Here is a 72089-nt window from a genome sequence, read left to right as displayed (position 1 = left end):
TTTGCATACAACAGAGGAACAAACGTCATGCAAGAGTTAGGTCAAGCACTGTGCTGGCTGGAAGCAACGCTTTCAATAAAACATTTAATTTTTTTTTCTTACACCAACATATTGGTTTGCTTCAGAAAACATTAATTGATTGACTAGAGTCTTGTGGATTACTTTCATTCTGTCTAAATATGTCTTTTGGACCATGAAACAGCCAGCAGTCTAATGGCACCTGTTTACTTTCATAGTGTGACCAAAAAGACCTGAAATGTGATGATAAAATCTTCACTTCGGTTCTGCTGAAGAAGGAAAGTCATGCAAATCTGGGGATAAAGTTAAGTAAAACATTATAGGATTTTCATTTTTGGGTGAATTAACCCTTTAAGAAAACTGCTGTGGACACCAGCATGGACCAGCAATGCTGGTCGTTTCAACGGTGATGACAAATATATTACTCTGACCTTATGCTTCATACAAAGTGATGTGCCCATAAAAAACTAAAAATGTCTGTTTATGGAAATAAAATTATGCAGATCATATTGTATGATCAGAATGAATGACTAAGTGTTTTTGTTTACACAGGAGAGGTTGGTGATTGGGTCAATCATTTCACTCCAGCTCAGTCCCAGATGTTTGATGAAGACTTTACTAAGCAAATGAAAGATGTGGATATTCCTTTCCGCTTTACCATTTGAGACCTTTCATCAATCCTTTTATTCTTATGAAACCTTTCATGTTAATGAAAAACAAATGACATTAATGTTTAGCTATTCAGATGTCAATAAGTGTGATCATATGTTATTGACCTGATATCATTGATGTGTATGGCGTGCAGAATTTACTGAAGTATGTGTGGTATACTTTTTTAAATGAACTTTCTGAACAAATTCAGATTTCCCTTTCTACACAAACCAAAACAGCAAAGATGCCAAATCACTGAGGCTAACATTGCACAGTCCCCTAAAAATTGTATTCTATACCAAATTTTGATCAATTGATATATTTTTAGGATAATTAATTAATTGTGTTCAGTAAATTAAAAAATAACCCAAAATTTCTGATTAAAGGTAAAAAATATATATATTTTACTTGCCTAGTTGGATTGTTGGCTATTTGAAGTTAAAGTTGGCCATTTTTACTTTTGCATTAAATTGAAAAATAAAAGTTTTAATAATGAAGATTGGGAGTAAGAGAGTTATGCGAAGATGTAATGACGAAACTTGATCTATGACAAAATGTTCAGGGGTGTCCAAACTACGGGCAGTGGGCCATTGGCAGTCTGCTGCCTGCTCTAATGTCGTCCCCAAAATATTTTACTAATAGAACAGAACTTGTTCTGCTATTAAAATGTTTTATGAAATTCACACTCTAAACACTGTGTGTTGCTGTCATGTACAACCAAATCTCTTCGCATTCACCAAAGCTTCATCTGCTACTGCTCAAGCTCAAAAAAAGTATGGAAAACATCTTGGTTATGATTGTAACCTTGGTTCCCTGAAAGGAGGGAACAAGATGTTGCATCAGTAGCTGACACTATGGGAGCTTCAAAGGTGGCGTTTCGAGCTGCACTCCTACATGTGAATTATTGTGGGCATATAAACAAGTACAATGCCACATCGCCAGAATTTTTTGACTGACGTGAGGAGAGTGCAACTCTCAGTCCCTTAACAGCGAGAAATCAGTAGTGCGGCAATGCTTGTTTGCTCCTTTCATGGAACCAATGTTACAGTCATAACCGAGATGATGTTCCCTTCAAAGTTGTGGCTGTATCTGTTGCTATAGGAGCAGTATACCATAATGCCATGCTACTGATTTTAAATGCACATGACAATGCCTACTAGCCAAAAGGGTAGTGGAATGACCTCCCTTTCATATTGAAAAATAGGACAAATATATTGAAACATATAGTCATAGACTTTTTTTTGTGAAACAATAAAATTATTGTGTTGTTGCACTATTCGACAGGATAGTAGACCAATGAAATAATACTTTGCAAAATAGGGCTGCAGAGAGTGGACAACATGGTCAAAAACAGTTTGTCCAGGCAATTACACTAGCAATCCTGGGTAATGAAACCCTACTTCACCCACAGTTCCCCTTCTGTCGCTCTCTCCATGTTGTGTCAGAGAAGCGACACTAGGGGTCTCTCTTGAGCGCCGATATTCACCTCTATACTATGAAAAAAGGCCAATGAGAGTTGGCAACCAGTATTTGCATGTCCCGCCCCCGGACATACGGGTATTTAAGCGGCGCAAATACGGGAGTTCATTCAGAAAATTTCTTCGGAGCCGATGGTCGTGTTTGCAGACAGCTGCGTTTTACACACCGAGTTCCTGCTATCCTCTGCTGCATGCTGTTGGATTCTACGGTGCACAACAGCAGCTTTCTCCTGTTTGCACGGCTGTGCACTTCCTGCCCCTGAGCGCATCGACAGTTGCAGATAAGAAAGATCTCTCACGAGTTCTTTCATTCATAAAAGAGTGATTTTATTTAAAAGAGTAATTTCCTCTAAAAGAGCAAAAACACAGCGGCGTTGAACGTCCTTTTAAGGACGCGTCTTTTTAAAGATGCCTTTCCGCCCCTGTGTTGTTCCTGGATGCGGTAGAGTACTCTCCGCTTCCGACGGCCACAGGCGTTGTCTCATGTGTCTGGGCAGCGATCACACTGAGGCTGCGTTTGTGGATGGTTCATGTTCTCATTGCGAGAACATGACCATGACAACGTTGCGGTCGCGGCTTGCTTACAACCGTAAGCAAGCCACTCCAGCCGCCCCCCGCGTCGCTCCTTCTTCCCACGGGATTGAGGACGATGCGGCTGGCGATGGAGGCGATTCGGGGATGGCAGCGGGTGCAGCTCTGCCGGGTACGCCCCCTCGGACCACCTGCGCCCTGGCACACTCGTTGACTCCCGTCCCCGCTCGAGGTGGCGGCGACTTGCCTCACAGCCAGTCTGCCTACCCTCTTGCGATGGAAGCAGATGAGTTCGCCGCGACATCGGAGGGCGTGGGCTCTGATGCTGAGGGCTCCTCTCGGCTGCCGCCTTCGGGCTTGCACGCCTAGGAGGAGGCCGATGCGCAGATGTCCGATATGCTTTCCCGGGCAGCCAACAGCGTGGGCTTGGATTGGAACCCTCCATCCTCCCCACAGCCATCACAGCTGGACGATTGGTTCTTGGGCGTGGGGCGCCGCTCACAGCCTCACCCCCCCCGGTTCCTTTCTTCCCGGAGGTGCATGATGAGCTGACGTCTTCGTGGAGAGCACCCCTCTCCACTCGTCGCACCGCGACCTGCTCATCCGCCCTCGCCACACTCGACGGCAGAGCGCGCCACGGGTACACGGAGATCCCCCAGGTGGATAGAGCTGTTGCGCTCCACTTATGTCCCGGAAGCACTACCACCTGGCGGGGCCGCCCTGTACTCCCTTCCCGGTCCTGTAGAGCAACATCCTCGCTCACCGCGAAGGCCTACAGCGCTACCGGACGCGCCGCTTCTGCCCTGCATGCCATGGCTCTCCTGCAGGTCCAGCAAGCCAAGGCACTTCGCAACATGCACGGGGGTGGCCCTGATCCCGACACACTGCAGGAACTGCGCTCAGCGACCGACCTTTCCCTGAGAGCGACGAAGGTCACAGCGCAGGCACTCGGGCAGGCGATGGCCACTCTGGTGGTCCAGGAACGTCAGCAATGGCTGGACTTGGTTGAGATGCGTGAAGCTGACAAGACTCGCTTCCTCAACGCCCATCTCCCAGTTCGGCCTCTTCGGCGACACCGTTGAGGACTTTGCCCAGCAGTTCTCCCTGGTGAAGAAGCAGACGGAGGCCATTTCACACATCATGCCGCGCCGCAAGCTTGCCGCCATGGCCCAGGCCCCACCTGCTCGCCGAGGGCGTCCTCCCGCGGCCAGAAGACCTTCTGCTCCGCCCCAACCTGGGCCCAGCTCTCAGCCCCGGCGTCGAGCAAACCGCAGGAGGCGTACGCCCCCTGCCTCACGGACCCCTTCGAGGACCCGGAAGGCTCCCAAGCGTCCCTGAGACAGCGGACCCAGAGGACGAGTAGTTAGCTCCGGAGGTGGTAAGACTGCTCCGTCCCCCGGTGGAGGGCCGGGAGGAGAATCTTTTGTTTTTAATAAAAGAGCTATTTCCTTTACCTCTGGGTCACATGGCCCGCAAATGCCGTTCTCACGGCACCTTGCTTTCAGGCCTCAACAGTCTCGGCGCCCAGGATGTGGTGCTTCCGCCCTCAGCCCCACGACTGTTCCCCGGCTGGCCGGTTCAGACGAGTCCAGAGGACGCCAGCATCAGACCTCCTCCTCAGTCACGAACCCGCCCCCTGCCGGGTGAGCGGAACAAGGTCGTCCCCTTGGTGCCCCTAGCACGGAGCTTAGAGGCATGGCTTTCACTGCCCAGCTCGTCACGGTGGCTGCACCGGACCATCCGACTCGGTTATGCAATTCAGTTTGCCAGGTCTCCGCCCCCCTTCGTGGGCATTCATTCCTCCGCAGTGCACAGCGAACATGCCCACTCCCTGCGCGAGGAAATCGCCTCCCTTCTAATCAAGGACGCGATAGAGCCTGTCCCTCCGACCAAAACGAAGAAGGGTTTCTACAGCCCTTACTTCGTTGTACCCAAGAAAGGCGGCGGCATACGACCGATCTTGGACCTGCGAGTTTTCAATCGGACCTTGTCCAAACTCCCGTTCAAAATGCTTACCCAGAAACTAATTCTATCTGGCGTCCGGCATCTTGATTGGTTCGCAGCGGTAGACCTGAAGGACGCGTACTCCCACGTCTCAATTCGCCCTCGACATCGACCCTTTCTACGGTTCGCGTTCGACGGCCAGGCGTATCAGTACAAGGTCCTCCCCTTCGGCCTGTCTCTGTCCCCTCGCGTCTTCACGAAGGTCGCAGAGGTGGCTCTTGCCCCGCTATGAGGAGCGGGCATATGCATACTCAATTACCTCGACGATTGGCTCATTTTGGCCTCCTCGCAGGAATTACTATGCGCACACAGAGACCAGGTGCTCGAGCACCTCGGCCGTTTAGGGTTTCAGGTCAACTGGGAAAAGAGCAAGCTCACCCCGGTCCAGAGCATCTCTTTTCTCGGTTTGGAGTTAGACTCAGTCTCAATGACAGCACGTCTCTCCAACGAGCGTGCTCAGTCAGTGCTGGAATGCCTCGCTTCTTTCTAACCAGGCACCGTGGTCCCTTTGAAACATTTCCAACGGCTCCTGGGGCATATGGCCAGCCGCGCCGCTGGGGTTGATGCATATGAGACCACTTCAGCATTGGCTCCAGACTCGAGTCCCGAGACGAGCATGGCGCCACGGCACGCACGGCGTGGATGTTACCCCCGCCTGCCGCCAAACCTTCAAACCCTGGACAGACCTCTGCTTTCTACAGGCAGGAGTACCCTTGCAGCAGGTGTCCCATCGCGTTCTGGTTACAACCGACGCCTCCAACTTGGGTTGGGGTGCCGTGTGCAACGGGCGCGCAGCCGCAGGCCGGTGGAACCGAGGCCCGCTGCGCTGGCACATCAACTGCCTAGAGCTGCTGGCCGTTTTTCTTGCCCTGAAGAAATTTCTTCCGTTGATTCGTGGCAAGCATGTCCTAGTCAGGACAGACAGCACCACGGTGGTGGCCTACATAAACCGCCAAGACATAGTACGCTCCCTCCACATGTCACAGCTCGCCTGTCGTCTCCTCCTTTGGAGTCAGCAGCGACTGGAGTCACTGCGCGCCACTCACATCCCCGGCAACCTCAATGTGATAGCGGACGCACTGTCAAGGCAAAACTTGCCCGGCGGAGAGTGGAGGCTCCACCCCCAATCGGTCCAGCTGATTTAGGACAGGTTCGGCAAGGCCCAGGTAGACCGGTTTTCCTCCCAGGAAACCTCCCACTGTCCGCTCTGGTATGCCCTCACAGAGGCTCCCCTTGGGACAGATGCTCTGGCGCATAGCTGGCCCGCAGGGCTGCGCAAGTACGCTTTTCCTCCAGTGAGCCTTCTTGCACAGGTGCTATGCAAGGTCAGGGAGGACAAGGAGCAAGTCACTCTGGTGGCCCCCTACTGGCCCAACCAGACGTGGTTTTCGGATCCCACGCTCCTCATGACAGCCCCTACCTGGCGAATTCCCCTGAGGAAGGACCTTCTTTCTCAGGGACGGGGCACGCTCTGGCATCCGCACCCAGACCTCTGGAATCTCCACGTCTGGTCCCTGGACGGGACGTGGAGGATCTAGCCGGCCTACCTTCGGCCGTCATAGACACTATTAACCAAGCCAGAGCCCCTTCGACCAGGCATCTTTACGCCCTGAAGTGGCGTCTGTTCGCGGACTGGTGTTCTTCCCGAGCCGAAGACCCGCAGAAGTGCACAGTTAGGTCAGTGCTTGTGTTTCTTCAGGAGAGGCTGGAGAGGAGGCTGTCCCCCTCCACCCTCAAGGTGTATGTTGCCGCTATCACGGCCCACCACGACACGGTAGACGGCAAGTCTCTTGGTAAGCACGACTTAATCGTCAGGTTCCTAAAAGGTGCCCGGAGGATGACTCCCTCCCGGCCTAACCTATTTCCCTCCTGGGATCTCTCGGTCGTCCTTATGGGACTCCGGAGACCCCCCTTCGAGCCGCTTGACTAGTTGGACTCAGGGCCCTCTCTCTCAAGACCGCCCTGCTGATCGCGCTCGCCTCCATCAAGAGGGTCGGGACCTGCATGCGTTCTCTGTTAGCAACGCCTGCCTGGAGTTCGGTCCGGCGGACACTTTCGTGATCCTAAGACCGCGACTGGGCTACGTGCCCAAGGTTCCTACCACACCCTTCAGGGATCAGGTGGTGAACCTGCAAGCGCTGCCCCGGGAGGAGGCAGACCCAGCCCTTTCACTGCTGTGTCCAGTACGTGCCCTACGTATTTACCTGGACCGCACACAGAGCACCAGACGCTCTGAGCAGCTCTTCGTCTGCTTTGGGGGACAGCAGAAAGGGAATGCTGTCTCCAAGCAGAGACTCGCCCACTGGGTTGTCGACGCCATTTCCCTGGCTTATCACACCCAGGCCGTGCCCCCCTTTGCGGGTCCGAGCCCACTCCACCAGGAGTGTTAGCGTCCTCGTGGGCACTGGCTAGGGGCACTGCCCTAGCAGACATTTGTAGAGCAGCGGGCTGGGCAACACCTAACACTTTTGCGAGATTCTACAATCTCCGAGTTGAGTCAGTATCGTCCCGTGTTCTCTCAGGTACCGAGCCCGTAGAACTCGGTGGCACGTCCACGATCTGACCGGGTGAATCGCTTGCACCCAGCGCCCTTCCCCCTAACCAGGGGAAACAGTGTGCCTTCTTTCCCAGGAGATCCCAGGTTTGGGACACTGGTTGACTCCTCCCTAGCCCTCGTGGGTCGCAGTCCTGCGGAGGAACTCGCCGACCCAAACCACTGCATGTACCACTAGCTACCCTGTACTGGTATAGGTGCCTCACAGGTAAGGCCTCCTGTTCGGACTCCCCCTGTGTGTAAAACCACGGTTCTGTCCCCTCACGAGAGTTGACTCCGTGTTTCCCTTAGGCAGTTACAGCTGCCTCGGGTGCTGTGCTGTATGCTTCCCCCCTCTGCGAGGCTGGATCTACCACCGCACTACTGTTCCGCATAAGACCTAAGTATAGGCCATGCGATGTATTTGCCACTCAAAATTTGCCTCCCCTCCCGGGTAGGTGTGGCCTCCGCAGGGTCTTCTCCACCCTAATAAAGGCTAAGACCCCCTTCCCTCAATGCGTGTAAGGGCCCCGGCCGTAGTTGCTCTATGCGAGATACATAGAGAGAAAAGAGGCCCAGCCAGGCTGGCCCGTTCCCATGTTGGCGGCCATCACCTTGTTCCCCCCTCCAGGGTAACGATAAGGAATCCTGATGGCTTAAATGGGGCATTGGGGAAGGGTACGTGCAGCCTGATACAGTTGGTCGTTCTGCACGTAGGAATACCTGCTCGCTCCTGTATCAGCGGATCACGTACACGGCTCAGCGCATGGCTCTTTTTAAGTGGACCCCTAGTGTCGCTTCTCTGACACAACGTGGAGAGAGCGACAGAAGGGGAACGTCTAGGTTACGTATGTAACCTCCGTTCCCCGATGGAGGGAACGAGACGTTGTGTCTCCCCTGCCACGTCGCTGAGCCGAGCCCCTGTTGTGGCCGGACCATTTCCGGCTCCTCAGAAAAATCCTGAATGAACTCCCGTATTTGCGCCGCTTAAATACCCGTATGTCCGGGGGCGGGACATGCAAATACTGGTTGCCAACTCTCATTGGCCTTATTTCATAGTTCAGAGGTGAATATTGGCGCTCAAGAGAGACCCCTAGTGTCGCTTCTCTGACACAACGTCTCGTTCCCTCCATCGGGGAACGGAGGTTACATACGTAACCTAGACGTTAGATGGGTAACTAGTGGTCCAGATAGTGGGTCAGAGGACACATGGGCTCTTCTGTGAACACTGGGGTCTGCAGTGCAATCACGTTGGTTAAAGCTGAATATTCTCCCCTTTTTTGTGAGTATGTTTGTGCCTCGAGCAACTGCAATGAGGTCTGCAAACTATATTGGAGCATAACAAGCATTTAGCTCAGAGCCAACAGAAACAACAAACAAACTGTGAACATCACCATGACCCCAGCATGTACAGTATATTTTTCAATATTCTAGTATGTTTCTTATATATCAAAATACTTATATGAGTTTCCTGGCCTTTGTGTGACCCAGGAGAGAGCATATGAGGTTACTAAAAGTGTTGATGCTGCAGAGGCCACAAAGAGCACCCAGCTGTAACAAAATAATGAGACTAAGGACCTTGAAGATAGACTAAAGCCAAGTTTCTACCAGTAAAAAGATATCAAAAGGCTCTGTGAGATAATGGTGGCAAATAGTATCCATTGGTTACAAAAATAACAAAGGGGCACAGAAATGAGGTAATGCCAGATAACAAACTGTATAGAAGAGGAGGTTTTGGACTAAGACAGTCAGAACGGACAGCTGGCCGGTCTCATGTTTGTTGGTGTTCAATAAACTACAACTTTGGCATCTGGAACTCAAGACTCCGAGAGTTTTCTTACAACTTAGAGAGATTCATCGCGATATTCCACGACACATGGAACAGCAGATCGAGTGAGAGAGTCATTGCGGGAACACAGAGAAGTGTTCCAGGCATCTTTGGAGCTGGATTGGACTGATCTGTGGGCATATGTCCCTGGTTTACAGGTCCCCAGCAATCAGCAAAGAGTGTCAAGCAGAAAGGCTTTGTCCAAGGCTACAGTCTGCATCAAGCTGCTGTCTCTCGACCACCTGAACTAGAACCCCATCAACTCAAACTGCCATCTTTAAAAAGACGTTGTTAAAGGAGACCTATTATGCCCATTTTTACAAGATGTAATATAAGTCTCAGGTGTCCCCAGAATGTGTCTGTGAAGTTTCAGCTAAAAATACCCCACAGATAATGTATTATACCATGTTATAAATGTCTCTTTTTGGGTGGAATCAAAAACACGCTGATTTCGTATGTGTCTCTTTAAATGCAAATGAGCTGCTGCTTCCTGCCCCTTTCCAGAAGAGGGCTTTGCCTTTACAGCTGGTGTTTCGGTTACTACAGAAACAACAAATCAGAACCTATATGACTGAGAGAGTAAATACCGGAGTTCAGGCAGGGCTGGACAGGGAGGACAAATCGGCCCGGGATTTTACATAGCAACTGGCCCAAAAGTTGAGGTGGGGTAGGGTGGGTGTGTTCGCTGTCCTTTTCTGCATATCGCGGCGCCATTTTGTGGACCGCCGATCCACTGGCCCGTTCGGTTCTCCTGATGGTCAGTCCGCCCCTGATCAGCACCAAAGTGAGTCGGCCCACCGGGAAAATGCCCAGTATGCCATATTACCAGTCCAGCTTGTCCACTGCATCTTCAGTGGCTCTGAAGACTCTTATGTTCACTTTTACAGTCAACAACAGAACACTTATGATGCTTACAAAGCTGAGACATTATTCTTCTCACTGTATCTGCTACAGTACGGAAAATCAACGGCGGACTGTGTGTAGATCACTCAGGGGAGGGGGTTGGAGTCCATCACCAGTTGTGGGCGAGGCCTGCTCTAATGTGACGTCACTTTAGAGCAGAAACGAAAACCGTTCATTTTGGCACACTGTTTTTGATGAATAGAAATATAATAAAGAGGTGTGGGTGCACTTTTAACATTGTAGGGTGGTTGTGTACACACACTGCCGACACACATTTATATACAAACACCATGTAAAAGTCAATTTTGCATAATAGGTCCCCTTTAAGCAAGAGACTCTTAGTTTTTTTTTATTGAAAGAAACACACAATGTAAACAATGTAATGAAGTGTTCAAAGAATACACTGTACCTCAGAGCACACAGGGAGAACAAAGATAATCCACTAGTGGTAAGGGTGCAGATCCAAATGATGAAGCATTGATTTGGGTTCAAGAGCACGAGAGATGTTTGTCTCAACCCTGAAGAGGACAATTCTGGTGATGTGGCGCTGTTTTCTGGTTTATATGATCGTGATGATGCACGCAAAGTGGCGGAGTGCTACCTGCCAATTGAAATTGTCGTCATGTTTAGGTTTTCAGAGATCAGTACTCCAGCAAGGAGATCCCAAAATGTCAGCAACTGACAAAGTGTTGAAGTGACCGGCTTAAATGGGAACTCCAGATTTCCATTAATGAAATGACAGGGATCATAGAATCAGAATCAGAATGAACTTTATTGCCAAGTATGCTTACATATACAAGGAATTTGTCTTGGTGACAGGAGCTTCAAGTGCACAACAATACAAAACAGCAACAAGTAATATATATATGATATAAATAATAAAAAAATAAATACAAATTGAACAGAAAATAAATTATATATAGAATACACAATAAGACATATATATATATATCAGGACTGTCGATTTAACGGGTTAATTCATTGCGATTAATTTGACAAAAAATAACGCGTTAAAAAAATATTCAAACTTTTTTAATTGTTTTTTTTGTTTGAACATAAAAAAAAAACAACAAAATAAACAAAATAAAAATGAGTAATAAACAAATAAACAATTATAAATAAAGATAATAAGCAACACATTACAGAACATCCAAAACAACACTAAACCATAAAATAAAATAAATAAAATATACATTTTGATATATCACAGTACACAGCCTGACTTTTTATAGTTTAATTCTGCTATTTTACCAGAGCTATTATTTATTCTGCTGGATTACAAGAACTGAGTCAATTATTGGACATGGCCAATACAAAAGAGTTGGGTAGTTCAATCATCCCATATTGTCTGGTCAACTTGGTTACAGTAATGTAAAAAGGGAGCCCAAATTTTATTAAAGTCTTTTAGTTTCCCTTTAATCAGAATCAGAATCAGCTTTATTGTCAAGTATGCTTACACATACAAGGAATTTGTCTTGGTGCTTTAACTACATAAGTTTTTCCAAGGCAAGATTTCTGGTCATTTCTTTAAACCACTGACCTGGATTAGGTCCTTGGGTTTCCTTCCATTTTAAAGCAATAGCACGCTTGGCCTGAAGTAAACTAAAATCAATTAGTTTGCGCTTTCTTGCATTCACCTCAAGATTTATTGGGTATATATGAAACAGAAAAAAATTTGGGTGCAAGAGGGATTTTTACTTCAGTCAGTTTACCAATCATAAAAACAATCTACTTCCAAAATCCTTGAATCTCATTACACTCCCATATACAATGATAAAGGGTACCAATTTCTTGTTTGCATTATGAACAACTATCTGGAATATTTGGATTAAATTTATGTAGTTTGACTGGGGTGATGTATGTCCGCAAAAGCCATTTATATTGGAGCAATTTACTCCTAGTATTGATGCTGTGATTTTGGGCAAATAAACAAGATTCCATCCACTCTTCTTTAGAAATGTCTTCCTGAAGATCATTCTTCCATGTTGTTAAATCTTTTGACCCCTCTAGAAGTATATTATAAAATAATGACAGATTGCCCTTGTCCCTTGAGTGTTTTAAAGTGTGCTTTTCTATAGCTGACAAAGGGGGTTCTGAATAACTTTTAATTTCAGAATGTATAAAACTTCTTATTTGTAAATATTTAAAAAAAATGTTTCTGAGGGATATCATATTTTCTCATCAATTGTTGGAATGACAACATTATACCTTCCTCGTATAAATCTTTTAATTGACTTATTCCCTTATACATCCAGTTTTCAAATCCCCTATCACTTCTACCTGGTGCAAACTTTGTATTACCCCAAATTGGTGACAAACCTGACATTGTAATTGCTTCATCTAGAAACTTGTGAGCTTCATACCATAATGAAATGGTATTCCTAAGGAAAGGATTATGCATATTTTTTTTGAGCATTTTAATTGAAGAAGAGTAAAGATACATCTGTAATGGAATCATTATTCCATTTTTTTCTATATCTATCCACGCTGGAATGTCTGTGTCTATGAAGTAGTATCTAGCAGAACTAAGTTGAGCTGCCCCATAATAAAGTTTTATATTTGGTACTTTAAGCCCTCCCCGTTCGTATGGTAGGTAAAGTAAGGAGAGACGTAACTGAGGACGTTTATTATTCCATATAAATCTTGCGAATGCTTTCTTGAGTATAGCAAAGAAGGAAGTTGGAAGAGGAAGTGGAATTGACTGGAAAAGATATAAAAATGTAGGTAGGATCGACATTTTTAGGATATTTATACGTCCAATAATAGAAATTGGCAATGCATTCCACCTCTCGAGTGAGTCCATAATTTTCTTTACTAATGGGTCGTAATTCATTGGAATGATTTCTTTTATTTTTGGGGTTATCTTAATCCCTAAGTATGTAAAACCTTCAGGAGAGCTGGCGAATTGCCTGGAGATCAGGCAGTTACTCCTTTCATCATCATTCATTAATAGCAAGGCAGTTTTATTATTATTAATTTTGTAACCTGAAAAGTCTCCAAATATAGTTAGTATATTATTAAGTGCTTGAATAGAAGGGTCTAGATTTGTAAGAAACGCCACGATATCATCTGCAAACAGAGATAAACAATGTTCCCTCTCACCTATTGTTATGCCCTTTATTTCAGAACTACTCCGGATTGCCATTGCAAGGGGTTCTACTGCAAATAAAAATAACAAAGGGGACAATGGACACCCCTGTCGTGTACCTCTACTTAAGCTAAAGGGTTTTGAAATTTGGTTATTTGTTATTATTTCTGCCTGTGGATCATTATAAAGGAGCCTAATCCATTTAATATACCCATCACCCAGCCCAAATCTCTTAAGCACTTCAAAAAGGTATCCCCATTCAATCCTGTTGAAGGCTTTTTCCGCATCCAACGACAGGATCGCATGGTCCTTGGCATTTTGTTTTTTATATAGTATAGTTAGGACTCTACGTATGTTATGGAGGGCTTATCTTCCAAGCACAAACCCATTTTGATCATTCATTACAAGGTTCGGTATAAATGTTTCAATTCTCTTAGCTAGGGTCTTACAGAGGATTTTTGTATCGCATGACATCAAAGATATGGGCCTAATAAGATGATTTTTCATTAGCGGGTTTGCCTGGCTTCAATATAAGGGTAATTAGTGCTGATCTCAATGATGGGGGTAGCATTTCCTTTTCAAATGCTTCGTTGAACATTTCAAGCAAGTGTGGTAAAAGTTTCCCTGCAAATTTTTTATAAATTTCCATTGGGATGCCATCAGGCCCAGGGGCTTTTCCACTACTCATGCCCTGTAGTGCCTCTGATAGCTCTTCTATGCTCAGATTCCTCTCTAGGTCACTTCTTGTCCCCTCTGACAATTTAGGAAAATTAAGTTTATCAAGAAAGCTGTCTTGCCCTTCGGAATTGTTAATGTATTCAGATTTGTACAGATTTTCATAATACAGTTTAAAATTATTATTTATTTCCAATGGACCTACAATATTCACCCCCTCCTCTAAAGTTAATGAACTGATGGCTCCATGCAAGCAACTTTCCGGGTTTTTCTCGCTGATAGTAATAGGATTGTTTTAGCCACATCAAGCTCTTAGCTATTTTAGTACTGGTTAATTCATTGTATTGGGCTTTCAGCACCAGAAGTTATTTTCGCTTTACAGGGTCATAGTTGCTAAAGAGGTGTTCCTCTGATACCTTAATTTGTTTTTCCAGATTTTCCAATTGTGTCTGATATTTTTTTGATCTATATCTTGTATAACTTAATATCTCCCCCCTTATATAGGCTTTGAAGGCCTCCCATTTGATTGAAGCACTTGTCTGATTTGTATTAACTAGAAAGTATAGGTCTATTTTGTCTTCCAGGAATTTAACAAAGTCAGGGTCCAGAAGCCAACTTGCTTGAAATCGAAATCTGGGAGGGGAAGATACAAGATTGTCCATTTGGAGTGTAAAAGTAACCGGGGCATGGTCAGATAATAATATACTGTCTTACCAGCATTTTTCTACTTTTGAAACTAAGCTGTTAGAAATTAAAAAATAATCTATTCTCGAGTATGTTTTGTGTGTGTTTGAGAAGCACGAATATTCTTTTTTACTTGGGTTAAGATACCTCCATTTCTCCACTAAATTCAGATCAGTTATATACTTTATGATATTTTTTTTAGATTGTTGATGAGTATTATCTATTCCTGAAGAGCGATCATATACTGGGTTTAACACACAATTAAAATCTCCTCCAATTACATAATGTCTGGGATATGATGATATTGTGAGAAAGAAGTTCTGATAAAAGGAAGGGTTGTCTATATTAGGAGCGTATATACTTATTAGATTAATTTGTGTCGACAAAATCGTACCATTAAGAACTATGTACCTCCCTAGCGGATCTATATGTTGCTGTTTTAATTGAAATGGAACAGATTTGTGTATGAGGATCATGACTCCTCTAACTCGAGACGTGAAAGAGGCATTAAAAACCTGACCTGGCCATCTCTTCGTGACCCTACTGATATCTTCTTTTATTAAATGTGTTTCCTGTTAAAAAATTATATTTGATCCCATTTGTTTCAGTCGACCTAATACTTGTTTAAGTTATTTACCGTAATTTCCGGACTATAAGCCGCAACTTTTTTCCCACGCTTTGAACCTCGCGGCTTATACAATGACGCGGCTAATATATGGATTTTTCCCGCTTTCAAATTTTATAAAAAAAAATAATAAAAAAAAACATTCTGTGACGTGCTCAGTTTTTTGGCGTGAAGCTTTCATTAGACCAATGAAATTGCCGAACGGGTTAAGGTCAAAACATCTTTTTTGTTTACTGTTTAGATTAAATCGAAGGCTCAAACTTCCCATCATTATGATTACGGTAGTAATTTTGTCACCCTCACCATGGCAAAGACATGGAGAAACGCATATGATGCTGCTTTCAAGTTGAAGGCGATTGATCTGGCTGCTGCACGGGAGCTTGGTCTTAATGAGTCGATGATAAGACGCTGGAAACAGCAGCGTGAGGAATTGACTCAGTGCAAAAAGACAACTAAATCTGAGGTTATTCAACTCCGACACCGAAGGAGATGACTTCAGTGGTTTCAGTGCACAGGACGAGGAAGATAGTGACCAATGACTTTCTTGGTAGGCTACTGTTTACTGCAAATGTTTTATTACAAGCCGTGTGTGGCAGCGGGGGCGTGGTCAAGCGCCCGTCCGGGAGAGAAAAGCTGTAAGGGCGCTTACACCTCCGCTAAATTATGTCTAACACCGGTGTCTAATTTCAAGTGACCTGCTTCACGTGTCCTTCTTGGGAAAACTGTCACATGGACACCAGTGAGACAGTTCTCAGCAGGGCACTTGACGTTCCAGGTAAGGCTTTTAATGGCCACAGCAATGTTTACAATCAATTTTATAAAGTTTCTCAATTCTTCTATGCGCCAACACTAGACTGACGTGTGTCACTCTCTCAGCTCTGTGGCTGCTGCCTTTTTATGCCGCTCTCCCCATGCTTACTGAAATTAGACACCGGTGTTAGGCATAATTTAGCTCAGGTGTAAGCGCCCTTACCGCTTTTCTCTCCCGGACGGGCGCTTGACCCACGTCCCCGTTTCGTTAAAGCCTATTTATTTTTGTTACAAGCCTGAGTAAAGTTCATTTGTTTCAATGTACTGGTAGGCACCTGCGGCTTATAGACAGGTGCGGCTTATTTATGTTCAAAATAATATTTTATTTAAAAATCAGTGGGTGCGGCTTATATTCAGGTGCGCTCAATAGTCCGGAAATTACGGTAGCCCTCTTGTATTCCAGCTAGAGACCCTTATCTCTGACTTACTGATCGTTTACGATCTCGTGTTACCATGTAAACATAGCTGTGTCCAAGCAAACCATAGAAAAACAAGAATTTTTTCAAAAATAAAATAAAATAAAATATTGACCTACAACCCCCCGCTCACACCCCCGCCCCCCACGCATTCCCCCAAACGGAAAGCATGGAAATACCCCCCAGTAACCAACTTTGGTTATGAATCACGCTTGATCCATATAACATGGAGCAACCTTTTGCAGGCTCACTATCGTTATTCACCCCTCTGGGCTCGCAACCAAATGCTGAACAAAACTGGACCACTTACATAATTAAAATTAAAATCACTCTTCCACCCTCATAGAACATAGGCACAACTTAAATATGACTTTTGTCAAATTATTTGTAAACTTATGTAGGCTACTCACATAGCCTACATAATGAATTGAACAATGTATTAAACTACACTTAAACAGACACAGTAATTTGCAGAGGTATCCCAGTTCTAATCAAATATGAACATAATGTTACATAAATTGGACCACTCAAAACTTTACCTTTGTTTAATAAACACCGGAATAAAGTCCTGTTAACAAGTTTCCACTTGCCTTTGGCGTTTAAGTTGGACAGACTCAATGACTGCTGAGTAGAACTCTATGAACAGTGCCTGTGGCAGGTTGAACTTCCTCTGCTGGCGAAGGAAGTACAACCTCTGCTGGGCCTTTATCACAATGGATTCAATGTGGGTCTCCCACTTCAGGTCCTGTGAGATGGTAGAGCCCAGGAACCTGAATAACTCCACTGCTGCCACAGTGCTGCTCAGAATGGTGAGGGGGGTCAGTTTTGGGTGTTTCTCCAAAAGTCCAAAATTATCTCCACCGTTTTGACTGCACCAGACAGCCAGCTGTTCAACCTCTCTTCTGTATGCAGACTCACCGTCATCTCGGATGAGGCTGATGACAGTGGTGTCGACTGCAAACTTCAGGAGCTTGACAGAGGGGTCCTTGGTGATGCAGTCATTGGTGTAGAGGGAGAAGAGTAGTGGGGAGAGCACACATCCCTGGGGGGCACCAGTGCTGATTGTAGAGGTGGTCTCACAAGCTGCTGCCTGTTCGTCAGAAAGCTGGTAATCCACTGACAGATAGATGTGGTAACAGAGAGCTGGTGTAGGTTAGTCTGGAGTATAGCTGGGATGATGGTGATAAGTTAACTCTAGGAATGTTATCGGCATTCATGTACTTATTCTCACTAGAACGCCATGATACCATGCACGGTACTGTGTACAGCTGCCGTTGTGCGCATGCAGAGAACACTGAATATTCAGGTCAGATTTATTTTTATCTCTGGACATTTTTTGGAGGGCAATGTCCTATTTACATGGAATACATATTACTTATAATTTTCTTAGGGATATAGATGTCATACAGGGCCAGTTCTATAACTGTTAGTGTAGGCAAAGGCAGTTGGTCACCCAGAATTTTTTCAAGATGGACCTCATTTGCAAGTAACAGAAAAAATGTTTGTTAGATAAACCATAATTCTGTTTAAGCAGTTCAAATGGCATAAATATTCCATCTTTGTACAACTCCTCAAGATACTTAATTCCTTGGTCATGCCATACTTTTAAGATTTTATTGTCTAATTATATTTGTTAAGACTTATTTTTCCAGAGAGGTGTTTTGAGAGAGAGGGCATAATTAATATCTACGATTTTATGAGACACTGACCATGTTTTAATTAGGTGTATTGTAAGCTGGTTTGTTATTGTCTTAGTAACGTTTTTATGGTTCAATTTGTTAATCATATATCTGGCTGGGCTATCTCCAAATGGATGGGCTTAACCATGAGGGGGTGGTGTTATCCTCAAACAAACAAGACACATATCTCATTTGTGTCACCCAGTAGTATAGTTTTGTAAGGCTGAAATCAAGATGTCGTAAAAGTCAAAGAACTCTGCGAGAACAACATCATAAAACTCTTACACAGATGAGAATCTCCACCTGAGTCAACGCATCCTACTGAGCAAGGACCATCAAACACAAATCTCACATCTGACCTCTATCTCACCTCAGGCCAATTTAGGCCTATTCTCCTAAAACTCACTAATCTGCTCTTTTGAACGAATCATTAATGTCTTTGGGATTATACATTTTCTCACCATTCTTCTCTTCTATAAAGTTTGCAGTCCTTGAATTCTACTCTTTCTTAAGCTGCCAAGCCAAGACCTTATCTTCTTTTCCCCAATTCTTAAAATCTTTGTTTGGCCTAAGAATATTTTTTTCTATTTTGTATGTGTTCAAATTATTATATTTAAGTTTTTTGCTCACTAATGTGTGATAAGTTTCTTTAGATCCTGGCACTGATTCTTTTTCTAGTTGTAGAATTTATTTTTCCAGTTAATTTATTTCAGCAACGTGTTTTCTTGCACCCTCATACAGTATAGGTTTTCAATATGTCCCACAATATAAAACTATTAGAAGAGTCATAGATAGTCTCATAGAAAATCTCAATGTGATTCATACTGTATATATTTAGAAATGTCCATGTTTCAGAGTTCCCCTGTATTAGTACATATCGGCCATTTACATCATGAGGACATTTTGAGGTTGCACACAACGTTTTGAACACTTCTGTCAATGGGGGCGCTACAACTAAAAAACTGTCATAACTCTGCATTTGTTTGATCGACAAAGTTCAAATTAAATATGCACCTTCTTTAGTTCAACATATTCTTAAGATATCGATTTGACAATTCACCCAGCAACCAATCAAATTTCATCACCTAACAACTTGAGTTGTGAATGGCAGATGGTCCTGAAATGTACACAAGAAGGGTCTAACGCGAAGTTGTATATCAAATTTTGTGAGAATCGGCCACACAGTGGTTAATCAAAAGATGGTTATATATTAATAAGATCAGTTACATCATTGTAAATTTCTCAAGTCAGCGGAAGATTTAGGTTTCCCTGGCTGAACGCGCATGAGATCACCACCACTTCGGTGGAAGAGGTGTATGTGTGTGGCATTGCTGTTATGTAAAGATTTGAACTCTTTGAACAAAACCCATATACATTAATAAAAATAACCTTACAGTCGGTTACACCAATCAGTAATCTAACCCTTTCTCCACAAACATTTCCCTTTGAAATTGTGCAACAGTGTCACCAAAAATAAAAATATAAATAATTTAAAAATAAATGGTAAATGGTCTGCACTTATATAGCGCCTTTTTAACCTTAACGGTATTCAAAGCGATTTACACTGTGACTCATTCACCCATTCACATACACATTCACACACCAATGGCGGCAGAGCTGCCATGTAAGGTGCTAGTCTGCCATTGGGAGCAACTTGTGGTTCAGTGTCTTGCCCAAGGACACTTCGGCATGTGGAGTCGTGTGGGCCGGGACCAACCCTGCGACTACTGGCCGACCCACTCTACCAACTGAGCCACAGCTGCCAAAATAATAATAATAATTTAATATATATATATATATATATATATATATATATATATATATATATATATATATATATATATGCCCCTAAACAGCACCAACCCTCATCTCAAAATAACATTCTGAGATGATATTCTTCTTACCACAATTGTACAGAGTGGTTATCTGAGTTACCGTAGATTTTGACCAGTCAGGCCATTCTCTGTTGACCTCTCTCATCAAGACATTTCTATCCGCAGAACTGCCGCACACTGGATGTTTTTTTTTTTTTTGGGGTAGACAATACTTCAGGTGTAGAATCCAAATTTTTTTTATTTAGATATACTCATGTAAAGGGAAAAATACAGTAAGATTCTAAATGTTTTTGCATTGGAAATACATCACTTTATATGAAGGAGTAATGGACTCACTTAATAATGGAATTACCATAATTACAAGATAACAACTCTGCAATTCTACTCCTCAGACTCAGTTCATGTACAAGAACAATAATTATGTGAACATGATGTGAATGCAGCAATAGTGCACGTCGGTGAATATTTTACAATTTTACATTTCCACTGAACCAACTCCAATTACAAGGCCAAATTGACAGTTTTTAGAGGCTTATCAAACTACATTAAGTACAATGTCATTGACAAGCACTGTAAAGATGAAAATAGTGTGCATTTTAAATAATTTCTGAGACTGTTTTTCTCCCAAGTTCTAACAAAGTGTTAATTTCAAGTTGAAATGTTCATGAAACAGTCTTCCGCAGTAGAAAGTCTGCAAACTCTTTCTTGCGGATCACGCGTTGCATTTTGAATGTGTTCGATGACGTTTTTGAGAAGGCCATCATATGATCTTTCAGTTCTTTGAATGTTCCGTCACTGACAAGCTGAACTCTCATTGATCCGATGCTGCCCTTTATCCGGAACGATCTGTAGATTGGCGAGTCATCCTGCAGACAGTGATCTAACTGATGGATTTGAAACAAAAATCACAAATATTATTAAGAGTAAGAGTGAAGTAATTTAAAAAGTTCTCAAATGAGCTGTAATATAGTGACCTTGTCTCTTTGTTGCTCTGAAAGGTTCCTCACACCTTTTAATTCAACAAACACATGATAATGTGGTTGAGCGACTCCAGATGCATCGCCTACAGCAAACACAAACAACAGATTAAAACGGTTACATGCAGATTTCGATGCATATATTTTACTTTAAGGGCTCTTACAAAATAATAAGAGACCAAACAACCTGATTAAAGATTTAAGGAGTAATTACTTGAGATCTACGCACCACATGCCGTTGATTATAGAGAGATAGAGATAACTCAGTATGACTGAGATGACAAGTCACACCCCAAATTTTGTGAATAAAGCACAATCTTTAATGAGCATCATTTACATATAAAGCATTTTTGCAAAAGGAATGACAATGACTTTAAATAGCAGTGACAGCATCTTTTTTAACTAAATTGTCATTAGTTAATAAATACAGATTTTTGCGATGAAATACCACCCCGCAAAAGTGGTGCAATTTAGTGAATTTGTCCCCTGAATCAGCCTAAAGGCCTTTGCACACCAAAAGTGATGTGTTTATGAGAGGCGAATCAGAGATGAATTGCCCTTTCACATAGAAAGCAATGCAGATGTTCACCATTAGTACATTCATGCCTTTACAATAGGTGGTGCTAGTGTTGTCAAAAGTACCGGTACTTCGGTACCAAGTCGGTACTAAAATAAAAAAGATGACACAATACCAGTGTTTGTGTAGTACCGAGCACTGACTTCATTCGGTCTCAGCGGGCTGTCAGACTGACACACGGCTGCTTTTAAATGCTAGCACGCATATTTGAGCGTGTGCTCTGTTACTCCTTTTACACTGAAATGCACAATTATTCAAATTAAAATCAAGTCATTATTAAACCGTGAAATGCTGCAATCTTAGTCTGCATTCGAGCTGCATGATCTTTAAATGCATGTGTGAAGTACCGCTCATACACTGGGAACTCCGCCGACACTGAGAATCATTCTGAGCATGTGCCGACTGCAGCCTCAGTTTTCTGTTCTTGGCTGACAGAAGTGGAACCCGACGTGGTCTTCTGCTCTTGTAGCCCGTCCACCTCAAGGTTCAACTTGTTGTGCATGAGATGCTATTCTGCTCACTACAACTGTACAGAGTGGTTATCTGAGTTACCGTAGCCCCTCTGTCAACTCAAACCAGTCTGGCCATTCACTATCTTCTCTCATGAAAACTGTTGTGCGAGAAACTCCCAGGAGATCATCAGTTACAGAAATACTCAAACAGGCCCGTCTGGCACCAACAATCATGCCACAGTCTAAATCACTGAGATCACATTTTTCCCTCATTCTGATGGTTGATGTGAACATTAACTGAAGCTCCTGACCCATACCTGCATGATTTAATGCATTGCACTGCTGCCACATGATTCGCTGATTAGATTAACGCATGAATAAGTAGGTGTACAGATGTACCTAATAAAGTGCTCAGTGAGTGTATATGCAATATTTTATATGCAATTTCAAGACATCATAGTTTTTGAAAACAATATTTATCAGAATTGAATCTGGAAATCTGTATAAATACCTGTGTCGAGCGGAGGGGGGCGGGGCCGGTCGGAATATCGCGCGCCCGGTCCCCAATCAGCCTGATGAGGCGCGCGAGGGATAAAGGCGGCCGGTGACGATTGTTCGAGAGAGAGAGAATTACGGACATGTCCGTCATGTGTGTTTGTTTATGTGTTTTTGAGTTTCTCATTAAAATATAATTTATGTTGACAAGCCGGTTCTCGCCTCCTCCTTGCCCATCCTTCAACTGTGTTACAACCTGTTTACCCCTACTACTTATGTTAATAAGTACTTTAGTTGATAAACTTCTGGTTATTTGTTACTGATGTAATTATGTGGGTGGAGTTTGCTACATGTAAACAGTGCTTTATAGACAATCAGTCACATACCTTTCTGGTAACCTTCTGTGTATTGTGCCAAAATTACTAAATTTACCGGATTTACAAGGTCATGACAGAAGTTAACATAGACAAGACACAGACAAGGCCAGTAAGTGATTTTATCACTAGTCTCATGTTACCATGTTTAATGTCTAAGTTTTGTTGCTATATTTTTACATGTCTGTGTATTTTTAGTCCAGTGCAATGCCTTGCTCCATCGCCAGCATTACTACAAATAATTTATTTTTATGTTAATCGACAACATGTCACAGATGCTATTAATTGAGATATTGTATTTACCCCAGAATATTCTTTTGATTACAAATCTTGTGATGAAGAAAATAAATCTTTACCCAGAATGCCACTCTCAACACAGCTGTAGTCAATGAGCTGGGCCCCGGGCCACTGCGTCACTGCCTTCTGAAGAGCCCCCAGAAACATTGATTCAGAGACCTTCTCACCACGCACACTCAACATCTGACCACGTCTGAACACAATTATCATGTTAACATAAACACAGTAATGAAATCTTTTGTTGTTATTTATGGATTTGGTTGATTACATGTTATAAGGTCATAACTCAACTTAAACCTTACCGTACCTATACTGAAACTCCACTTTTGGACACTGGTTATGAAACCCAACTACTTTTACAACGTCTCCAATGCGATACCTGGAAAAATGCAGAAGAACACCTCAATGGCACTTAGATTAGGGGATTCTGTTTGGTGCCGTTATTGGTGCAGAAATTACAATATGAAGCTTTAAAGAAAATGCAGTAAATGTGGAGTCGGCAGGAACATGTTATGACCTGAATAATCCAGAGGCGTTGGTGACCAGCAGCTCATAGCGTTGTCCTTCCTGAAGCTGCTCCATCAGGAGAGTGTTGGGCTGTTCTGAATCCAGATCTTCCTCCGGGATAAACTCACAGAACATGGAGCGAGGACACAGTAGATACTGTCTACTCTCCTGCAGAGGCCACAGATTCACACCGATCAAACCTACAACAAACACATGCACTTGTTCAGATGGGAAAAGAAGAGGGTGAGTGCTGTAAAGCCATTCTTAAAAGTTTACTGCACTGATAAATATTTTCCAAAGTAAACAGTTCCCTTACAACCAGAACATTTAACATAATCTCTCACCATTGAGGACCAGACCTATTGATAGTAAACTAGTTTCTTCACAACCTGCACATGCATGTTTGAGACCACAACAAATTAATAAACACTGCAGCTTTTTACTCCCCTTGCAGCAGGCAAGGGCTAACAACAAATTATCCGTCCTTAACCTAATAGACCTGTCTACTGAATCACCAGATCCTCCTGTCCCCCCTCTCAGACTTGGGCATCACAGGAACTGCTCTTCATTGCTTCACTTGAGTCTTACCTCACAGGCAACACCTTCAAGGTTTCCTGGAGGGAAGCATTAGGTGTGTTCAACTTCATGCAGCACTGTGCAGACCGATTGACGCCTGGCTAGATACAATGTGTGCCGGTTAGAAATTTAATCTGAATTTCATCCTCATGTATACCATCAAAGTGTTGCGAGAGTGGGGTGAGATAAGCAAGCTACACTTGCCCCAAAGCAGCTGTACAAGCTCTGATGATGACACATTCATAATTGGCCAGTGAATTGGCCTTGAATTTAAAGGGATGGAGAACCAGATCCTAACGGGTGATCCACGCGTTAGTATCCTTCATGCGGTGGAGCCACTGCAGAGGGCCGTGATCGGAACAGAGGGTGAAGGCCCACCCCAGCAGGTAGTAGCGGAGTGTCAGAACAGCCCACTTAATCGCAAGCCACTCCTTCTCGATGGTACTATATTTTATCTTCCTGAAGTAGAGCTTGAGACTAATAAATAGCACTGGCCATTCCTCCCCTCCAACCTCCTGTGAGAGCACCGAAACCAGCCCCCTGTCAGATGTATAAGTCTGCAAAATAAAGGGGAGGGAGAAATCAGGTGCAAGTAAAAGCGGCCCCCCACACAGTGCAGACTTTACCTTAAGGAAGGCCTGTTGGCACGACTCTGTCCACTGGACCGGATCAGGAGCCCCCTTTTTAGTAATCAGTCAGCAGGCTGGTGAAATCAGAATAACTAGGCACAAACCTTCGGTAGTAGCCAGCCAGCCCCAAAAACTGCCTTACCCCTTTTTGGTCTTGGGCGCCAGGCAGGCTGCGAACGCTGAGATTTTGTCAACCTGTGGACGCACCTGCCCGTGACCCAAGTGGAACCCCAGATACCTAACTTCCACCTGCCCAATTGCACAGTTCTTCGAGTTGGCCGTGAGTCCCGCCTGTCTCAGCGCTCTCAGGACAGCCCTCAGATGTTGCATATGCCGCTGCCAGTCATTACTGTATATTATGATGTAATCTAGATATGCGGCGGCATATGCCGGAAGCGTCACAAATTGGTGTAATCTGAATGGTGTGTAAAAAGCAGTTTTTTCTCGGGACATTGGGATCTGCCAATAACCCTTTGTTAAGTCCAGCGTCGAGTAAAATTGAGCAGCGCCCAACCGATCGAGTAACTCATCAATTAACTTATCAATTGGATAAGCGAAACTGCCGTTGCCAAGGCTACAGGTACCGCCTCCCTCCATGGTTTGAGGAGGTTGAGGTGGTAGGTTTGACGTGCCCCTCTCCTATACGTTTGCTTAACCTCATAATCAAGATCTCCAACTCGTCATGTGACCTCAAAGGGTCCTTGCCACGTGGAGAGTAATTTGGAGGTCGAGGTGGGCAGTAATACAAGCACTTTATCTCCCTGTACGAATTCCCGTAGTCGAGTGCCCCATCGTACAGTTGGCGTTGACGTTCTTGTGCTTGGAGCAAATTCTCCTGTGTTACCTGCCCCAAATTGTGGAGTTTTGCTCTAAGGTCAGACAAGGGAATGGGTCCTCTGGGCCAAGGGTCTGGGAGGGCCTCCACGCCACCATGTAGTCCTCTGCCAGCCCAACGATGCCGGGTGGTGGCAGTGGACCCACTTGGACATGCCTCGGGGAAGTTGGAAGACGAACTGCTCCAGTACCACCAGCTCGACCATTTCCATGACGTCGCGGGTTCCCCCCACCAGCAACCATTTCCAGCAGGCGTCACAGAGCTAAAGCGAATGGGCGGCCATCCATCCAAAAGCTCAATGAGCGGAAGAGCTGCCGACTCTGCTCCGGAGTCCAACCGACCCGTTGCTGGATGGCCTTCTTTTGGTGGTTGAAATCCAGGAGGCTTGCGGCAGGGAGTTGTTGTGCCACCAGCTGCGCCTCTCCGGAGAGCAGGGGCAATAGGCGGGCCACCCACTGATCAGGAGGCCACCTCCAAACCTCCGCGGTTTTCTCGAAAATTTCAAGGAAGACCTCCAGATCGTCGCTTGGCCTCTTCCTATTGAAGTAAGGAAATTATCTTTTCTCAAACTCAAATTTGTATCACATTTACACTTTTGCTCCAGATTCAGTATAGCCATTGCCAAATGCCATTGGCCCCTTAATAGTGCTGCAACAACTAATAAAATATTGACAATAATCGACAACAAATTTAATTTTCGATTAGTTGGATATGTGTGGAATGCATGGAAAAGCTCAGTGATGTCACTTTACAGAAGTAGAATTTTATTTGCATGAAAACTTACAGAGACAAGTTGAAGCAAGAAAAAAACACCCTAAGTTCTCCAGCACACCAGGCACATTATTAACATTTCAATGAAAAGTGAAGTGCTTGTGCTGCTGGTTTGAAGTGCTTGAGATTTGTTTCTCTCGCGTGCTTAACTTACATTTTAACAACTTAGTTACAAAACTGTTTGTCTTTACCACAATCGAGACTTCATCAAATTTCACTGAGCAAGCATGCACGCATGTCAATCAAACCGATCACAACAGAGAAAAGGAGCACAATCATTTATATTAAACTGTGCTATGTGGTTTCAGTTTCAATATAATTTATTGTGGAGCTTTAATGGATATCAAACTGATGTCTCTGAAGTCAAAGTCTGCCGATTTTAAAGCATTTTATATGGTTTACCCTCATCATGTAATCGCATGTTGTCGGTGCAAGAGAACCATTGCATTGAATCTGCCCTGCCCAAGCGAAAATGGAAGTTTACAGATGATTTTACAATATTAAATGACTGTATATAATGATAAATATATTGTTAGTCCCTTAATAATTGATGTTTTTTAATAAATATATTTTCTTTTTTTTTTATTTTTCTTTTCTCCCCAATTCCCAATATACTGTAATTCCTCATGGTGGCGTAGTGACTCGCCTCAATCCGGGTGGTGGAGGACGAATCTCAGTTGCCTCTGCATCTGAGATCATTAATCTGTGCATCTTATCACGTGTCTCATTGAGCGCGTTACCACGGAGACATCCACGGAGTGCTTCACGCCATCCACCACGACATCCACGCACAACTCACCACGTGCCCCACCAAGAGCGAACCACATTATAGCAACCACGAAGAGATTACCCCATGTGGCTCTATCCTCCCTAGCAACCGGGCCAATTTGGTTGCTTAGGAGACCTGGCTGGAGTCACTCAGCACACCCTGGAATTCAAACTCACAAACTCCAGGGATGGTAGTCAGCGTCACACTGAGCTACCCAGGCCCCCATAATAAATACATTTTCATAAAATACAGGAAATAAAATGTAGCTTCTTAATCTGATTAATCAAATAAATTATTTAAGATTAATCTAATATCAAAATAATCCTTAGTTACAGTCCTACTCCTTTATGATTACTTGTGTTTTTCCTCATTTAAATCACTTTGGATAAAAGAATCTTCTAAATGGTTCACTTTAAATGGTCATTATCCACCTCAGAAATGGACACATATACATTCAAATATAAACACACCCTCAGTTGCAGCATAGAAGGGTGAGTAGAATGGGACCTCTTTACAGTAGTGCTGCCGTAACATCTCTCCGTAAATCTGGTTTGAGCCAGAGTCGACAGTAAGAACCAGGTGTAAGTGTGGCCATAGTCTGAGCGCGATACCCCCAAAGCCATCCTTAAACTGAGCCTTCAGTTCTGCTGCTCTCTTTGGATCTGGTTTCATCAGCTTCTCCAAAGCTGAACGAATCTTAGTCGTCAGGTTCAGACTGGAACTGATTCTTCCCAACTCCACGTCCAGAACAAGATCCTTCCAACACTCCTAAATGCACATGAAAACAAAGCTGATGCAGTCTGAGGGGCCGTTCACACAGGATGCGCTATAGTGTCTTTTGCCGTTGTGTTGCATTTTGTTGCTTTATTCAGTACCTCATGTCACTTTTTTTAGGTTAAAAGTATTAACTAATTTAGTTGACTACAACTAACGTAGTTGACACTGTCAACCTGAAGTCGACTAGTGGAATGACGTCATGACTAGTGGAATTCGATTCGACTAATAGGCACGACTAGAACTGATCTTGACTTGAACTACCACAAAGGTGTGATGGCACATGTTGTGAGATGTGTAAATACAAATGAACAATGTTTCGTGATGTCAGACGGATTTCAGAACTAGACGTTTCTGCAGGGTGGCAAATAGAAATATTCTTTTTAGACTGGGGAGGAAGTTTTCAGTTCTGAAATTTACAGTATGTTTTTATAGTACAGTTACCACTTACAAGTCTAAATATCAAGGAAAATAAACTAGGGGGATGACTGAGATGCATCCCTTGTCATAGAAGCTATTGTAATTTAACGCAAAAATGCATCCTCTGTAAAATGCCCCATACACAACCAAAAAAGTACCATGCTATTGCCATATTGTTTTGTTACTTTTCAATGTGATCTCTAACATTTGGACCCCACCGTACCTGGAGGGCTCGGAAAGCATAGAAAACAGTAGAGCAGAAGTTGGACTCCAGCATGCCAAGATTACGGTCCTTCAGTCCAAACAGGAGATGCAGATACAGAGCATCTCTTTCATTCAGTACCTAACAACAATCGCATGTCAATGATTCATATTAAATGCAATCCAAGGTTAAACATTCAACAAATTACAAATCACATTAACAGATACTACTATACAAAGCGACTTACAGTACATTCCAGCAATAAATTTTATAACATCATAAATTGTGTGTGTTCCCTGGCAATCAAACCCATGACTTCTGCATTGCTAGAACCCTTCTCTAGATGAGCTATAGTAAGTGTACCTGGTAGACAGGTGCTGGTGTGCTGTACATATGCAGCATGTGTTTGGAAGAGGCGGGAGTTGAGGAGTTGGGGCCAATAGGAATTCCTGCCTCACTCTGACAAAATGTAGGGGAGTAAAAGAGCTTCAGTGTTTTCTGCAGACTGTTAGTGGCTGGGAACGTTCGTCTCATAACATCTAGACAAACTGTGACACCCTGCAAAAATCAAAACAAAAAAAATCTTACAAGCAGAGAAATAATAGATTTTGCCACCAATGCCACCTCTTGAAAGTGCATTTTTCTCTCTCGAAAATACAACAACAATTTGACAAGTTGAACTCACTCAAAACTTTCCTCTGTTGGTGGACACAGTCAATGACTTCTGCTACATAAAAAGCTTGAGAGATATCAACTAGAAAATTAAAATGGAGCACAAGTGGTAGAATACAAATTTAGCCACGGTGCATGTAACGATAGTGTCACTAACTACAGGCAGGCCCTGAAAGCTGGAAAATCTGCATATTTTAGCAAACTCATTAAAAAATACGTCTGCAAGCAGCAAAAAGCAGGCTAAGCCTAAAAAGGGCAAAAAGTGTCTTACACTAAGCATTCAACAAAAATCAAGAAAGAAATAAACAGAGTGAATTTGAAGTACATTGCAAATCTCTCCCACAAATCGAAATAACCCAATTAAATCAATGATAAAGGTTTTGACAACTCAAAACCTTTACATGATTTACATAATTATGCTGCAGCATCTACTATAATACAAAATAGAAATAAGCTCTTATCTCATTGGTCAGTCACATTTCATCAGTCTGAAGGGGAATTTTTGGACCCACTTTATATTACCTTAACTACTATGTACTTAACCATTTGTACATACATGTTGTTGCATTGTAATTACATTTAAACTACTTTCATTTAATTACATTTGTAGTTACACTGTTAACTTTACCCCTACCCTACCCAACTTTTACCCCAAAACCTAATACTAACCCCTAACCCTAACATAACTCCTAAACCTACCCATAGCTCACCCTAGATAGCAGAAAAAAATGGGAATTTTGCAGAACAACTTTTTGAACGAGAGCAACAGTAGTTATGCATCATACAGAGATGGATGATTTTGCTTCATTAGGATCACCAGCGATATTAACAACAGAAAACACATCATAGCTGCATACAAACCAGAGAACAGAACTTAAAAACATGTTTGAAGAGTTTGTAGTGGAAGAATTTTAATTTCCAGCCTTATTTGTTTGAATCGGAGTCCTCAACCAAAAAGTGTGATGGAGGAGGCTGAAGGTAGCTTCTAGTACCGCCGCTCCCTATACGCATAATACGCAGTCTGTGTAGGGCACCATATCCCTAGGAGGGCACCATCTCACCTGAGGGGGGCCCCCAGAATCTCAATCTTACTCGCATGCTATACATTATTCAAGGTCCCGAAAGCAGTCGCAGAACACAGATAAAAATCGCCTTGTGCTCACACCATGAAACAAAATGAGAAGTGGCTATAAGAAAATAGCTAAAGCATTGAAAATACCCATTTCCGGAGTCACGTGGGACCGCCGAGGATGATGGCAGCATAGATGTGTAGCTCCATAGGCCCACCAATATTTTCAATTTATTCAAGCATATTCACTCCGAATTTCTTTAATCTAAATCAGTGTCCCTGGTGAGATTAAATACTAGTGCAATAAAAAAAAGTGCTTTAGACCGCAAATGTCGACCTCCACATCTAAATATTTTAAGGGGATAACGACGAGCTGCATGACAACCAGACAGACTTCGCCGGCGCATGAGTCACCATCACCCCAGCCGACAGACCAAGGTTCAAATATGGAAAACGTATTATCCGAAATAAGTAAAATGAACTCTACCTTACAAGTGGTAGTGACGGATGTGTCATCAATCAAAGAGGTTGTTACCTACCTTAAAAATTCGGTGCATGCAATCCAAGAAAGTCTTGACGAAGTGGAGGGCCGCATCTCCAATGGAATTACATCACCTCGAAGCTCGTTGGTGATGACGAGTGGCATGATAAATGCCTGGAAGTTATGTGGAACCAAATCAAAGATTTAGAAAATAGGAGTCACCACAATAACGTGAGGATGATCGGTCTGAAAGAGGGGCTGGAGGCAGGTGGAATGATCAAGTGCGTGTATAAAATCGTATCGGAGGGACTGGGTATTGATCCGAATGGAGAGTTAGAGATTGAGAGGGCGCATCAACCACCAAGAATAGTTTTGATTAAGTTTCTGTGTTCATCAGCAAGGGAGAAAGTATTACAAGCGGCCAAAGAAAAAGGAATGACCGAGTGGGAGGGATGTAGGATTTCCTCCTTCCCCGACATGTCAAGAGAGTTGGCCAGAAAATGGAGGGAATTCACCGCTTCGCGGAGGATGCTGAGAAGCGTCAATGTGAAATATACGCTGGCATATCCAGCCTCACTTCGTTTCACATGGCAAGGGAAGAGTAAGGTGTTTTTATCAAGTGCGGATGCAGAGCAGTTCATTAAAGAAGATTGCGGTGCAACAGAATGATGGGAACAAATATTCTTTGCAAGATCGCCAAAGTGAAGCGTATGGGTCATGTACGGTGGGTGGGCAGGAGAGTCGGATAACTGTGCTGTCTCGGAACATCTTTGGCAGCCAAGGCAAGGCTGGATAGTGTAGTATATTTTTATCAAGTTAATCAGGTGTAATCAATGAAAACATTGTTGATTTGTACCACAGTTATGTCTGATGGGCAAACATGCAGTTTACTGTGTGTGTGTAAAGGTCTGTGGACGTGATGGAATGTGTGCTCAACATATGTGTGACTATTTGAAGGTGTGTGCAGAAATAGGAATAGCTTTACATGTGTGCTTTCATGACTGCTGAGAAAATATATGGTGAGGCTTTTTACTTCTCAAAATAAGCTGACCAGGGCTAAAGCACAGGAGTAGCCCCACCTTGTTAGAGGACTGTATATAATGAACCAAACCCAGAGATGCGTGAGTTGTTGTTGTGGTTTTATTGCAGGCAACTCGGCTTTATTGAAGGATAATTGTAAAACAGTTAAAGGATGGGCAAGGAGAAGGCGAGAACCGGCTTGTCAATATAAATGATAATTTAATGAGAACTTAAACCAAAACACACAAACATAAACACACACATGACGGACATGCCCGTAATTCTCTCTCTCTCAAACCATCGTCACCGGCCGCCTTTATCCCTCGCGCGCCTCATCAGGCCGATTGGGGACCCAGCGTTATCTCAGGCCGGGGTGCCACCGGCATGACGTACACCCCCCCCATCCCTGGGGTGGGGTGTATCTTGCGTCCCGCATGGTCATCCCCGCCTTCCTCGCCCTGGGAGGAGACAGGAGGGGAAAAAAACGACAAAAACAAAATAGGCGAGGGAAAAGGCCAACACGGTGCGAAAGAGAGAGAGAGAGGAGAGAGAGAAAGGTCACTCACCGGTTCTCTGATGCACCTTCGCGTGGTCCTCAAACAATCCTCCACACTCAAGCGGACGACAGCCGCTCCAACCCCGGGCGAACCTGAGTCAAACCTTCGACCCCCAGGGGGCAGAACACGCCTCCGCTTTTCTGGCGGCAAATGGGGACACTCCTCTGCTCCTGGCAGCGGCTCTACCGCTCCGGGCGGTCGGAGAGTTTCTTCCCTCCTCCCCTCGCGGACGGCGGTCTCCCTCGACCCCTCCGCGTCTCTGGGGACGGCAGGGCACTCCTCCGCCCCCGGCAGCGGCTCCCTCGCTCCAGGCGGTCGGGGTATCCAGTCCCCACTTGCCCCGCGGACGACGGCCGTACCCCGCATCCGGGCGGTCGGGCTACTCCGTCACCCAGCAGATGGCAGCGGCGCTCCCCAGGGTGGACGGCAGTGTCGAGGACTCTGCGACGGGCATCCCTCCTCCTTCCTGGGTTTCTTAATTCCATTTGGGAAATCACATTATCTGGACAAATAATAAAGCTTTGAGTCCAGTGTATTGCATTAACTGAAGTCAACTAAGTAATTGGAATTTAAACAAAGGTTATATTTAAGATAAGTGTTGTTATATTACATAAGGTAAAAACTCCAGTGGAAAGACAAAAATCTAGAAGTCCACTGTGTAAAATCTCAAAGAAATGAGAAAGCAAAATAAATAAATAATAAAGTGACTTAAATTAACTTTGAGTATTAAAAAGTAAAGGTGAAAGAAATGGGAAAAATAGTTTCAAAATATTGCCGTTGAAGATTAGAGTAGAAGGAAATACATATAAAAAATAAGAGATTAATTTATTCTTTAAATGTATTGATTTATCTAAATTAATGCTGCTATAATAATTGTTCATTTTATATGCCAAGTAAAAATGAAGAAATAAACAGTGAAGAAAAAAAAAAACTAAGATCTAGATGAAGACTGATCCTAAAAGTAAATTGACAAACATATGGGAAATGTATTCATGGATGGGGTATAATAATTCATATATTAGAAGAAGATAAGGAAATTGATTTAGAAAGACATTTTAAAAGGTTAAAAAATAAATAAAAAGATAAGAGTAAAAACTAAAAACAGGAAAAGTAAAAATTATTTTTTATATTCTCTTTTTATTTGGAAGAGCAAATACCCATCACATACATTAATTACAACTTTGGTCTTTCAAGTACATATGTAAGGGTAAATTCAGAAAGTTTACATGAGATTGTACATATTGCCCTTCTGAAATTTTCTTTTACATACTACTACTTATTCAGTTGGGAACAATAACAAATCATAACAGAACCGGGTAGCTCACCACTTCAGGTAATGAAAACATCACATAAAAAGAGGGCAGGTCTACACAAAGCACAAGTACAGTCAAATGAAATCAGATCTAATTGGTTTTACATACTCAGTCCATTTGGTCCAAATCTTATAAAACTTTTCTTTTTCAACTTTACTTTTCCATAATATACTGTAAATCTCATAGACAATTTCAATCCATTCATCAATGGTGGGTGGGTCTACTTTTAACCATTTCCTTGTAACAGATTTCTTACTGGCTGCCAATAGTATCGCCAGCAGTTTTTTATCATTGATGTTCCATGTTTCATACCCTAGATTGCCCAAATATACAGTTTCACATTTAAATGGAATGTTTACATTAAATACATTGTTTATATGTTTGTGGATCTCTTCCCAGTAAGGTCTTACTGTCTGGCAGTCCCAAAAAACATGGAAGTGGTTGGCTCCATTAGATCCACAAAGTCTCCAACAGGCATCTCCGCTGCCCTGGTATCGTTTCTGAATGGGTGTGATAAAAAATCTTGCAATGTTTTTCCAGCGAAACTCCCGCCATGTGTTTGACCCAGTTGATAACCATTGTAAATGGCATATTTTCCCCCAGCTCTCCCGTGTAATCATCACTTTTACTTCCTTTTCCCATTTCTTCTTTATGTATTCTGTATTTTCTTGTTTAGATAATTGTATAGCATTGTATAGTTTGGAGATAATTTTGTTGCTTGGTCCGGGTTTGGTTATTGATAAAAATACTTCTAGGAACCCTGTTCCACTTGTTCCTAACAGCCCTTCAAGATTTTCGTTAAAGTGATGCCTCACTTGCAGGTACCTAAAAAAATAATCTTTTCCCAGTCCATAATCTTTCTGTAGGGTTTCAAAACTCTGCAATGTCCCTTTGTAGATAAATGATTGATAAGTAGTTAAGCCTTTTGAGATCCATATCTTGAATCTGCCATCGATTCTGTTTGGTGCGAAGTCTGAATCATAGGCACACCATCTCATAATTTTGGATGCTTCTCCTAATCTGCAAATTTTAACTATTGCCTGCCAGGACTTCAGAGAGCTACCTGTTATAGAATCGTCTGGGATTTCCTGTTCTTCTAGTAATTTGTTATCACTTAGTAGGGCTGTCATTGGAATTACGTTTAACATCGTACTTTCTATTTCTTTCCATGTTGCAGTGTAAGTTGGTGAACACAGGCAGACTAAAGGTCTCAGTTGGGCTGCATGGTAGTAATCCTGTAGGCAAGGAAGGCCCATTCCACCCTTCTCTTTTCTTAGTTGCATTGTCTTAAATTTAATTCTGGCCCTTTTCCCTTGCCACAAATACCTTGCTATTAATCTGTCCCATTCTAAGAACTGTTTAGATGGTATTTTGACTGGCAGACATTGAAAAAGGTATAACATCCGTGGAAGAAAATTCATTCTGATTGACTCTATCCGGGAACTTAAACTTAAGAAGGGAATAACATTCCATCTTTGTATATCAGATTTTATCTTTGAATTTAATGGGCCATAATTGATGTCGTACAATTTTGAGAAGTCCCTAGGTAATAAAACACCCAAATATTTAATGGAATCAGCCTCCCATTTCCAATTGTACCTGGTCTTAATTGAGGCTGGTGGGTCATAGTTAAATTTTAATATTTGAGTTTTATTGATATTAATTTTATAACCCGAAATGGAATCAAATTCCTCTAATCATTTCATCAGTTTTGGGAGTGTCTGAGTAGGCTATGTTATACTTATCAATAAATCGTCAGCAAATAGGGCCAATTTTTGCTCCCCAGATTTCATTGTTACCCCTTTTATATCGAACCTTTGCCTAATCAGTTGACTATAAACACTATATCAGGTTCTATAAACAGGGCAAAGAGGAGCGGCGATGCACAACACCCTTGTCTCGTTCCTCTTTCCAGAATGAATGAACTGGTTAGATCTCCATTGATTTTGATTCTAGCCGTTAGAAAATTTTAATTCACTAAGGAATATAAGACTGGCCAGAAAAACTGAGGGATGCAGAGGAGGGTAAAATAGTAGGGTCTTTTTTTTTAAATACATATATGCGACCCCAAAGGTCAGCTCCCAAGGTCAGCTCCAAATACTTTAGAAGAATGTGGATGGTACTTCTCTTATTGAGGCCAGTAGTAATCAAAGCCACAGAAAATGGGAAAGGGAAATTAAAAAGAAGGATTTTGAAATTGGAATATGAAAAGTAAATCTTAAATGTGAAACTGTAACATTCATGTGTCCGTTTTATGTTCTGTCTAGTCCAATATGAGAGAATAACATTTTTAACAATATTGAATTAAACACTATAAGTCTTGATATTTAAACATAAGAACCCATGATTACATGTTTTGTTTTTTGATGTGTTTAAATATATCTGGGGAACAATGTACATGTGTGTGCAAATTTATTGGTGTCAACTTGATCAACCAACTAAAATAAGACAGATAGCGTTTATTATTTTTGCTAGGGAATGTCTGAATGGAGAGATTGAGTGAGACCTTAATAGAAACAGATCCTGCACTCTGTAAGGAGAGAGTGAGGAACAGGGTTATACCCTGTGCTAAAAAATCTAGTCTCTCTTGATGTCTCCACTCAAACAAAGGGGCGCCCCGAATTTAGAAAAGATAGATAGCAGATTCTTTTAAGATTAGATATTTTTCTTTAATTTCTTGTTTTATATATACAGTGTAGGCATTGGTTGATCATGGGTACACTGAAAGCTGTCACTGAGACTAGAATTAAAGAAAATAAATTTAAGAATAATTTAGATCATTTCATGTTCTCTACTGTTCAAATTTGCTTAGAGAGGTTTTTCTTGGGTTTGTTCTCTGACCAGTCATGCCAGATAAAATTGAAATAAGTCACAATATGTGGTGTATTTGATTGAAAAAATATTGATAATGCTAAGGAAAAACTGGTAATTGGTACTAGGTGAAAACCCACGGAGAAAACATTAAGATTCAATTGAATATCATAAATAACTTCATGTTCATGTGCCTATTCTGTGTGCTGTGAATGCTAACTATGTTTTACCCTTTCTGTTGTCAGCATTGTGTAAGTCATTTCAATAACTCATTCTGGAACCAGTCTCTCACCATTGCAGATTGCTGGGCCAGATGATTTATTGAAGAAGCTTATATTGCAGGAGAAAGTCCGGAGGAAAAAAAAAAGATTTGAGAAATACAGTATGTGGGTTGTTTTATGATTGGCCCTCCTAATATCATGAATGCTGGTAATCATTACTGAATTGACATTTCAATTGTGGATTCAAATTTCTCTTGATACGTTGATTTCAGTCATTTTTGACTAATTGGATGTTTGATTCTCCAACTGCCAACCATGGGTTCAATATCCATGTCTAAATTGTTCTGAGGGTCTAAATTTAAATCCAGCATCTAATTGCTAATTTGTTGATGTGAAGGTTAAATATTAAAACTTAATGGCAAAGTAAGAGTTACATATTGGATTGTTTACTCCCCTAAATTTAAAGAAAAAGATTAATGAGTACTACAAGGAGTTAATTAAGTGTCTATTTCTAGTAAGCTATTTCTATTTTGAGTTAAATCAATGAAAATAAAATTTTAGAGGTATACAGTTTATGCACAGCGACATCTGTTTCTGCCATTTAACTGAATAATTTATCATGAAATGCTGATAAGTATAAGAGGATAATAACTGAAAAATCATATTGTTAAATGATGAAAACATTAGAATATAGAAGAATAATACTTGTGAGAAATTAAAGGGATTTAATATGTTTTACTGATCAATTATTGCAAAACACAAGAGATTTGTCTGAACTTCCATTGTGCCTCTTTACCATTTTATTTTGTTTAAAATCTTTAATTTATTTTCTGTTAATTTAAAAAGGTGATTTATGTTGGTTTATTTGACATAATAAAAGTTCCTTCTCCTGAGAAAGAGTAAGAAATGGGAGAAAGTAATCATAAGAAGGTTTATTGATTTAAAAACAAAAATGTAAATTTCTCAATGGTCTGAATACAAATGTGCATTATTTTCATTGCGCGAAGGGGGAAGGGATAAGAGAAGTAGAAATTCTAGAAGTTTTCTTGAAGATGGTTTAAAATAGGAAATGTTGAAAGCAGATAATATAATGAAATATATTTGAATATTATTTCATTAAATTACATTTATCACTATTCTCACTGGTGTAGAATTACATAAAGGTGTTATTGTGATTCATCCATCCATCCATCGTCAACCGCTTATCCTGTGTACAGGGTCGCGGGGGGCTGGAGCCTATCCCAGCTAACATTGGGCGAAAGGCGGGGGACACCCTGGACAGGTCGCCAGTCCATCGCAGTGTTATTGTGATTTTCTAAGAAAAAAAAAAGGGAATAACTGTAACAACAGTGTGAAGGAGTGCAATCTCTCCCTCAAAATTCTTTCCCTCTCGCTCTCAGTTTAAATTTTTTAAGTGGGCTAAAGGCATATCTCTAAAATGTTTTATTTTCTTTTGATTTTATTTGATTTTATATGGAAAATTATGTGATTTGACAATAATGTTAGATACAGTGATATGAGGGAAAGGTTCAATGTAACAAACTCTGATCCTCAAGTTCACCCCGCCCCCTCTGGCTCTCACGCTCGCTCCCAATCACCAGAGTATTAGTTTCACCCGCACTCGTCCCAATCACTAGATTATTAGTTTCACCTGCACTGTTCGTTTTCCCCTATATATACGCTGCCCTTTCGTTTCACATTTGTTGGTTATTGTTTAGTTTACCCCTTCGCTTTGCCAGCTCTAGTGTTCCCCTAGCTTCCCCTGTCTATTCAACTCGCTTGTCTTATTCGAAATAGTTATTCTGATTCCCCGGCTTCGACCTTACGCTTCCCTTGACCACTCTTCTGTAGATTTGCCCCTTTGCCATATTCTGATTCCCCGGCTTCGACCTTACGCTTCTCTTGACCACTCTTCTGTAGATTTGCCCCTTTGCCATATTCTGATTCCCCGGCTTCGACCTTTTCGCCCCCCACGACTACTCTTCTCTGGATTTGCCCTTTTGTACTTTTGCCTGCTCTGTAATAAAAGCAGTTCTCTTATGAGAGGTTCTCTCGTATTGCGTAAGCTAGCTTACGCTACGGGAAAGATTCATCTTTTCTGAGATATTGAAGCCAAAAAATTATCCTTAATTTTTGTATCCATTGTCAACGCAGTGCGGCAGCTGCAGACCTTGAGCGGGCTAGCTAGCGAGCTCATAGGTTGCTCTGCGGCAACTGCTGCAGCCTATAGACGAGCTTGGGCTGAACTCAGCATCCAATGAGAGGCGTCCGCGCGCTCACTGCATCAAAGCCCGCCAAAATGGGCGTGACTAGAGTGCATATAAGCGTAGTTCGTAGGCTGGAACCCTAATTTTCATCTCTTCAGCGAAGCTCTTCGCATTGCTGACCTGGAAGCCGCGTCGCCGTTCGAGGGGCATCAAGCAAGCGTGGACAGCGCTAGAAAAAGCCGGCCGTCTCAGCCACCTTCAGCCATCCTGCGAGCTACGCCATCCGACGACGTATCCTTTTTAAAGCAAGCTAGTTCTCACAAACTATTAACAAAAGAGTACGAGCGTCTTTTTCAAGATGCCTCGCTCCACTTGCGCCTCATGTCGCGCCCTTCTCAGCACAGGAGACCGCCACATCATCTGGCGCCTCTGCCTGGGACTGGGGCACGCAGAGCTCGCCCTCACTGAGGGCGGATGCGATTTCTGCGAGGAACTACCGATGTCGACCCTGCGGGCTCGACTCGAGCGCTCAAAGCAGAAACCGCCGGCCGCCTTACCTTCAGCCGCGCGAGGAAGAAGCGCCGCCACAAAGGCTGCCGGAAACTGTGGTTGAAGCGACTGCCTCGCCGGAGCCTCTCCCTCGAGCATCGCTTTCACCCCCTGGGACGCCGCAGTTGCCACCGAGTGCCGCACTGCTGCCATCTCGGATGACGAGGCGGAGGATAAGGGCCGCTGTTCCATCATGGCTTCGACAGCGAGGAGTGGTCAGGCTCCCAAGCCTCCTCCTCGGCCCAGGAATCCAGCAGGACCCGCGCCGAGTCGAAGGGAGTTAACACGCCTCCTCACACAGGCCGTCGACCGCCTCGGGCTCGAGTGGTCACCGCCCCTGAGCAGGCACCCAACAGACTCGACGGCTGCTTTCTTCAAAGCCATCGCCGCTCTACACCCGCGGCCCGGGCCGCTCCCTTCCTGCCGGAATTACATACGGAGCTTGCAAAGTCGTGGAACGCTCCTTTTTCAGCCAGGACCCGTTCCCACGTCTCCACCTCTCGCGCGGGTGGACGGCGCCACTGAGAGAGGCTACTCCTCCATCCCCCCGGTCGAGGACTCGGTAGCAGCACACCTTTGTCCGCCCTCCGCGAGATGGCGTTCCAAGCCTGTGCTCCCGTCTAAGGCCTGCAGAGCGACTTCCGCCTATGTTGGCCGCACCTATTCCGCCGCCGCCAAGCCGCATCTGCTCTGCACTCAATGGCCGCTTTACAGATCCTACAAGCAGACCATCTTCGGAGTGGGATGAGAAAGGCAGGCACCCAGAGGCTGTTACTGATCTACGAGCCGACAGACCTCGCCCTTCAGGCTACCAAAGCTGCAACCCAAGCTCTAGGGAAGTGCATGGCATCGCTGACTGTGACCGAGAGACACTTATGGCTAACACTAGCCGACATGGGAGAAGCAGAGCGCTCCACGTTCCTCAACGCAGCGCTCTCTCCGACCGGTCTCTTCGGCTCCGCGGTGAGTGGCATTGTTGACCGCTTCTCAGAAGTCCAGAAAGCCACCCAAGCCATGAACCTCTTCCTGCCGCGTCGGCTAGCTCCTCTGCAGGCCGCTCACGTGATCAGCCTCCTGCACGAGCCTCTTCACAGCGCCCAGTTCAACAAACTCAGACTTCTCAGCGTCGACAGGGCGGCCGCCTCGATCAGCGCTCAGACAGCCGCCGCAGACCGCCGCCCCGCGGGCCTCGATTTAAGGTAACGCTGAAACCAGAGCAACCGAAGTCTTCCTAACTTTGTTGAACAAACAACGGCTCAGTCCCGCCGGCCGGACCACCGTCAAAGCTTTGCCCCTGTCAGTCCCCTTCTCTCAGGCTACTACAGTGGTGAATTTAGCAGCCAACAAGCCGGTGACACTGCCCGCTTGCCTGCACTCAAACACCGTTTTCACGGCGACCCAAATAAATCTTGTAAAGAGCAAACATGTCTTATGTGTAGAAAAAGTGCCCACAACCCAGTGTTCGCCCCTACACACAAGCATAACACATCCCGTGCCCCTATCAGAGCACGCTCTCATAAAGCGGTTACGAACCGCTTGAGCGTCAGAGTCAATGAAGGCGCCCACAAATGCGTGCGCGTGCCCATTCTCTGCCCGCTCTGTCACATGACCAGCCCTATGTGTAGAAAATGTGCCCACAATCCAGTGTTCACTTCTGCACACAAGCACTGCATGTCTCGTGTCCCCACCAGAGCACGCTCACATAAAGCGGTTACTGAACCGCCGAAGGCCAGAGTCAATGAAGGCGCCACAAATGCGCTGGCGCCCATTCTCTGCCCGCTCTGTTACACGGCCAGCAAACATTCCTCTGTGTGTAAGTCCCGTGCCCATGACTATGCTTGCGCATCACGTAACAGATGTGACTCTTTCCCCATTCATTCCAATCGGGAAGTCACTCACAAAACAGCCTGTTCATGCTGTCTGCGAGCAATCATGCATGAACACACTAAACGCGCTCACACATTTTGTTCAGCGCTCTGTGTGCGGCAATCAGAGCGAATTGGCCATTCACCCTCTAGCGTTACACCTCAAAGCGTGGGAAGCTATTCCAGGGATATCCAAGTGGGTGTTAAGCACAATACAACAGGGCTATTTGCTACAGTTCGATCACCACCCTCCTCGCTTCAGAGCGCGGCTCGAAACCACTGTGAACACGGAAGCAGCGTGCATGCTTCGTTCAGAAATAGCAAGCCTTCTGTGCAAAAGGGCCATAGAAAAAGTGCCACCATCTCTGAGCGAAGTCGGGCTTTACAGCCGTTATTTTCTTGTTCCCAAGAAAGACGGCGGCCTCAGACCCATATTAGATCTCAGGGTTTTGAACAAGGTGCTTGCAAAAGACCGCTCAAAATGCTTACAATCAGGAAACTCCTCGCGCATGTGCGCCAGGGGACTGGTTTATTTCTCTCGATCTGAAAGATGCATACTTTCAGATTCAGATAAATCCCGTCACAGGCCATTCTTGAGATTCGCCTGACGGCCAGGTTTATCAATACACCGTCCTTCCTTTCGGCCTGTCCTTAGCACCCGTACTTTCACGAAGCGCATGGATGCGGTGCTCGCACTCCCTGCGGAGTCAGGGTTTGCGAATTCTGAACTATTTGGACGACTGGCTGATTATGGCTCAGTCACATATGGAGCTTCTGTCTCACAGAGCAGTTCTCCTCAGCCATCTGAACAGTTTGGGTCTTGCAGTCAATTGGACCAAGAGCTCATTACAGCCCAGTCAGACCATTTCCTTCCTGGGAATAGAACTAGACTCCGTGGCAATGACGGCTCAGCTTATCTACACAGCGCGCGACGCCGTGTTCAGCGACTAGCCGCATCTTTTCAGATGAACAGCCTCACGCCTCTGAAAAAATTCCAGAGAGTGCTAGGTTACATGGCCTCAGCCGCAGCAGTACTTCAGCTGGGTTTACTGCACATCGCTCGCTTCAGCATTGGCTAAACACCCGGCGTCTCGCCGGGCTTGGGCCACAGGCCGCCAGCCCATCAAGGTGACTCAGACCTGTATATCAGCTCTGCAGCCCTGGACAGTGGCCGAATGGTATCAGCGGGAGTGACAATGGGAGCTGTATCTCGCCGAAAGTCATCTCGACAGACGCGTCCAACACGGGTTGGGGCGCGGTCCGCGAGGGCTCTCCGGTTTTCGGCCTATGGTCAGTTCAGGAAAAGCTCCTTCACATAAATTGTCTGGAAATGATAGCGGTCGAGTACGCCGCCGTGCGCTTTCTCCCGGTCATTCAGGGTCACCACGTCCTGGTCCGTTCGGACAACAGATCTGTGGTATCCTACCTAAACCGTCAGGGCGGTGTCAGATCCAGGAACCTCTTCCATCTGACGAAACGCATACTGAGTTGGTCCCAGTGCCACCTGCGCTCGCTGAGGGCAACGCACGTGCCAGGCCACCTGAACGACGGCCCGGACAGACTGTCCAGAGACAATATTCCCCCAGGGGAATGGTCCCTGCACGCTCAAACAGTCCAGACGTTATGGCACCTATTCGGCAGAGCAGAGATAGACCTCTTTGCGTCCAAAGAGAACTCTCACTGCCCAATATTTTTCTCGAAGCGAGGACGCGCTGGCCCAGGACTGGCCCAGATGCCCGCTTACGCCTTCCCTCCCGCCTCGCTATTGCCACAGGTAATGCAGAGGATCAGGGAAACGCGTCACTCGGTGCTCCTCATAGCCCCGCGTTGGGAGAATCAGACATGGTTCCCGGAGCTTATGCAGCTGTCACTGACAGCGCGTGGCCCATCCCAGTGAGAGCAGATCTCCTCTCTCAAGCTCGCGGCACAATCTGGCATCCCCACCCAGAGCTGGGCGCTGCATGCGTGAGTGATCAACGACTACCCGTCGCTCTGCCAGAAGGAGTAATAAACACCATCATACAAGCTAGAGCCCCTTCCACGAGAAGACTCTATGCGTCAAAATGGTCTGTGTTCTCAAAATGGTGCACCGACAGAGACCTGGACCCGCTGGACATGTGGGGTGTCGTCACTGCTCAGTATTTCTACAAGAGCTGCTGGATAAGGGCAGATCCCCATCCACGCTCAAAGTGTATGTGGCGGCCGTTGGCGTTCAGCTGAACCAATGCACGGCCAGTCATGGGGTAAAACGAGCTGGTCATCCGCTTCCTCAGGGGAGCTAGAAGGATGAACCCCCGCGCCCCCATCGGTTCCTATCTGGGATCTTTCTATAGTTCTCGAAACAATGAAAGCCCCCTTTCGAACCACTTCAATCCGTGGATTTGAAATACCTTTCACTCAAAACCGCTTTTCTGACTGCCCTGTCATCAGTCAAACGTGTGGGAGACCTTCACGCGCTGTCTGTCAGCGCTGCGTGTCTTGAGTTTGGACCAAGTGACTCCAAGGTCATTTTAAAGCCTAGACACGGCTATGTTCCCAAGGTGATCGGTACTCCTTTCAGAGCACAGGTCATTTCCCTATCGGCGCTGCCAGCACCAATAGCGAACGCGACGCCAATCTCCTTTGCCCGGTCAGAGCACTGAGATTGTATACTGCGCGCTCCGCTGCTTTCAGACGCTCTGAGCAGCTTTCGTTTCGCTCGAGGGCGCACCAAAGGTCTCGCCGCTCGAAACAGACACTATCTAGATGGATAGTGGACGCTATTGCTGCTGCATACGCGTCAAAGACCTGCCATGCCCGTTGGGCATTAGGGCTCACTCCACTAGAGGCATGGCATCCTCGTGGGCATGGTCCAGCCGGATTTCCATTCACAACATATGTGTGGCAGCGGATGGACTTCCCTCCACCTTTGTCAGATTTTACAATATGGAAGTGCCCGCTCTGCAGGCAAAACTACTAGCGGTTTAATACGCTACAGCTCCCCTGGTGAGCTGCACTGATGGAACACATTCCACACAGACCGGCACCGCCGCTCTGTCGCTCCTTCCCACTATGTGCTTATGTATTACACAATCAATGACCCGCATTCTTGCCGGCCAAATATTATTTCCCCACTCATAAGGGCTCCCGGGTCCCCCTTAATTCCCTGGGGCTCATACAGTGGATGCTTGGCACGCACGGCGTTGACAATGGGTTCCCGTAAGCGTAAGCTAGCTTACGTAATACAGAGAACCTCTCGTGAAGAGAACGTATCGGTTACCTAACGTAACCTCGGTTCTCTCTAGATGAGGAACGAGTATTAGCGTAGCCGGCCGTGCTTCGCGCCACTGGCGACTTTTCGCTTCAGTCAATGAAAACCAGGGTTCCAGCCTACTGAACTACGCTTATATGCACTCTAGTCACGCCCATTTTGGCGGGCTTTGATGCAGTGAGCGCGGACGCCTCTCATTGGATGCGAGTTCAGCCCAAGTTCGTCTATAGGCTGCAGCAGTTGCCACAGAGCAACCTATGAGCTCGCTAGCTAGCCCGCTCAAGGTCTGCAGCTGCCGCACTGCGTTGACAATGGATACAAAAATTAAGGATAATTTTTTGGCTTCAATATCTCAGAAAAGATGAATCTTTCCCGTAGCGTAAGCTAGCTTACGCAATACTCGTTCCCTCATCTAGAGAGAACCGAGGTTACGTTAGGTAACCGATACGTTTCTTTTACATTGTGACTGTCTCTTCTTGTGCGGGTTACATTCAAACAGCTTTCCTCATCATGATTAAACATTTTTTATATTCAGAGGGCAATTTGAAGTGGTGTTCATACTAACGATAAGAGATTTGGTTGAATGTACATCTGGAAGAATAAATGTAGGTTCTAAAACTACCTAGAAATTAGTAAATTAAAGTGATGATTTAAATTAAGCATCTTAGAAGTTTGACAGAGGCTACCCTGTATTTTGATTTGTTCTGATGGTCAGTCTTCACCAAGAGACAAGGTCTTTTGTGACCTTTGCTAAAGGAGAAAACATAACAACTTGAATGGAAATTAGTGAACTGTAGATGAGTTCAATTGTAACATTTTATAGTTAATTTGGACAATTTCAATAGATTGTTGAACTTTGAATAATGCTTTGTGAATTTAACCATGTTTTGGACTGTCTCAATATTTGAGCAGTTGTAGATGGTTCCATTGGCTGTGACAGTTCTCAGGTGATGCTCCCTGAAATAAGGGAAAATATCTGTTTGCTGATACCAGATTATTAAAGATTGGATAATAGGACTGAGCGGTATCGAGACCAGAGACAAAAGATGATGACCCAATGATGGGTAAAATTCCCCAGTTGCAAGAGGTGACGACCCAATGACGGGTAAAGACTCTCCAATTGCAAAATGAGAGCTGCCTAAGACAGGGTTCCACTGCCCTGGAAACATGCCCAAGAAGGGTGAACTGGGTTTAAGATGGATGGATGCTTTTAGGAAAGAAGCATCAAAAGGGAGGTCTAGAAGAAACCTGCCAGAAGTTGATAGTTCCACTCAACCCGACTGTGTCTTAATAACCGCTTTATTAAAATATTTTATCACAGCGATGAATAACAAGCATTCTATCACTGTGTTATCAGGGGATCACACCCTGTGTAAGTAACCATAAGTATATTTTTGTTACAGAAAAGGTGATTGTCTTTTATTTAGAAATTTTTGTATTGAAATGGTTGACTACCGGTCTTAAGCTGCGCGCTTTTGTGTTCTTTTGGAAGCGCGCGTGCCCTGTCTAGCGCAGTTTATAGCGTATAGATTGTTATCTCAAATATGGCAACAACTTCGACACGGAGCCGTGTTAAACGTCAAATTCATACTTGCAGCCACTCTGAAGAGGCAAAAGGTATGTTAAATCAGTTGAGATATGAGCATTTTGTCTGTTAATATGTTCGTTTTTGCACAAATGTAAGACAGCATGTAAATGTGAATTTTGTATACATTTCAGCTCTTATGTTGGTAATATGGTGAACGGATTAAGGTTCATAAAGGATTAAACATCATAAAACCATCAGTAAAAGTCTCATCCTTGTTCGGGGGGCATGCTACACCCTGTGTAGAAGATCAATTATAGATTGATTTTGGAGGTAAAGCTTTGAGAACCGTTGCATACAAAGAAGTGCCTAAATTATTAAAGAAGTATTAAGCAAACCTGGGACTTTTTGCGTGATGAAGAATTAAGATTGAAAAATTATTCTTGTTTATGTTATTATTGAACTTATGTACATTTTAATAATAATGAAGAAGGGAAAAAGAAAACATGGTGGTGACTAAAAATTAACATGGCCTGATTGCTAAAAGAAATGGGGTGCACAATTAGCTGAAATTAATATAATGTTTGGAATAACAACATTGTGGAAGGAATAAGATTCTGTTACCATTGGTAAAATCAGTTTGGATTCGAGCAACAGTGAAGCAGATGACATTGATCGATGTGAATGGCCCAATGCAATGGCAACTACCCTTGATGGACAGAAAGACCAAATTGGGAGGAAACTGATTCCTTCAATAAATATATAAGAAGATATGAAGAACCACACCCTGGGTGTAAGTGCTGGCTAACCTCTCCCCAAAGGGTGACCCTCAACGATGCGCAAAGTATCTGGGTTGAAGACATCTACACTACAAGCAAGAACTCTTAAAATTAGGATGAATATTTTGTTTGATACACTCTACATAACTGTGACAACCAAAAACAAGGCTGAACCAGGAGCATGTACATGCTTAAATATGTTAATGTGTGACTCGGGAAAAGTAACAGAGGAGGGATATGTAGTATATTTTTATCAAGTTAATCAGGTGTAATCAATGAAAACATTGTTGATTTGTACCACAGTTATGTCTGACGGGTAAACATGCAGTTTACTGTGTGTGTGTGTGTGTGTGTGTGTGTGTGTGTGTGTGTGTGTGTGTGTGTGTGTAAAGGCCTGTGGACATGATGGAATGTGTGCTCAACATATGTGTGACTATTTGAAGGTGTGTGCAGAAATAGGAATAGCTTTACATGTGTGCTCTCATGACTGCTGAGAAAATATATGGTGAGGCTTTTTACTTCTCAAAATAAGCTGACCAGGGCTAAAGAACAGGAGTAGCCCCACCTTGTTAGAGGACTGTATATAATGAACCAAACCCAGAGATGCGTGAGTTGTTGTTGTGGTTTTACTGCAGGCAACTCGGCTTTATTGAAGGATAATAAAGTCTATTCTTCTGAAATCAAAATCCCAAAGATGTTGAGTGATTTTTCACAAAATTGGCAGAAACTACTACAATAGCTGATGCGGCATTCCATGGACCACAATCTCGAGGTGTTTGAACGAAGACGGTCCTTGTTGTTTGGTATGACCGTTATTTTTTTGTAGGTTTTTGTTCAGATTTTTTCTGCTGTTAAGTTTGGGGTAGGGAGTTTTATATTTTGTTACTGTTTGTTAAGCAATATAATTTTGCAGAAGGTAGTTTTTGTGTTTGAAATGTTCAACTGCTGTTTGTTAAATTTGAATACATGTACATCAAGGATCAATATGCCATTCCCCAATAGGGGGCAGTCACCAAAAGCATTTGATTACACGCACGATAATGTGTGATTAATTTGTTTTATACATAGGTAGCCACATCAGGTTTATAACATGGAATATTAATGGATGTGGAAGTCCGATTAAAAGAAAAAGGTCCTGTCATATCTTAAACATAAACATCCATAAAGTGGATGTTGCTTTTGTGCAGGAAAGCCATGTAACAGATAATGAAGCGCTCAAATTCAAATGAGACTGGGTGGGACATGTATTTTATTAATAATTTACAAGCAAACAAAATGGGGTAATGATCCTAACGAGGGAGGGGACAAGGGGAGGAAAACAGAAATAATTAAACTGGGGGGCTTCCTGTAACAGTGTAGTACCCCCCAAAAAAACACTGTAAAATTTAGAAGAGAGGGAAAAAAAATCATACTCGCCAGTTACGCTGCAGCTTGTTCCTCGGCCACTCTTCCACCCTCTATCGGACGACAGCTGCGCCTCTCCGGGCCGATCAGAGGCAGACCTCCAGCCCCTGGCGGACGGAACGCCCTGCCGTGTTCTCAGGGAACAGAAGGGTTCTCCCCCGCACCTGGCAGCGGTTCTCCCGCTCCAGGCGGTCGGCAGCGAGCCCCTCCCTGCTCGCAGTCGGCGGTCTCAAACCCCGCCCCGTTTCAGGGCCGGTAGGCGACTCCTGCGCCCCTGGCAACGGCCCTGACCGCTCCAAGTGGTGGTTAAGGAGTCCCTTCTCCCCTCGCGGTCGGCGGCCATCGTCCTCTTCCAGGCGGCTGGGCTCCTCGTCCCCGGGCAGATGGCCGCAGCTGCTCCGTTGGGGTGGACGGAAGTGGCGAGAACTCTACTATGGCGTATCCCTCCTCCTTCCCGGATTTCGGCACCAGTGTAAAGGGGTTAATGGAAAGGAGGAGGCGAGAACCGGCTTGAAAATATAAATAATAGTTTTAATGATAAACTTAAAAGACAACATAAACACACACATGACGGACATGTCCGTAAACGATCTCGCTCTCCCGCACAATCCTCTGCATTCGACCTTTATCCCTCTCGGGAGGCATGATTAGCCTAATACGGGACCAGGTGTGTAGGATCACGACCCGGCCCCGCCCTCCGCCCTGGCACAAAGTGATATTATGCAATGTATATGCCCCCAACAAGACAGATCCATGTTTTATTAATAAAGTAAACAAGATTCTTAGTGACAAAGAGGGGCAAATAATTTTGGCTGGAGATTTTAATCAGGTTATGGATGGGTTTTGTATAAAAGTATATATCAGGGACCTTCTATACCATGGGATAGGGCTGCCCTTCATATGCTAACAGAGGATATTGGATTGACTGACATATGGCGCCTGGTCAATCCAACAGAAAGAGAGTATACTGTTCTTTTTCTCATTGTCATTAATCTCACTCTAGGATAGATTTTTTCTTGCTTTCGAATTCTTTCATTGATCAGGTAGTAGATTGTAAAATTGGAGCAATAGCATTGTCAGACCATGCGACAGTGGAATTGGATATAGCTCTAAACATAGAAGCAGGTAGAAAGGGAAAATGGCATTTAAATACTGCATTATTACAAGATGAAGAGTTTAGCACATTATTGGCTGATGATCTGACCTCCTTCTTTAAATTGAATGTGGGAAGCACTGATAGATTGGCGTCTGTATGAGAGGCCTTAAATGGGAAACTGATTGCACAGGCAGCTAGAAAGAAAAAGGAAGGAAGAGATTTGGTTAAGAACTTGGAAGCAAACATTTGTTCACTGGAGATGGAGCTGGCAAGACATTACTCTAATGGTTTATATCAGGATATATCATATGATATTTATAATAGAAAAGCTGAATATGCACTATTTAGACTACGGACAAGGTTTTATGGAGGAGGTGAAAAAGCAGGCAAGCTCCTGTTCAGACAATTAAAACAACAAAATGCTGCTAACATTATTCCGGCAATTAAGAAAGGAGATACTACGGTTTCGTCAACAAAATAAATAAATGAGGTCTTTCAGAAGTTTTATAAACATTTATATACCTCTTCAGGTAGTCTGGATGGACAAAAACTGATTTTTTTTTTTTTTTCAAATATAGAGTTACCTAAATTAGATGCATTGCAATCCGAGTCTCAAGACCTTCCCATTACACAAGAAGACGTCAAATCTGCAATAACCTCTATGAAATCTGGCAAATCACCAGGGGCGGATGGGTTTCCAGCTGAATATTATAGAAAGTATGTTAAAATAGTGGCCCCAATTCTAACAGAAGTCTATTTAGAGGCTTTTGATTATTGAGTATTACCTACTACTTTCATGGAAGCATTAATAACACTGATACATAAAAAAGATAGAGATTCAGCTGATCCAGCTAATTTTAGGCCAATAAGTCTTATTAATGTGGACTGTAAGTTATTAGCAAAAGTTTTAGCTTCACAGTTAGAAAAGGTTCTACCAAGTATAATTTATAAGGACCAAGTGGGCTTCATCAAAGGAAGGTCATCAGCCGATAATGTGAGTAGGCTAATCAATCTGATGTGGCTAAATTCTTCCGAAAATTCCTCGATCACAGCTATATCCTTAGATGCCGAAAAAGCTTTCGACAGGGTGGAGTGAGGCTTTTTGGCCGCAGTCCTGTCGAATTTCGGGTTTGGTTATATTTTTAGGTCCTGGGTTAGTTTATTATATAAACAAATCCTAGAGCGGCAGTGATGACAAATGGCTGCCTCTTCCAGGAAGCTTAAAAAGTGCCCTGGTTGGATCTTCCAGCAGGACAATTATTCAAAATCAACACAAAAATGGTTCCCTGACCACAAATTTAAGGTTCTGTCATAGCCATCCCAGTCCCCTGACCGGGAACCCATAGAAAACATGTGGGGTGAACTGAAGAAGAGAGTCCACCAGCGTGGACTTCTGAATTTGAAGGATCTGGATAGATTCTGTATGGAGGAATGATCTCAGATCACTTGCCATGTGTTCTCCAACCTCATTAGGCATTATAGGAGAAGACTCAGAGCTGTTATCAGCTGTTAAAAGGGTACCAATAACTGTGCCACACATATATTTGACAAAAATATTATTTTTTTGATAAAACTTATGTCCTATGAAAGATCAAAAGGATAAGCAATAAAAACATATTTTCCACAGCCTTCTTTGCTCATATTTACCAAGGGTGCCAATATTTTTGGCCATACCTGTATTATTTACATTGATATTTAACTTTTTAAATAGACAATATTTAGTGTTCAATTGAAATAAAAGTGTTCAATAGCATATTACCTATTTTTGCTGTGGTATCAAAATTGGTATAACAATTACTAACAGTTACTAGTATTTGGTACAAACTACAGAAATGTTAGTATTGTGACAGCCCTATTGGAGTGAATTGCTTTGTGCATGTATGACAGCAGAGATGTGAGCATTTATGTATAAACATTTGTGAGAGTAGAGAAGATTTCTTGAAAAATATATAAAATAATCATTAAAATAACTCTGAGCTATAATCTCTAACTGGCATCCCAGAGGTCCCTATTTCTTCTCATTCAAACATTATACTTTTTCTATATAAAATGTCAAAAGAATATTTATCCATCCTTTTATCCTGTGCATGATAATGTTGTGATGCCACAATTCACCTCTAGCATGCAAAACTATTCACTTTAGTTGTTAGTGTTTTAAATTTCTAATCTTTTTTTTTTTTGTTGTTGAGAAAATAGTATAGATTTACTGTATAGTTGATATCTTAAATATGATGAGTGTTGTGACCTGCATGAAGAACTCAGTGTTGGTCTCTCTGGTGCTGAGGAGCATTCGGCTGGATCCAGATGTTCCTGATGTCATCGCCAGAATTACAGGTATATCTGATATTAAAACCTTCTGCTCTCCTCTCGCCACACGCTTGACAAACTCTCCATAATGATCATAATCTGTGAGGGGATGACGCTGACGAAACATTTCTGTGTCTGAAATAATAACAAAAGTAATTCATACATTTCATAACACATCACCTTAATGAGAGGGGTTTGTTGGTTATTTTCATTTCAAAGAGGCCTATAGTGGTAAAATTAATATTACCCCAGGTTTTTCCCTGGACATTTTTGATACAAAAATATTTCATTATGAAACCAATAATACTAATAGATCTAATGCTGAATTCACATCATGTTGGAATTACCATACACATTTTTTTATTCTCCTTGAAACCGTTCACAACCTTGGTAGATATTTTTTAGGTATCCTGTATTTTTAATACAATGTAATATTTTTGGTTGAAGCTGTTGCCATGTTGGCTGTTTTTACAAGAATATAGATGTATGTGTACCAGATAATTTGGTTTCCCCTTCTGTCGCTCTCTCTACGTTGTGTCAGAGAAGCGACACTAGGGGTCTCTCTTGAGCGCCGATATTCACCTCTGATCTATGAAAAAAGGCCAATGAGAAGTTGGCAGCCAGTATTTGCATATCCCGCCCCCGGACATACGGGTATTTAAGCGGCGCAAATACGGGAGTTCATTCAGAAAATTTCTTCGGAGCCGATGGTCGTGTCTGCAATTGCTGCGTGTTACACACCGAGTTCCTGTCATTCCTCTGCTGCATGCTGTTGGATTCTACGGCGCACAACAGCGGCTTTCTCCAGTGATTTTATTTAAAAGAGTAATTTCCTCTAGAAGAGCAAAACACAGCGGCGTTGAACGTCCTTTTAAGGACGCGTCCTTATAAAGATGCCTTTCCACCCCTGTGTTGTTCCTGGATGCGGTAGAGTGCTCTCTGCTTCAGACGGCCACAGGCGTTGTCTCATGTGTCTGAGTAGCGATCACACAGAGGCTGCGTTTGATGATGGTTCATGTTCTCACTGCGAGAACATGACCATGACAACATTGCGGTCGCAGCTTGCTTACAACCGTCAGCGTTGCTCCTTCTTCCCACGGGATTGAGGACGATGCGGTTGGCGATGGAGGCGATTTGGGGATGGCAGCGGGTGCAGCTCCGCCGGATACGCCCCCTCGGACCACCCGCACCCCGGCATGCTCGTTGACTCCCGTCCATGCTCGAGGCAATGGCGACTTGCCTTACAGCCAGTCCGCCTACCCTCCTGCGATTGAAGCAGATGAGCTCGCCGCGGCATCGGAGGGCGTGGTATCTGATGCTGAGGACTCCCCTGGGCTGCCGCTTTCGGGCCTGCACGCCCAGGCTGAGGCTGACGCACAGATGACTGACATGCGTTCCTGGGCAGCAAACAGCATGGGCTTGGATTGGAACCCTCCATCCTCCCCACAGCCATTACGGCTGGACGACTGGTTCCTGGGGTCTGGGCGCCGCTCACAGCCTCACCCCCCCGGTCCCGTTTTTCCCGTAGGTGCATGATGAGCTGACGTCTTCGTGGAGAGCACCCCTCTCCACTCGTCACACCACCACCTGCTCATCCGCCCTCGCAACCCTCGACGGCGGAGCACGCCACGGGTACACGCCGATTCCCCAGGTGGATAGGGCAGTTGTGCTCCACTTATGCCCCGGAAGCCCTAACACCTGGCGGGGCCGCCCTGTACTCCCTTCCCGGACCTGTAGAGCAACATCCTCGCTGACCGCGAAGGCCTACAGCACCACCGGACGCGCCGCTTCCGCCCTGCATGCCATGGCTCTCCTGCAGGTCCACCAAGCCAAGGCACTGCGAAACATGCACAAGGGTGGCCCTGACCCCGACATGCTGCAGGAAGTGCGCTCAGCGACCGACCTCGCCCTGAGAGCGACGAAGGTCAAAGCGCAGGCGCTCGGGCAGGCGATGGCCACGCTGGTGGTCCAGGAACGTCAACAATGGCTGAACGTGGTTGAGATGCGTGAAGCTGACAACACTCGCTTCCTCAACGCCCCTGTCTCCCAGTTTGGCCTCTTCGGCGACACCGTCGAGGACTTCTCCCAGCAGTTCTCCACAGTGAAGAAACAGACGGAGGCCATTTCTCACATCATGCCTCGCCGCAAGCCTGCCGCCACGGCCCATGCCCCATCTGCTCGCCGAGGGCATCCTCCCGCGGCCAGAAGACCTTCTGCTCCGCCTCAACCCGGGCCCAGCTCTCAGCCCCAGCGTCAAGCAAACCACGGGAAGCGCACGCCCCCTGTCTCACGGACCCCCTCGAGGACCTGGAAGGCTCCCAGGTGCTCCTGAGACAACGCACCCAGAGTCCAAGACGTTAGCTCCGGAGGTGCTAAGACCGCTCCGTCCCCCCAGTGGAGGGCCGGGAGGAGAATCCTGTGTTTTTTTAATTTGCTGTACCCAAATTCTCAATAAAAGAGCTATTTCCTTTGTCTCTGGTCATGTGGCCTCACGGCACTCTGCTTTCAGGCCGTCAGCCTGAAAGCAGAGTGTCCCCGCCCTCAGCCCTACGACTGTTCCCCGGCCGACCAGTTCAGACGAGTCCAGAGGACGCCAGCATCAGTCCTCCTCCTCAGTCACGAACCCGCCCCCTGCCGGGTGCGCGGAGCAAGGTAAGTGCTTTGAGTTTATTCTCAGCACCAGAGCCTCGGGACGCTACGTTGCCTCCCGACGCCGCGTTACCTGCTCCACACCGCTGTGAAGCCCCGCCGGGTATGTCTAAAATACTTGTCCCCTTGGTGCCCCTAGCACGGAGCTTAGAGGCGTGGCTTTCACTGCCCAGCCCATCACGCTGGCTGCACCGGACCATTCGACTCGGTTACGCAATTCAGTTTGCCAGGCCTCCACCCCCCTTCATGGCATTCATTTTTCCGCAGTGCACAACGAACATGCCAAGTCCCTGCGCGAAGAAATTGCCTCCCTTTTAGCCAAGGACGCGATAGAGCCTGTCACTCCAACCGAAACGAAGAAGGGTTTCTACAGCCCTTACTTTGTTGTACCCAATAAAGGCGGCGGCTTATGACCGATCTTGGACCTGCGAGTATTCAATCGGACCTTGTCCAAACTCCCGTTCAAAATGCTCACCCAGAAACAAATTCTATCTGACGTCCGGCATCTAGATTGGTTCGCAGCGGTAGACCTGAAGGACTCAATTACCTTGACGACTGGCTCATCCTGGCCCCCTCGCGAGAGTTACTATGCGCGCACAGAGACCAGCCATTTGGGGCTTCAGGTCAACTGGGAAAAGAGCAAGCTCACCCCAGTCCAGAGCATCTCTTTTCTCGGTTTGGAGTTAGACTCAGTCTCAATGACAGCACGTCTCTCCAACGAGCATGCTCAGTCAGTGCTGAAATGCTTCGCTTCCTTCAAGCCAGGTGCCGTGGTCCCTCTAAAACGATTAGAGCCGCGCCGCTGGGGTTGATGCATATGAGACCACTTCAGCACTGGCTCCAGACTTGAGTCCCGAGACGAGCATGGCACCGCGGCACGCACAACGTGAAAGTTACCACTGCCTGCCGCCAAACCTTCAAACCCTGCACAGACCTCTGCTTTCTACGGGCAGGAGTACCCTTGCAGCAGGTGTCCCGACGCGTTCTGGTTACAACCGACGCCTCCAAATTGGGTTGGGGCGCCATGTGCAACGGGCACGCAGCCGCAGGCCGGTGGAACCGAGGCCCGCTGCACTGGCACATCAACTGCCTAGAGCTGCTGGCTGTTCTTCTTGCCATGAGGAAGTTTCTCCCATTAATTCGGGGCAAGAACGTCCTAGTCAGGACAGACAGCACCACGGTGGTAGCCTACATAAATCGCCAAGGCGGAGTACGCTCCCTCCACATGTCACAGCTCGCCTGTCGTCTCCTCCTTTGGAGTCAGCAGCGACTCGAGTCACTGTGCGCCACTCACATCCACGGCAACCTCAATGTGATAGCGGACGCACTGTCAAGACAAAGCTTGCCCGGCGGAGAGTGGAGGCTCCACCCCAGTCGGTCCAGCTGATTTGGGACAGGTTCGGCAAGGCCCAGGTAGACCTGTTTGCCTCCCAAGAAACCTCCCACTGCCCGCTCTGGTATACCCGGACAGAGGCTCCCCTCGGGGCAGATGCTTTGGCACACAGCTGGCCCGCAGGGACTGCGCAAGTACGCATTTCCTCCAGTGAGCCTTCTTGCACAGGTGCTATGCAAGGTCAGGGAGGACGAAGAGCAAGTCATTCTGGTGGCCCCCTACTGGCCCACCCGGACTTGGTTCTCGGACCTCACGCTCCTCACGACAGCCCCTCCCTGGCGAATTCCCCTGAGGAAGGACCTTCTTTCTCTGGGACGGGGCACGCTCTGGCATCCGCACCCAGACCTCTGGAACCTCCACGTCTGGCCCCTGGACGGGATGCGGAAAATCTAGCCAGCCTAAATTCGACCGTCATAGATACTATCAACCAAGCCAGAGCCCCCTCTACCAGGCATCTTTACGCCCTAAAGTGGCGTCTGTTCGCAAACTGGTGTTCTTCCCGAGCTGAAGACCCACAGAAGTGCGTGGTTAGGTCTACAGGAGAGGCTGGAGAGGAGGCTGTCCCCCTCCACCCTCAAGGTGTATGTCGCCGCCACGACACGGTAGATGGCAAGTCTCTTGGTAAGCACGACTTAATTGTCAGGTACCTAAAAGGTGCCCGGAGGTTGACTCCCTCCCGGGCTAACCCATTTCCCTCCTGGGATCCTCGGTCGTCCTCACGGGCCTCCAGAGACCCCCCTTCGAGCCGCTAGATTCAGCTGGACTCAGGGCCCTCTCTCTCAAGACCGCCCTGCTGATCGCGCTCGCCTCCATCAAGAGGGTCGGGAACCTGCTAGCGTTCTCTGTTAGAGACACTTGCCTGGAGTTCGGTCTGGCAGACACATACGTGATCCTAAGACCACGACCAGGCTATGTGCCCAAGGTTCCTACCACACCCTTCAGAGATCAGGTAGTGAACCTGCAAGCGCTCCCCGGGAGGAGGCAGACCCAGCCCTTTCGTTGCTGTGTCCAGTACGTGCCTTGCGTATCTATCTGGACCACACGCAGAGCTCTAGACGCTCTGAGCAGCTCTTTGTCTGCTTCAGGGGGACAGCAGAAAGGGAAAGCTGTCTCCAAACAGAGGCTTGCCCACTGGGTTGTCGACGCCATTTCATTGGCTTATCACACCCAGGCCGTGCCCCCCTTTGCGGGTCCGAACTCACTTCACCAGGGGTGTTGCATCCACATGGGCACCTCCCTAGCAGACATCTGCATAGCAGCAGGGTGGGCAACACCTAACACTTTTTCGAGATTCTACAATCTCCGAGTTGAGTCAGTATCGTCCCGTGTTTTCTCAGGTCCGAGCCCGTAGAACTCGGTAACACGCTGATGAACTGGCTGGGTGAATCGCTTGCGCCTAGCGCCTTTTCCCTCAACCGAGGTAAAATAGTGCGCCTCCGTTCCCAGGAGATCCCATCTTCGGGTCGCTGGTTGACTCCTCCCTAGCCCTTTTGGGTCCGCAGTTCAGCGGAAGAACTCGCCGACCCAAGCCACTACAGGTACCCAATCTACCCTGTACTGGAATAGGTGCTCCACAGGTAGCTAAGGCCTCCTCTTCGGACTCCCCCTGTGTGTAATTCCACGGTACTGTCCCCTCACGAGCGGACTCCCGCGTCTCCCTTAGGCAGTTACAACTGCCTTGGTCGCCGTGCTGTACGCTATCCCCCCTCTACAAGGTTGGATCTACCACCACACCAACTTTTCCACATAGGTCCTGACAGGCCATGTGAGGTATCTGCCACCCTTTGCCTCCCCTGTGGGGTAGGTGTGGCCTCCGCAGGGTCTTCTAAGACCCCCTTCCCTCAATGCATGTAAGGGCCCCGGCTGTAGTTGCTCTATGCGAGAAACAGAGAGAGAAAAGAGGCCCAGCCTTGTTCCCCCCCTCCAGGGTAACGAGAAGGACTCTGATGGCCTTAATGGGGCATTGGGGAAGGGTACGTGCAGTCTGATACAGTTGGTCGTCTTGCACGTAAGAATACCTGCTCGCTCCTGTATCAGCAGTTCACGTACACGGCTCAGCGCATGGCATGTTTATAAGTGGACCCCTAGTGTCGCTTCTCTGACACAACGTAGAGAGAGCAACAGAAGGGGAACGTCTAGGTTACGTATGTAACCTCCGTTCCCCGATGGAGGGAAAGAGACATTGTGTCTTCCCGCCACGTCGCTGAGCTGAGCCACTGTTGTGGCCGGACCATTTCCGGCTCCTCAGAAAAATCCTGAATGAACTCCCGTTTTTGCGCCGCTTAAATACCCGTATGTCTGGGGTGGGATATGCAAATACTGGCTGCCAACTTCTCATTGGCCTTTTTTCATAGATCAGAGGTGATTATCGGCGCTCAAGAGAGACCCCTAGTGACGCTTCTCTGACACAACGTCTCGTTCCCTCCATCGGAGAACGAGGTTACATACGTAACCTAGACATTTAGAATTAAGCAAGAGTTTCCAACTTTTAATCAGTCTACAAGTTCTACAGTATACAGACATAAAGGTTGGGAACTCATAATTATGGTAATTGTGACATGACGTTGACACAGCATAAAACTAACAGAACAGAAGCAAGTTAAAAAAAAATGAATACAATTTTAAGATATCTTTTGATTTTTTAAACAACCAGAATGTTCCTACACAGACAAAATGATTACACCCCATGCCCAGTCTAATAAAAGCAACAAAAGAAACCCTTAAAAAACAACATACGGCTGCCATGATTAACTAATCGTAAAATCATTCCATTTAAGTCTCTTCCAGTTGTGTCAAAGGTTTCTATTTACATGTTGTTACAGCGGTTGAGTATTGTAACAAATACTTAAATTAGTCTATAGTTCTATCAGTCCATAGTTCTTTCACTAACTGACAGTAATGCAAAAGTTTAAACAGTCTGATGCCCAGTGGCCCGTTTCAAAAAGCTAGTTGAATAAACCCAGAATTACAGAGTAATTTCAGGTTGACAAATCCAGATAAAAGCCAGAGCGGGTTACATTGGGTTCGGCAATCTCAAGATCTTATTTGCTATAAACCTTTTCTGTCAACTCAGAGTTTGACCTTGCTTAACCCTGAAGCACGTGCACATGAATGAGTGACGTTTGCCATGAACAGCCAATATGTGAAGCTTAACATCTTGCGAGAAATTCAGCGTGATTTACTTCTCTGCTGAAGATGTAAATTTAACACCACATTTTCAAGTAAAGGCTACACACAAATTATGGTGGGTTTAATTAGTAATTCTCAAGTAAAGATTACTTTGCAATAAGGTGCGATATTTTGGGGTTATAGTTTGAGTTCCAAGGCTGAGAAAGAATGTTATAAGTAATATTGCTAACACTGTTCTACATTACAGAGAAATACTAAACCATAATAATGAGCCTTTAAAATATACATTTTACAAGCGCACGCACCGAGCGAGACACAGTGACACCGGCAAAAGCGGTAATGATTCTGAATGTGTCGGAAAAACCAGCAAGGAGACTTTCTGAACATTTTGTTAATATATAGAGAGAAATGTACATTCGGGTTGTGCCGACAGACAATGATCTCGGGGATCGATGATGGTCAGTGATCACCAATAGCTGATGCCTTTGAACATGTCAAGACAATATTTGGCTCGTTTCCCCATTAATGTAGGCTATTAAATTACTATTATTATTAGGCTGTTATTATTTTCAAATTAATATTAAAATGAATTTGCCCTTAGACACACAGACACGTGCTTAAAGAAACACACTTTATTATATTATTAAGAACAGATGACAGAAAGGCCGTCTATGGGCACGTATGACACGCTGTTTGTATGGAGGCGTGCAGTCTCGTGGAACACATGTATGTAAAAGGGTCTCACTCTTTCTTTGTTCCTGTCTTCTGAATTTTTTTGTTGTTGCAAGAACAGTATCATCTATGAGTGCTGCAAATGACCTCCGACATCTCAGTTCAGGAGGTGTTTTGAGTTCAGTTCACTTCATTTCCACAGAGCAGTTCATTGTGAACGCAACTCTGCAGCCTGTACATCTGTGATTAAAACATAAAATAATACAAAAACACATTCACCTCGAACCATGATTTATATCATTATAATTCTTATCTTTACATTCATAATTGTTTTTATGTCTTGATTTGTGTAAGTAATTTTCCACCTGCATGTTTAGACGGATTCTTGACAGACGGTAACTGGAAAGGAGGTTACGTGTATATATATATATATATATATTATTTTAGCACTTTATTATTTATTTATTTGCTTTTTCGTTTCGTTTGGAGTGCACTTTGAATTTAGAAATGTATTTGATTTAAGTTTTTCCAGTTTCATTAGAATTTTTTGTTAAAATAAGTTCAAAGTTTGAAATCAAGGTGTCTTGCTTTAGTGTGTAGCCTTAACCCTAACCCTGCTAAACGAAAATTAGCCCATAGTACCACCTAGCTTCCAACCAGTGGTAATACTGGTGTTCGTCAGCTTCCTGTGGAGGTTTTGTTTTTTGTGACCAACCGACCAATCAAAACTTGGTCAACCAAGACTCTTCTCGTCGACTAACGTTTGATCGACTATCAGGGGGCAGCCCTAATTTGCAATACTCCATTTCAAGTCAATTTTACTCACTCTTTGTTTGTAAATTTTACTTAAGCAATGTAGCATTGAATTAAGCCATGCTTTTTTCATGTCCGAGATCTTGTATTGATTACGGGAGATTTGAACCTGTTGATACGCACCCCCTTTTTGAGCACAAACCATGAAAATGACATACCTGAACTTAAATGGTTGTATTTACTGGACCCTTTGGAGTATGGACACAGTTGTAGTATATTTTGAAAGAAGACACTTTGGGCTTAATATATGTTGTTATCTTTTAAAGTTAGAGAAGCTTAAGTTTATAGTAATAGAAATATTTTCTGCTGAACATGTTTATATAATCTAAAAAAAACAATAATAAAAGTGCCAAGACAACCCAGAAATAACAATGTTCTCAAAGCCACAAGTGTAAAGAAGTTATGTTTCAAATTTAAAGATGATCTAAAAAAATGAGGTTCCTGTTTTTTTCTCTGAAAATCGCTGCCATGTAAACAATGGAGAGTATATCAATATTTCTCAGATGTATCACTTTTATGGACAAAAAGTGTTATTGGATGTTTCTCAATGAACACTTGTCATGGACAATTGACCCAAGTGTGTTGAACTGGATTCATCTGGCGATCGTGTTTTCATAAAAAAGGTATGAAGTCCCGTTTTGATATTGCATGTTTTAATTTGTACTTCTGGCACAAATAACTAAATTGCTGTTTCTGGAGCATTGCTATCGTGAAACAGAGATCGGCTATCAGTGTTGAACCCTTAGACCTTTGAATAGATGTACAATTTGTTAACATAAATTACATTTATAGACAGTAAATTATATATTAAATGTAAACAGAGTGACGTCACCACCACATGCGGGCGATTGCGTATCAACAGGTTAACCACTGTAAACTCCGTGGCATGATTGTTGGTGCCAGACTGGCTGGTTTGAGTATTTCTGTAACTGCTGTTCTTCTGGGATTTTCACGCACAGCAGTCTCCAGAGTTTACTCAGAATGGTGCCAAAAACAAAAAACATTAAGTAAGCAGCAGTTCTGCGGATGAAAATGCCTTGTTGATGAGACAGGTCAGAGGAGAATGGCTAGACTGGTTTGAGCTGACAGAAAGGCTACTCAGATAACTGCTCTGTACAATTGTAATGAGCAGAATAACATCTCAGAATTAACAACACGTCGAACCGTGAGGCGGATTGGCTACAACAGCAGAAGACCATGTCGGATTCCACTTCTGTCAGCCAAAAACAGGAAACTGAGGCTGTGTTAACGCATGTGATTAATTAAAAAAGTTTAACGAGTTAATTTTTCTTAATCGTTATTAACAAATTTACCGTTAATGAAGCATAAAACAGCATATACACTGGCCGGAGGAGGGCGCAACCTTTGCGATGTGTCTGTTTGGTGTCATTACACTAATGCACACACCAACATGCAACAACCGTAACAGTGATCAAATGATGGGGAAAGGACCTGTTAACACTATTTGTTGTGCAAAACAAGCACAGAGGGATGAATTAAGTACTTTGCAGCCTCTGTAAGGTGCAATTTAATTACCAAAGAAGCATGTCAAATCTAAACTATAACGAAAATGCAGAACAAGTCGTTACAAATGCCTTTCACGTAGGAGTTCAACTAATACAAGATAAAATACAAATCTTATTGGTCTGGTGAAACAGAGGTGGCAGCGACAATGCGCTGTGTGGACTAGATATATCTCACCTAATATCTCGCAGTAATATCAAATATAAAAACACACTGATGACCAATTTCTGTATAAACATTTGACCTAATATTACGCTAAAATATTGGGCCTGGGTCAACTTGTGATGATGGTTTGCAGCTGGCTATTTGATATGTTTATATGTTATATGTAGTAATGTTATGACTGCTTGTCTTGCTTTTCTTTGCTTCTTTGTTTCAGTTTGAGCTCTGAAATATGATAGGGGTCATGAAATGGAGAATCAAATTTTCCTTGATATTTAGACATATAAGGTACATACATCCTTGTGTGTCCTTGGCTGTCAACCTTTCACAATCACAGCGACAAACTATGGAACTGGACTGATTTTGTCATTCAAGCCACTTTTGTCGAATTATTAATGTGATGTATGCATAAACCCACTGATTAATATTCCACCCGGAAGAATATGTTTTTTTTTTTTAAATACCCCACTATCTATTGTCGGATATGGGAAAGGCATTCAGTCTGACCAAAAGCAGAGGCAGGGAAATCCCCCCAGAAAATCACACTCTAGTAAAACCATGGTAAATTTTGTGGTTATTATGTTTTTACTATAAACATAACTATAGTTACTGAAGTAAAACTAATACAGTTACTATATTTTTTTATAATAAAAACTAACATGTATTACATTTCATCAAAGGATGGCCCCACATATATCTACAGAGGTCTGGGCTAAAGGCCTATTCACATCAAATTCCTGACAAATTTGCGTAACTAACTGCAGACCAAAGGTCAAACAATAATCATCACAAATAAAACGAACCCTGTACAGTAGATGGCGCTGTTCTACAAATATATTTATTTAGTTTTCCTGCTCTGACCTTATTCTTTTTAAAATTTTTATCCCCTTTTCTTTTCTTTGGAATGCCCAATTCCCACTACTTATTAGGTCCTCGTGGTGGCGTGGATACTCACCTCAATCCGGGTGGCAGAGGACAAGTCTCATTTGGCTTTGGAGACATCAATTCATGGATTTTATCACGTGGCTTGTTGTGCATGACACCGCAGAGACTCACAGCACGTGGAGGCTCGTGCTACTCTCCGCGATCCACGCACAACTCACCACACGCCCCACTGAGAGCGAGAGCCACTAATCGTGACCATGAGGAGGTTACCCCATGTGACTCTACCCTCCCTAGCAACCGAGCCAATTTGGTTGCTTAGGAGACCTGGCTGGTTTTACTTAGCACTCCCTGGATTCAAACTCAAGACACCAGATACCCAGACCCCAACTCTGACCTAATTCATAATACTGTTAAGGCATTTATGTAACTACTTTATTATGTTCTTATGTTTTTATGCATTTTAAGGTATATAGAATCTGTGTTTTTTTATACCAGTGAGATGAGTAAAGAGCGCTGTTTCATAATTTATGTCATCTTTATATTTACACATGTATTTTGCGACAAGAATATTCCAAACTGACTCCCAAACCCTTTTTTATGCTTGGATAATGTAACACAAGGTACAGTGATATAAACACACATGGAATAATGTAAATAGAGTAAAACTGGTACATAATATGATGCATAACATTAAAAATTATATAAAATAAAACAGGCTCATGGTCTATTCATTAATTATTGCATACTTGTATTGAATTCAGGGTTTCTTGTGCATGGTGAGAAAAAGAGCAGTTACAGGAATGCTTTGTGTTATATTATCCTTGCATTAAAAAAAGAGGTTCTGAAATTTGTTTTTCTACACTTACATTGCCTTATACTGCCTTTTTGGCACCATTCTGAGTAAACTGAGTAAATGCATAAGATTAAAATTTGAATGCCGTTAAGGCATTTATTTTACTCATTTGGTGTAACTGTTTCATTAGGTTCTTTCCATGTTTTAATGCATTTTTAAGGAATATTGCACCCAAAAATTAAAATGTTCTCATCATTTACTCACCCTTATACCATCCCGGATATGTATGACTTTCTTTCATCTGCTGATGAAAATCTCTGCTCTGTAGGTCCAAGTGAAAGGGTGACAAGATTTTGAAGCTCCAAAAATCAAGTCAAAGTGTACGGTGTTACCGATTTTACGAGGTACAAGGGACAACGTTTTTTATACGGGTAAACATTATGAATGGAACTTCTAATATCAATACAATAGCCTAACGGATATTCTATTCGTTAAGTAAAGAATAGCTGCCTAATGAAGAGTTTGCGAGCCATGATAAATTTACCTAAATAACGCATTGAAATCCAGATGTTCTTTACCAACGTATCAATTTACACATGCAGCAAAGCACTGACAGAAGACGTTTAATTGCAGGTAGTGAATATAATGTGCATGGTAGGTAAACGTAAGACGTCTCGGATTTGGAACAACAAGAAATGCTGTTAGACACACAGACACGAGCTTGAAGAAACACATTTTATAATATTTTTAAGATCAAATGACAGAAAAGCCGTCTATGCGCATGTCACATACTGTTTGTTCGGAGGGGTGCAGTCTTGTGGAACATGTGAATGTAAAGGGTTCTCACTCTTTTTTGTTTCAGTCTTTTGAAATTCTTTTGCCAAGAATATTATTGTCTATGAGAATGCTGCAAATGACCTCAGACACCTCAGCTCAGGCGGTGCTTTGAGTTCAGTTCGCTTTATTTGCCCTCTGCAAGGCCACTTTATATATAGCTCATACATCTGTGATTAAATCATAAAATAATACAAAAACACATTCATCTCGAACCACGATTTATATTTTAGTGATTATATCATCATAATTATTATGATGATTTAGAATTGTTTTTTTTGTCTTCATTTGTTTAAGTAATTTTCCACCTGTTGTCAAAGATGGATATTTGCCTGATGGTAAATAGAAAGGTGGTTATATATGTTTTTTTTACCACTTCTTTATTTTTAATTTCTTTTTTGTTTAATTTTCAATTCAATTTTAATTTAGAAATGTTTTTTAAATAAAAATGTCGTTAACATATTTCTTGCATATCGCCCAGCCCTGCGTGAATGTGATTACCGCACCAGTGTGAAAATTATGATATTGTGCCAAGTCTAATGTCAGCATAAAAGTAATCATGACTCCAGTAGTTTAATCCATATCTTCAGAAGGGATATGTTAGGTGTGGGTGAGAAACACATCAATACTTTAATCACTTTTTACTATAAATTCTCCTCCCTGCTCAGTCGATCTCCATTTTAACTTTCACATTCTTCTTCATGCATGCACCCAATACTTGGCAGGGAGAAGAATTTCTAGCAAAAATTGACTTAAATATTGATCCATTTCTCACCCACACCTATTATATTCTGAAGCCATTGATTTAACCACTGGAGTCTTATGGATTGCATTTATGTACTTTTTCAAGTGTCAAAATGTTTGCACCCAGTCACATGCATTATATGGACCTACAGAGCTGAAATATTATTCTAAAAATCTTAATTTATGTTCTGCAGAATAAATAGAGAGATCAGTCATACACAGAGAGAATGTTTCATTTTTGGGTGAACTATCCTTTTAAGGAATACAGACTGTTAATCTCAGAAGATCAGCAGTTACATAAATTCTCAATCCAGACCATCTGGCACCAACAACATTGACATCACATTTTTTCCCCCATTCTGATGGTTGACGTGAACATTAACTGAAGCTCATGACCCGTATCTGCATGATTTTATGCATTGCACTGCTGCCACATGAGTGGCTGATTAGAAAAATCACACGAATAAGTAGGTGTACAGGTGTGCCTACTAAAGTGTATACCCAAATGAATTGTAATTGACACTGGAATTGATTTGTAATCGATTTCAAATTATGATATTGTGATGTACTGCAATATATTGAATCTTTGACATGTCTATTACAATACGTGTTGTATTGTGAGGTGCTAGGCGATATCCAGACCTCATTTATAATACATGCAAATATTGTATAAATACTAGGCTAAGCATAAAGTTTAATTGTTTCACAGGTGTGCATCTAATGCAGGGGTGTTTACAAGCTGACTAGCCGCACCAACGCAATGGAATGTGCAGCAGCAGCTCTTATCTCATTGGTCAGTCAAGTTTCATCACAGCCCAAAAAAGAAGAAGAAAAAAAAAATTGGACTGTTGGCAGACAATTTGTTGGACTGTTGTGAATAGAGCCATAGGAATGCATTGTTCCTATTTACAAGCGCGTTCGGAACAAATATTCGCACAAAAAAACGGGCTTGAAATGAATAGCCCCGAATATCCACCGACCCTAGAACCCCACGCTTTTATGACATTTCGGAATACAATACACTTTAAAATAGTTAAATATTTCTGTGGGAAATATATAACTAAAAAGTGGGATGTCATTTATATTGTACATTTTGAAATGTTGCTAAAACTAAAATAGTCTTCAATTTCAAATAAAATAATTGCAACTGAAATAAAAAACAAGTTATTTTATAACATCAAGCCTTCTAAATAAAAATATAACAAAATGTTTTGTAATTCATTTGAAACTGTTAAAATCAAGCATTTTACTAACTTTCTCTATACGAACCATGCATATAAAGCCCAATCTACGTGAAAACACAAATGAATGACCTTTAATTGAGCTGAAGTCGAACTGCTTTCCATAAACCGTGTCCGCATGTTTGCGCAGGCGCATCAGTAGGGTTTCCTCTTGAACGCGGTGAATGTCTAGTGTGTCAGACTCCAGTCGGATTCTCTGACGCTTCCCAAGCCAGCACACAACTCTCACAGCCGCATACTGACTCAAAACACTCCATATAGACCGATTCTCGATCTTCAACTTCCATAGAAGAGCCATACAGCAGAGAGCCAGCAGCACGAGTGAGCCCACAGGAGCTGTTACACAAACACACAACAGCACTGATAGCGATTGGACGAGAGGGGGCGACAATAACACACCCACGGCCAGCGTATTGGGCTTTATACATATTAAATTGAATCTGAAATATTCTAAATAAATATGAAATACACAAAAAATATATAAATATACCATATATAGTACAAATTAAAAAATTCTAGATGTTTAAATTACGCTTTATTCTACGTTTTAGTGACAGCATAAATAATTTTTTGCATTGACAGCATCTTTCAAAATAAAACGTTTTGTGACGGTGCCATTTGTTTCAGATGGTAATATCATGATATAACATGCCACAGAATGATAGTCATGCACCATGGTACTGCAAAATACTTCAAAGAATACCAATAACTTCTTTGTTAGTGGCAACGGATCCACATAATGATGTTTTACATACGTGTTAAAACAATTGAAATGGTTAAAAATATGCTACTGAATAAACTCACCACAAGCAATATTAGTCACTGCCAAAAACGCAATAACACATGGTAAAATTATCCACAAAAGCTGACGTTTCTGCGTCATCACGAACAGTTGAAAGAAACATCCGGTTATATTCAAGTTATTTTTGCATATTGTTTCAAGGGCATACTTGTTTAATACATAATAGTTTTCATGTGTTTAATATCTTTATTATCTTTACACAGAGAATGAGAGTATGCAGAGGAAATCAAACGCTTTCTCTTTCAGCTAAAAACGGCAGCAGGAAGTGCCTGTCACTAACTATCGGAAGGTTAAGGAGGAACCAGCTGCTGGCAGTAGCAAATCATTGACGTCCAAACGGAGACAGCAGCCAATCATTATCGTCCAAACAGAGACAGTAGCCAATCGTCGAACTCGCAGAGTAACGAATGAAAACGTTAAACATATAATCTGCATATAATATTTGTCAACAGTGAACTGTGTACATAAAGTCTGTATCTACACTGTTTCATCTACTCTTACATGATTACACTACAACTGATATTGAAAAAGTACATTACAACATGGGTAATCACATTATTCACCAATCATTATTATTGTTGTGCACGATGATGTTTATTGAACCAAAATCTGCTTAAATAACCCTTACACATACACAATATAACAATTCATTTGTATGTTTAATAGTGTGTAGCTCAGATCTGTCAACAATATAATGGGCACAAAAATTAACAATTCATGCAAAAGACATTTAGAAATGTCAAGTCAATTTGATTTGTATAGCGCCTGTCACAACACACATCGTTTCAAAGCAGCTTTACAGAAGATCAGCATTAACAGACGATAAAACTGTAATGTCTATAATGTCAAAGAATCATCATTGTGTAATTAGATAAAATACGATTTTTTATCGTGTTTAAGTAAATAATAATTGTATTAATAACCCCAGCGAGCAGCTGAAAGCAACTGTGGCAAGGAACACAAAACTCCATAAGATGTAGATTAATGGAGAAAAATAACCTTGGGAGAAACCAGACTCACTGTGGGGGCCAGTTCCCCTCTGGCTAACATCATGAATATAATGCCAATATTACTTGTGTATATTTAAAGTCATGGTTTAAAATGATTAAACTAAGTAAGTGTTAAGGTACAGTGTTTAAACATCGATTTTGTTTGAACTGTAAGATTAATGTCTTTGAAGTCCATCCTGGATTAACTGCAGAAGTTCACATAGATGCAATTGTCCTTGTTAATTGGCTGATGAAGGCTTTTGTTGGCAATTGTTAGTCTATGCATTCCATTTCAAGATCGTAGTCCATCAATAGACTGAGGTGATGCAGGCAGAGATCAGGGATGTGAAATGCAGTTCAAACTGGCCGGTAATTTCGGTGAGGTTCGGTGTGGTCCATCCTAAAGCCAAGGTTCAGACAATGGCATATGAAGTATCCCATGTCTTATGGTTGGAGTTGGCATCAGTTCATCCTCTGAAGTCCATCATAATAGACTGAAGTGATGTTTGGCTGGCACCGGCTGCATTTAGTCATCATCATTCAGCGACACATAGTAGTGGAGTCCAACACGAAGCATGAATGGTGATGGATCCAGCCGGTTCTGGTAAACTCAGGATAGGAGTCCCGAGGTTGAGACAGGGAAACAAATAGAATAATATTAGCGTAGATGCCATTCAATTTATTGCAGAGTTATAAATCATGATCAATGTTTCTGGTTTCTGGTTCCGGCAGACCCAACTAAAACAGCCTAATTGTGGGTAGGAGGATAAATTAGGTGGATGCCTGGCTAAATAGATGAGTCTTTAGTCTAGACTTAAACTGAGAGAGTGTGTCTGCATCTTGAACAGTGTTAGGGAGCCTAATCCATAGTTTAGGAGGCAAATATGAAAAGGTCTACCTCCTTTTGTGAATTTTGATATTCTAGGAACCAGAATTTTAACAGACCAGAATTTTGTGATCGTAATGAACGTGATGGTAATGAGTGTGGTAGAAGGTCACTTAAGTACTGCGGATCTAGACCATTCAAAGCTTTGTACGTAGTTAACAGAATTTGAAAATGAATATGGAATTTAACAGGTAGCCAATGTAACGATGATAAAATGGGTCTAATATGATCATATTTCTTGGTTCTCGTTAGCACTCTGGCTGCTGCATTTTAAACCAATTGAAGTTTATTTATTGATCTTGCTTGACATAGTCCCAGTAATGCATTACAATAATCTAGTCTTGAGGTCATGAATGCATGAATTAGTTTTTCGGCATCAGCAACAGAGAGCATGTGCCGTAATTTATCTTTATTTCTGAGGTTGAAGAATGCTGTTCTACAAACATTGGTAATTTGATTTTCAAAGGACAGATTGGTATCAAATATGACACCTAAGTTCTTCGCTGTTGAAGATGATGTAACAGTACATCCATCGAGAGTCAAATTATATTGTAGTGGCTTATTTTCAGAGTTTTTTGGTCCAATAATCAGTACCTGTTTTGTCAGAATTGAGTAGAAGGAAATTTCTGGCCATCCAGTTTTTTATTAATAACCCCAGCGAGCAGCTGAAAGCAACTGTGGCAAGGAACACAAAACTCCATAAGATGTAGATTAATGGAGAAAAATAACCTTGGGAGAAACCAGACTCACTGTGGGGGCCAGTTCCCCTCTGGCTAACATCATGAATATAATGCCAATATTACTTGTGTATATTTAAAGTCATGGTTTAAATAATCAGTACCTGTTTTGTCAGAACTGAGTAGAAGGAAATTTCTGGCCATCCAGTTTTGTATTAATAACCCCAGCGAGCAGCTGAAAGCAACTGTGGCAAGGAACACAAAACTCCATAAGATGCGAGGAGTTAATAATATTAAGAAGAGGTTCTGAGATTACAGGGGATACCTCTTTTAAGAGTTTAGTTGGTATAGGATCTAACAAACATGTTGTGGCTTTTGATGTTTCGATAAGTTTTGTTAGCTCTTCATGATCTATGACAGAGAAGGATTAAAGTTGCACGTGAGGAAAATTATTAGACACTGTTTTCTGAGGTGCTATGACAGATAGGGACAGGTCTAGCCCAAAAACTCTTCCAATTGTCTATAAATCCTATTTTATTCTTCAGACACCACTCAGACATCCAGCCATTCAGTGACACTAATCTACTATAAACCTCATCACCACGACGAGCAGGGAGGGGACCAGAGCATATTACAGTGTCTAACATCGTTTTTGCAAATTCACACACCTCTTTAACATTATCTTTAGTGATCTCCGACTGGCGAAGCCGGACGTCGTTAGTGCCGATATGGATAACAATTTTAGAAAATCTAAGTTTAGCATTAGCCAGCACTTGTAAATTTGATTGGATGTCAGACGCTCTGGCCCCCGAAATGCAATTAAAAATAGTGGCTGGAGTCTCTATTTCCACATTCCTTACAATAGAATCGGCAATAACAAGGGCTCTTACAACATGATTCTCAGTGGATGTATCACTGAGTGGGGAGAATCGATTGGAAACCCTAACAGGAACGTGAGAGTGCTTGAAGAGCTTGCCGAGACAATAATCTACTTGCCCTTTCTCAAAATGTGTAGACATTGTGCCTGGATTTCAAGATAAGACGTGTTGCCTTGTCAATGGATATAAGATTTAATTCAGTTTATAGTCTTAGATGTTCCTTATAAAGATCTGGAGTAGGGGATTGAGCAAATTTGAATCGATGTCCAGGATTTGTTGAGAAATATCATCTAATTTTTTGATCGTGGAAGAATAAGGTATAATTTGCCCTCTGAGGTTTACTTTCCTCATAATGTGGATTGTGAAGTCTCAGTGTGGGTGTTTGTTTCTAGGAAAATGGTTTAAACCTTTAAAGCTGTAAATGCAGTAGTGTAAATCAAGGTATTAGCTCCTTTAAACATTCAAATAGGACTGCTGGTTCCCTTTTTGTCAACACAAAAATACCCTAAATGGAAGGCCTTGTGCTTCATAGCTATGTTTAATATTCAGACTACACCCATAACATATGATTTTACTGAATCGGACAGTGTTCATCAAGTTCAACAAAGAGAGAGGCAGCTATGTACATAGCAAACACTAACAACGCAATGAGCAAAATTTATTTAGATGTGTTTTGCTCTTGGTGTGAATACACTATTTATTTGTGATTAGTTTTGCTTTTGGTGTGAATAAGTTTTAATTAATGACTGTAGCTGTTTGTCAAAATGCAAAACTGCCTGTAGGAAAAGAGAGAGAGAAACCCTATAAAGAATAAGATATTTACCAAACTGGCATCAGACAGCTGAAGAAAAAAACAGGGCAGCAAGAGGATATTTCTGAAACTGTTTGTGTGGGTATGGAAGACGAGCCACTGAGCTATGAAGAAGCCATCAGGAGGGCAGGTCAGAGCCGGCCCAATGAATAAGCGAACTAAGCGGCTGCTTAGGGTCCCCGTGGCCACCAGGGGGCCCCCAAGAGCACATGAAATTACAGCTTGATTTAAAAAAAAATGCGTTTTTATTATTATTAATTTGATTTTGTGATATATTATGTCAATGGACAATGGTAATTATATAAAAACACAATATTAAACGCAATATTATGTTAACGGGCTGCAGGATGCAAGCACAGTCAGACAGTTAGTTGATTGAAGAGGCAGCAGCATTGCAGCAAAACCGCAATGTCACAAAAAAGGACATATCCCTCTGGTGCAGAGAAAAGAAAAAAGAAGAAAACCAAGGAAGAGAAAAAACAGCAAGACAAAAGTATGTTAAGTAGCTACGTTAGCTGGCTAGTTAGTTAGCCTAAGTAGCATATCTTCTTGTTTGAGGAAAGTCCAAGTTTGATTAAACATCCGTAAATAGCCTTGACATCGTAATATACAACATATTACTTAGCTAATTTTAGGTTAAAGTTTTTGTCTTCTGTGTAAAAATAACT

General features: G+C 43.4%; 2 protein-coding genes across 2 annotated transcripts in view; one reads left to right on the top strand and one right to left on the bottom strand.

Moving 5' to 3' along the window:
- sult1st6 (sulfotransferase family 1, cytosolic sulfotransferase 6) overlaps positions 1 to 2182 on the top strand; it is an 11724-nt gene extending 9542 nt beyond the window's left edge. The window contains exon 7 of the mRNA XM_052102792.1: positions 571 to 2182. Within this exon, the coding sequence (XP_051958752.1) occupies positions 571 to 683 (113 nt within the window). The 3' untranslated portion in view covers positions 684 to 2182. The remainder of the gene's footprint in view (positions 1 to 570) is intronic.
- A 17826-nt stretch (positions 2183 to 20008) lies between these two features.
- ghdc (GH3 domain containing) lies at positions 20009 to 67428 on the bottom strand. Its single transcript, XM_052102782.1, has 11 exons — positions 67183 to 67428; positions 66451 to 66714; positions 51478 to 51674; positions 28777 to 28971; positions 28435 to 28554; positions 27488 to 27785; positions 23448 to 23637; positions 23238 to 23309; positions 22990 to 23123; positions 20733 to 20821; positions 20009 to 20642 (listed from the first exon to the last, which is right to left on the bottom strand). The coding sequence occupies exons 1-11, from the start codon at positions 67259 to 67261 to the stop codon at positions 20421 to 20423; spliced, it is 1860 nt and encodes a 619-aa protein (XP_051958742.1). The 5' UTR covers positions 67262 to 67428; the 3' UTR covers positions 20009 to 20420.
- Positions 67429 to 72089: the final 4661 nt, after the last annotated feature.

This window comes from Xyrauchen texanus, chromosome 33 (genome assembly GCF_025860055.1).
Source record: "Xyrauchen texanus isolate HMW12.3.18 chromosome 33, RBS_HiC_50CHRs, whole genome shotgun sequence".
Classification (NCBI taxonomy): domain Eukaryota; kingdom Metazoa; phylum Chordata; class Actinopteri; order Cypriniformes; family Catostomidae; genus Xyrauchen; species Xyrauchen texanus.
Note: the sequence above shows the minus strand (reverse complement) of the source record. Positions and strands in the feature narration are given on the sequence as shown.

Excerpts from the sequence above, each read along its gene's own strand:
- ghdc (XM_052102782.1), bottom strand. The coding sequence starts at position 67,261 with ATGACGCAGAAACGTCAGCTTTTGTGGATAATTTTACCATGTGTTATT. Across the intron at positions 23,638-27,487 it reads CTTCTATGCTGCAACTGAGG|GTTTGATCGGTGTGAATCTG; the intron begins GTGTGTTTATAT and ends TGTTTGTTGTAG. Across the intron at positions 20,822-22,989 it reads TGTTGAGAGTGGCATTCTGG|GCGATGCATCTGGAGTCGCT; the intron begins GTAAAGATTTAT and ends TGTTTGCTGTAG.